Here is a 72,089-nt window from a genome sequence, read left to right as displayed (position 1 = left end):
GGAGCACACCAACAGATATCTGTGGATGGTAGAGAACTGAATATCAGCTCGTCTCACAGCTGCTATCCAGGCTAGACGCCTTCTTTTGGTAACATCCAACACATAAGCTCCCTCATGATGCTTCCAGGTGAGGAAACAATGAAAAGAGAGCCCATTTTCAAGCTTATTCCTTTGCCGGTAGTGCAATCTAACATTGCAACCGACCACACACCAAGCATTTGTTTGGCCTGCTAATATGGCGCCTCGACCGAAAATCCTGGCTACGCCCCATCCCGTAAGATCACGCTCCAGAGCCCTATTAACATATGGATCTAGAAAGAAGACGCTGCATTTTTAACTCTGAGGGAGATAGAGAATGAGCCTATTTCCAAAAAAAGTGGAGTGTGTTCCTTTAAGTACTATATTGTATATATTGTCAAAAACTAAAGTGTACATAGCAGTTGTTGTATCTTGTTTACTGTATCACTCACAGATAATTTCAAAGTCAAGTGAACGCTACATTATACTGAGATATTGTGTAATGTGAAATACTGTAAGCAAATGAATAAACAACCTAATTCTTGCTAAACCTTTGACTCTGTTTTGTTTGAATCCAACTGTTTTTTGCAGATGTGCATAAAACATGTTACTTTTAGTATTATTATCATTATCATCATTATTGCACTAAATACATTTTAAATAAAGGATACTTTGATATACATTCTACTGTAAGGTTGGAAATGTATTTTCTTCACCCTAAAATATGTTTTGAAATGTATTTTGGTTTGAAACAAATATATTTTCAATTTCAAAAATATATTTTTTTGAGCATCACAAATACAATATATATTTACCATATATTTGAAATATATTTTGGCCAGGAAAAATGTATTTTTTTACCGTATGGGTTACCCCAGACTTTGGGAAGCACTAAGATTGAAGTTAGTTTATGTTTGTGGTATTCACTTACCTATAGGTACAAATATAGTCACTGTCCTTTATGGCAAACATCTGGACAGGGCAAAGCAAATGGCACAAAGGAGTGTGTGTGATGTTTGGTGAGGCATGTGTGCCTCAATCCCTAATAACGCTGGGGATGAGGGTCTTTTACAGAAACAGTTAATAAATTAGGAAACATGGGTTGATGGATTTAATGATAAATTGAAAAATATATCACACACTGAAAGACTTCCTTATCTAAACAACGGGTTCTTATGAAAGAGCAGCTTGACGTAACTAAGGTTGAGGGTTTTTTTTTTTTTTTGCAGATGAACAACGAAGGCTGTTTCATTTCTGTATATGGTTTCATATTGTGTTTTCTTTTATGATATAACTGCCATCCTTTGAAGAAAGGGTGGAGGTTCAGATGGAGCGAAGATGACCATAAAGTGTGAATTTGTTTTTTCCTTCTGACTATAGGAAAGATGCACATTATGGAATTTCTTTGAGTATGTAATTGTGCTGATGTTATGTTCAGTAGTTAGAAAAGAAATCCCCATGTTTTTATGTGATTCTTAATTAATTATTTTTAATTCTTAATTGTGGTATCACAAAGGGTGGGAATGTGGTGGCAGATTTCTTTTCTCATATATTAATCACATATTTAATTATATCACATTAGTTATAGTAATATCACTTTCTCACTTTACCATAGTAAGAGCACTCCTGTCACTAGTTTACATGCATGTGGAAAGTTAACACAGTGAGGCCATTGTAATGGGAGACATTAAACAGATATTGAGACTCCTCCAGGGATGTAAATCCTTAGGTGACGGCCAAGCAGAAATCAAGGTCATAATTCTCTCTGTGATGGAGAAGGTATAGCCCCCCCGTGAGAGGGGCCAACATGTAAGAGTTTGTGGAATGTCCTTTGTCTCTGTGTCTGTATATAAGTTGTAAGGGCGGTGGCCACAATTCAGAGATGGTCCTGGTGTTTCACTGGGATGCTCTCTCCACATTGCAATGTGTTGATTAAACCCACTTCAAATCAAGCTCAATGGGTGTGTTGCAGGTTATTGTTAAAATTTCCATAACAATTTCTTGCCCTGACATAAGGTTACAGCCAAAAATGAAATAAATATAGAAATAAAAAACACAATAATAGATGAAAAAACTGACAATGACAAATATATAATAAACAATAATAAACATAATTATTGTAATCTAAAAAATAATAATTATTGTAATATTTTTGTTTAATGAGAAAGGCCAGCACTGAGTAGCCAAATCTGTTCTAATTAAATTAATTCCAAAATTCTACAGATAAATTCTAAGAAAACATGAAAAAGATCAGCTTGTCCAAGTCAAAGTTGTTAGCATTTTGTTTTTAATATTTGTTACATGTCCTACAGGAAACGCACATGACACATGTGACTCAGTGATGTCATCAGGCACTGCAGCCAGCTGTGCGATTGGTCAGCTCCAGCTCCTATGAAGATAAAGAAGCTGCTGTTTGTTCAACAAAACGCTCTCTTATATAAGTGAGAGAGCCACAGTGAGACAGCAGTCAGGTCTTAAATAAATACTCATGAGAATAGAAAAAAAACCGAGGCTTCAGGATCAAACATGAAACTATTTCCTGTTTAATGAGTCCCATGAAACCTTTTGAAAAAGGGAAGAAGTCCACAGTTGGAGGTCCAGAGGCACTGGTAGTGGAGTGAATCGTTTCTCCCTCACACTCAAACAAAGGCAACACAAACTGCTTGATTTGATTTAAGCAATGAAGAGCACACATATGACAAACTGAGAACTTCCTCTAAGGAAGATCTGTGTGAGGCAGGCATGATAGGACCCAAAACGCTGGACTATCTCGCAGAGCTAAAGTTAAAGAGAGAGATGGGTGAGGAGAGAGAGACTCGAATGTAACGTTCATGAACAGATATGATGGGGAAACAGAGAAATGAACGTGGTGTCACAGGAAACACAGGAAACTAGACACAAAAAGACGGGGAACACAGATAGATAACAAACTAAAACCAGAGTGAATACAAAAGATGAAACACTGAATAACTGGAATATAAATGAAATCATGAACCCAAAGTAAATCATGAACCATTCTCAAAAACTCAAAACACTAGGTCAAACCCCAGGATGATGACAGCATCTTTACCAGAAGTAATAAACTCAAGGAGAACCTCACAGGCCTTGAATATACTGTGACCAAAAGTTCACTAGCATTTGATTGACATTTCATTTCATCTTCAGCATACGTGGATGTTTGTATGCCTGCTCTTTTCGACTTTTTAATCAGTATAACAGGATTTATTGTTCTGGAAACTTTTCTCTAACAGTCCATGATCATGTCTACATAGAGTGTAATCACAGCCTTGGACTTTGTCACGACTCTTAATACTGGGAAGGTTTGGGACTTCAGGTTTTAAAGCCACACTCTGGGTCCTCATAGAGATTTATAAACACGCACACAGAGCCACACAGAGACATGAAAGAGTGCGAGCTGCAGGAACCTCACTGCCCTCTACCTTCGCTTTAATTACCATCTTCCTTTTCAGGACAATAGTGCTGTGATTTCAGAAAACGTGGTTGGAGGCAGGAAGACGAGTCCTCACCCTCGCATTGTCTAATCCCGAAGAGAAACAAGGAAATGCTGCAATGCTCTGCCAACTCTGACAAACCTGCAGGTGAGCTGAGAGCAGGAACACTAAGCCTGCTTCACCCTCCTCTTCTTGGAAATCGTGTCTTTACCTGGCACACGTTAGATATCAGTTAAAAATCAGCGTACTCTGTGAACAATGATGGGTTTTTGACTGATCTCAGTCAGTGAATCTAAAAGCCATTTTAAGGAATAAACCCAACAGTAACTCCTCATTCATTACAGATTATCTCAGCATCAGCTCCTGTAGACAGATAGACAGACCTCTCACTGCCGCAGCAGAATTTGATGCAGAAAAAGTTTTGATTGGTGGGGAAACCGACTACACAGAGAGGCCTATGATTCTATTTGGTACAAACAAAGAGATTCAACCATCAGGTCAGTTTCTCCTAACTGTAAACACAGTCAGTGATCACTGAATACTGCTGATTTTGACACACATTTTTGTTTTTTTAAACACACTCCAGTTTCTGATCAATGAAGACCACCAGCCTGAGTCCGAAGTTTAGCTCTGCAGGTTGTGATCACAGAGTTTGATGTTGCTTTATTCTGCAGCAGAAATGAAGGAAGCAAAGAACAAGGCCTAAAAATCAAAACCCTTGGTGCAGCTGAGCCTTTCCAGCTAACAAAAACAGGAGCTAAAAGCCAAAATAAAGTTGTAAATCTCAAAAAGCTCTGAAGTCCACAAACAAACCAGAAAGGACCAGCATGAATTGTTCACCATGAAAAAAAGCTTATGACCTGTGTACCCGCCCAACCCTTTAGTATGTTTGAATGTCCCATTACAGATGTCCTACCAGGAAGGAAACGCTTTATTATGCCAAAAAGACTGAGGTGCTTTTCATGAAAACTTAAAAGTGTGTCCTTTAACCTCCTAAGACCCGAACTCTTCCACGACATGCATTTTTAATTTCTCTTTGATATTTGGGCATATTGGGGCCCAATGAATGTAAAAACAAAGAATTTCCAGATTTTTTTTTTTTACCTTATTTTTGTTTTTAAGAAAAATGAGAGCCACAAATGAGGATATTCATTTAAAAATTTGATAGAACAGTAGCAGTATAATGTCCTCGTAAGTGGATATCAGGCCCTTGTAGAGCAAAATTGAGTATTTTGGTCTAAATAACGCAAAATGTGATGTCCACATATGTGGACGCCAGGTCCTAGGAGGTTAAATGAGTTTAAAGGTAACTAGAAATACAGCCATGATACTGACAAGGTTAGAAGCAATGATTCAGTCCTGTCTTAACTACCATAGAGTCAGTCTAGGGCTACTGTGGGGTGGGGCAGGGATCACTGGTGGTTGTTGCTGGAGAAGTAAGTAAGTAAGTAAAATTGTATTTACATAGCACCTTTCTAAATAAAAGATCACAAAGTGCTTCACACAGAGATACCAAGATATAAAATAAAAACAGACAAAAAGTTAACCAAATGCAATTCTAAAAAGATGAGTTTTTAGTTGTTGTTTTTTTTAAGAGACTACTGAGTCCACAGATCTTAAGCTCAGAGGGAAAGAGTTCCACAGTCTGGGGGGCACAGTGGCAAAAGCTCAGTCTCCCTTAGTTCTCAGCCTTGTATAACAAGAAGGCCCTGATCACATGACCTCAGGGTCCTGCTAGGGACATAGAGCTGTAACAATTCAATGATGTAAGCTGGAGCTTGTCCATGAAGAGCTCTAAAAGATACAACCTGAAATCTTAATATGGACGCTGAATTCAATGGGGAGCCAATGGAGTTGGCTCCCCAGAAGCCTTGCAGTAGCGTTTTGAACAACCTGCAGACGCTCCAGGGAGTTTTTGCTTAGACATGTAAACAGTGAATTCCAGTAGCCTAAACATGCTAAAATGAATGCATGTATAACAATCTCCACTTCAGTGCAAGATACAATATGGCTTTATTTAACAATGTTATCTACAACGTTATATAATGGATACACCATTACAGACAGAGTGCAGGTTGGCTGCTCTTCAAAGAATGAAGCTGTGTTTTGGCAGGAAACTGGCTCCAAACTGTCTCGACCGGGTATTATCAGCCCATTGAATCAGCACTATTAAGTATTATCAGGCCTATGCAGGAAATAGCTTTCTCTGCCTCTTATGAGTTAATTATCATTATATGGAGGGAGTTCATAACATCAAAGCTATAGCTGCAGTTAAAAATGGCCCAGTCCAACGATTTCATACAAACAAATAAATATTCTTAAGGTTTTTTCGATAAAGAAATAAATGTATTTTAAATTGTTTTGTTCATTTTATTTTGTTCATATTAATAAACGTATGATATAAAACAGTTCTTGCACTTTACTTCCACTTGGTAGAAAGTTGAATAACATGCAGCAGACTGATTCAGTTTTTCAAGATAGGAGATGAAGTAAAGATGGTGAGCTGATGGTCAGATGCTCATTTATTCTTACTAGTGATGTGTCGGTCGCGAACAAAACGGCTCTTAGAGCCGGCTCTTTGAAGTGAATGACGCGAGCCGGCTCCTTATAGAGATTGACAGACCACGTGACTTTCGCGCTTTGCATGCCGGGCACTAGTGGCAAAACAATCAAAGCAATGCATCAAACGCAAGCATTTGCAGCACCGCAAAACGTTCATTCTCCGGTTCCAATACCTTCTTGCTTTTTCTTTGCCCCCCAAAAAAGGAATGTACAAAACGAAGGAGAACAATGCCGGTCCGTACAAAGACAGACTTGATGAAAAGTCAAAGAAAAGATATGAGGAAAAAAATCAAAGGAGTGAAAGGGTTAGACCCTTACGAGCACACAGAGTGGACAAAAGACGTTAGTGTGCTGCCCAACTTTCACCACGCTCATATTTATAATTATACGGTTCTTGGAGTGAGTGCATACACTCATGAAGTTTTTAGTGACTTCAGGTCACTGCAACAAGCCCAGGTACAGTTTACCCACGGATGGGTACAGGACCTTGAAATGCACTGTGTAGAACGAAAGACCATCATACATAAGTACGATGGTCCTAAGTAAGTATCATAAGTTTACCAGTCTCACAAATCGTCTTCATAAATACACATTCGTTAACCGTTTATTAATAGGACCTTTGAGCTCAACGGTAATTAATTAGTAGTGGAAATAATTTCTGGTACGCATTACAGAAATGTAGCAGTGACAATAATATTGTATGCTGTAATCGTACTGGGCAATTAGTGATACAAAAAACCTGTTTTATCCTGTGAATAAAAGTATATGTTTTTGTCAATGTACCGTGGTAATAACAGAAGCGAAACGCAATATTCTGTCAGGACAATTCACTATTTATGCACAATAAACAAAGGAGCATAGCGCGACAATTTCTGTTCAGCGCCAGACTTGCTTGTAACCTATATCACCAATCATGTTATGAAAAATGACGTATTAACTACTACAAAACACTTGCCTTTGTGGGAATGCTTGGAGCAGACTAACATGTGAGCTGGAGTGTTCTGGGACGTTATATTTGGTCTTCGAATGGCTGCAATCCAGGCCATCCGTCGGCTCTTTGTTACTTCGGAAACATGGCTTGAACAATTTCTCTTCAACGACATATTCCGATAACAACCGATCTCTTTACCCGTCGGCTTCCCGTGGCTGTCATGCGACCGGCTATTGCAGTTAATAATCCAACAGCTTCTTGCCATTTTTTGTGTTTCTTTTTATCGCTGTGTAACTGATTTCAATTGAAAGCCTGCGTGCGCTAGTACCGCTTGCCACGCGTTCCCAGAATCCTTTGCGGTTTTACCCCTGAATGACGTCACATTTGCAATCTCTATAGAGATTGACAGACCACGTGACTTTCGCGCATTGCATGCCGGGAGGTAGTGGCAAAACATTCAAAGTACCGCATTAAATGCAAGCATTTGCAGCACCGCAAAACGTTTATTCTCTGGTTCCAATACCGTCTTGCTTTTTCTTTCCTCACCAAAAAAGGAATGTACAAAACGAAGGAGAACAATGCCGGACCGTACAAAGACAGACTCGACGAAAAGGCAAAGAAAAGGTACGAGGAAAAAATCAAAGGAGTGAAAGGGTTAGTCCCTTACGAGCACACAGAGTGGACAAAAGACGTTAGCGTGCTGCCCAACTTTCACCACGCTCAGATTTATAATGATACGGTTCTTGGAGTGAGTGCATACACTCATGAAGTTTTTAGTAACTTCAGGTCACTGCAACAAGCCCAGGTACAGTTTACCGACGGATGGGTACAGGACTCTGAAATGCACCGTGTAGAACGAAAGACCATCGTACAAACAAAGGTAAGTTTACCAGTCTCACAAATCGTCTTCATAAATACACATTCGTTAACCGTTTATTAATAGGACCTTTGAGCTCAACGGTAATTAATTAGTAGTGGAAATAATTTCTGGTACGCATTACAGAAATGTAGCAGTGACAATAATATTGTATGCTGTAATCGTACATGGCAATTATTATATATAATATATTATATGCCCAGTCTGGATCGCATTCCAGCATTTCGTAGGCTGGTTTGCCTACAAAAGACAGCAAACATTACACACAGCCACAATAAATAAAGGAGCATAGCGCGATGATTTCTGTTCAGCGCCAATTAAGACGTATTAACTACCACAAAACACTTACCTTTGTGGAAATGCTTGGAGCAGACTAACATGTGAGGTGGAGTGTTTTCGAACGTTATATTAGGTCTTCTGATAGCGGCAATCCAGGCCATCCGTCGCCTGTTCGTGACTTCGGAGACATGGCTTGGACAATTTCTCTTCCACGCTGGAATCCGATAAAAACCAATCGCATTTCCCGTCGACTTCACGCGGCTGTCGTTCGCCCGGCTTGTGCAGTTAATAATACAACAGCTTCTTGACATTTTTTGTTTCTTTTTATCGCTGTGTAACTGATTTCAATTGAAAGCCTGTGCCCGCTAGTACCTCTTGCCACTACTTCCCAGAATCCTTTGCGGTTTTACCCCTGAATGACGTCACATTTTCAATCTCTATAGGGAGCCGTGGGGGTTTTTTTTCAATCTCTCCCCCTCTCTCACACTTTTTTTCCCGCCTTGTGCTTTGCGCTGGGAAGAGGGGGGAGGGGCGGTAGTTACACTCGCAGTAGCACAGGAACAGAGCGGGAGGGAAAGAGAGAGAAAGAGAGCCAGGGACAACAACGTCACATTAGAAAGGTATAGTAATCATCCACAACTATTTTCAGTTGCGGATGATAAAGGATTCAGAAAGTTTATTCATGCAGGCCCATGTGACAGAGAATGTGCATCTTCTTTTTGTTTTCATATTTTAATTTATATTTAATTGTGTTGTGGTTTGCAGTGTTTTGTGTTGTTTCACTTTAAAATTGTTTAAAAGGAAAAAGCTGAAAATTTAAATAGTTAAAAGTTAAAATGTAAATAGTTGGTTTTTGTATTATATGATTTATTTATTACATTTTATATGGAGTGAATAAATAAAAGTATATTTACGGTGGCCGCTAGATACAAAGCACGTACAAACTCCGACGCACATACAAACCCCGAAGCACATACAAACTCCAAAACACGTCCAAAACACAACAGAAGTGCTCCAGGATGTTAGGCGCAGTGTTGAGCTTTTGTTACCTAGTGGCTACACAAGTACCAACGACCGGATTTGGTGTGTGGTAACAGGTAAATGAACATTTTTTTGAATTATTTGAATATATATGAGTGCTTGTGTATAAATACACAAACCATACACATATGCTTTCAATTGTGTAATTTAAGTGATCTAGGTAGCTCTGTTTTGGAAGTTCAGTTAATGCTAGAAATGTGTTTTGGAGTTCGTACGTGCTTTTTGAAGTTTGTACGTGTTTTGTCTCTAGGGTCCACCATATATATTTATATATAAACATATATAAATAAAACCATGTTTTTTTTTACATTAGTAATTCCTTTTGTGCATAATTTGATATTTTTGTTAATAATTAATTAATTAAAGCAATAAAACAACCTGAAGAGCCGGTTGGGAGCCGAAAGAGCCGGCTCTTTTTAGTGAGCCGAGCCGAAAGCGCCGGTTCTCTAAAAAGATCCGGAAATCCCATCACTAATTCTTACAAAAAAATCTTCTTTTTGACTCAAACACCTCAAGCTAAGTTGTGTCTGTTCATAACACTGTTCTCTAATCAAACTCTGTCCACTGTCTATATTCTCAGATATGGGTTTTGTCCTGCATACTGGAGTTATCTCTTCACTGTATAGATACCTTTCACTAAAAATGTCCAGATTTTCCAAATTTTCATGGAATATTTCTTTTCTCTTCATTTGTTAGAGGAAGAAACTTCAGTTTGAATTTCACAGGTTTTTGTGGTCATTTTAAGATTCTGATCCTTCAAAGCTACATTTGTTTTTGGCTTGCTAAGCAAATTTAAGGTCTTTCTTATGTGTTCATGGACAAGCAGTGTTTTTTAGCCATTAGTCAGAAAGCAAACAACCCTGAGTGTGTGGTGTGTTTGTGTGCTTTTGTTTGCTGGGAGCCAGTGTGATGACCAGAGCTCCCACTATTGTAACAGTCGGAAACAAAAGAGCCTGTTTTCATCTGAGTCCAGTGGCAGCAGAGGACAGGAAGTCACTGTGCCGATCAGATGGCTTGGAGCATGCATGTGTTTGTTTTTCTATCTTTATGAGGCCCGATATGAACTTCAGCTTTGTTTGGAAGATGTTTTAAAGATTTGCTTGAGTGTTTGAACCTCACTTTAGGTTTGAGGTTGGATTCTGGTTGAGGTTAAAGGATAATTGGAAATGAACTTAGATTTTAACCATCAAATTGCTGGACCTTTTTTCTCCTGCAGACATTTTCCTGTATCCCCAGAGCTTCACAGTTCTAAACGAAGCTCCTGGTGACGTAAATTGAAGAAGGTTCTTAGAATGATGACGTTGATTAGCACCAAATCCTGGCAAGGATGAAAGGTATTCACAAAGCATCTCAGCTTATAAAAGAGCTCCCGACATAAAAAAACAAAAAGAAAGACAAAATGTAGTGCCATGGGAGCTCACTGGAACGAAGCTCTGACACGTCTTTCCTTCCTCATGTGGAAACAGGATATTTACAGTTTGTAAAATACAGTTAGGTAAGCTTTAAAGATTCTGTTAGTGTAAATGAAATGATTAAGATAAACTGAACATGTGTCATGCTCACATTTATGGTTAATTCATGATGTTAACTCATGCAATAAAACATTTTACCTGAAATGCTGCTGTTGAACAATCATCTCCTCCACCTGCACTCTATACAGCAGCTGAAGGAAACACGGAGCAGCAGATGACTTTCTGAGCTTTTCGTGAATTCAAAATTTCATGGATGATGAATGCATGTAAACCATATTAACAGCTGTGACATAACAGTAAATATGAGCCGCAGCTCAATTATTAACGTGTAGATGTTAATAATTGCTGTATGAGTGCTACATGTGATAGGATTAGGACAGTAAGAGATGTGATTTAGACTTCACACACGTATCCACAGATATGCCAAACACTCATTGCTGTTGTTAGTAACTGAGAAATTCTGAACGATATTCAGAGTTAATAATTCAGATTAAGCACTAAATATAAGGCTTAGTAATTATATGCAATCAGAAACAAGCAAAAATTGGGTTTTCTGTAGTTTTGTGTTAAGCTTGGGCCAAGAGTCAAAGATTTTTATTGTCAGTTTTCTGCATGTACAGGACATACAGGAGAACTGAAATACTGTTTCTCTCTCATCTTACTGTAAAGAAGAACTAAGAATTAAGAAAGATAAAGGACATTGTATAAAAGTCAAACCTATGTCCAATAGTGAAGTAATGCAAGAAATGAATTCAATAAATAAACAGATCAGCTTGGGAGCTGTACAGAGTGACCAACAGCAGCTTTTTCTTTGTCTTGTTTTCCTATTTAGTGTCATCTGTTTCCGCTGCTCTCATTAACTGGCATGTGTGTATATTGTCTGAGCGTCTCCTCACAGTTGTGTGTTTCCTCCTCTTTATGTTGCCCTAGAGAGTCCTACTTTTTAATTGTTTGCTCCTGCTCAGTTAGTAAAGAGTTCAGCATTAAGGCTGCTTTTTGAGTCGATGTTCTGCCTCCTGTCCTGCATTTATGTCCACATCCTGCCTGCCACACTGGCAGATATTATATAATAGATATTATATAAAGTTCCCAGTTTAGTCAAATACGCCACAGGACTAATATTTACTTCACGAACGCCAATTGTCCTCATTATTTTCTTGGCATCATGTTCATTCTTTCCATTTATAAACAGATATGTGATACCTGTACCCATCATACCTTTACCATTACCTGATATAGACCAATCAGAACCCTTTGTACCTACAGAAGCAGCCCCAAAATACTTTAAATAGTAGGAAAATACATAACGAACAAGTTATCCATGCACTTGGAAAATGACTCCAACTTATTTAACATGCTTTTATCCATCTCAGATCTCTACCTGTTGGCAATGCAAGTTCACCAAGATCCTAGATTTGGATAGTGTTAAACAGTGTCTATAGTACTGCATTACACGCCACATAGCCTTAGGGGGTGGCTGTTGTAGATTACACCTACAAAGGCAACTTTCCCTTTTTTTGCAGGTGGGCTGTCTTATTTTTTCACACATCTCCTGGAATGTCTCACAGAGCCACACCAGCAGACACAGCAGCCACGGATCTTTGTCCCAGAGCTGAACTGTTCTTTGAAACGGATGCACGGAGAAGCTGTCGAGGTTTCACCTGAACAGTACAAATGAGGGACACAGTCAAGAAATGTAATAGGTTTAATGAGGTTTAGTATAGTTTTCATCTGGAAAAGCTACACAGGTAAGTTTGCTTTAAAAGGTAAGTGAGCAAGTGGGAATCAAAAGATAAATTTTAGCAGGCAGGGTAAGTGGGGTCAGGCAGGTATGTAGTTAAGTAGGAGGCAGGACGATTCCTACAAAGAGACATGAGTAAACAAGAAGCTAAAAACAAACAAACAGAAGTTTTTATCTGAGAAGAAAGAGGACAGAGCTTTTCTATAACATGACGAAAGCAACAATCAGGTTACAAGCGGTGACAAAAGCCAGTTTCAAATACTGTATTGATTGCAGATGATGAGCAGGTGTGTCTGCCAAGGACTTTCTGAGACCACTCCCACCACTCGAAGACCTACAGTAGTTTTCACCCACGCCCACAGCTACCAAAGCCACCTCACAGCCACCTCACCAAAGCTAGGTCTGTGGACCATGACATGTTGTAAGTGTGATTTTCATCTGCTTCTAAAGTCTCCCTCAGTGTTTTTTCTGCAGTCCTAACCACTCCAGCTAAAGGCAAATATTACTCTTATTTATCTTCTTTTATTAAACTGATTCATATGGGTGTTGGTAATTTTAGAAAAAATGTAAACTGCATGATGTAGCAGACCTTAGTCATCTAATTTTAAAACACTAAAAATAATCATTTTAGATTCTTTTTAGAAAATGGAACATCGTTAAAGATCTTTCAAGACATTACTTAGATTAGTAGCAGTACTGGGCTGTAACACTGAGGAATGTTTCCCTGTGATCTGTCGCCCACTGGTGGTGGAAAGATGAACTGTACTGGTGACTTTTCGCAGGAACGGAGGTGATATAAAGTATTTCGAACAGAGGAGAGTAAGCAAGTGCCTACCAAGAGTCTCATCATGGATGTGCAGCAGACAAACCTGCAGCAACTGTGCGCAGCAAAAGGTCATTCAGGTTAGTAGCAAGGTGTTGGCTTTGGTATACTGGTGTTGACTTCGTTTACCTACACCTGCACCAGATTCTACCTTTTGTTGTTTACATTTTGGGGGCTGTGTTGAATCAGGCTCAGTGTTTGAACTTAGTTAAGAGTTCTTCTACACCTGATGCATGTCCTTTTGTTAACCCACCTATATTCTCTCCACCTGTCCTCAGTCCTGCTGGATCTTACAGGCTGATTAAAATGGTAGAAAAAGACTTGTTAATTTCAGGGTAACTGTGGAGGAAAGCAAGAGATGTAAGAAAAACCTTTCAGTGTCTATCCATGTCTGTCAGACTCATGTTGCTCACGCACTGAAAACTCCGGATGACTTTAAGATCAGAATCTCCAGCTCAGCATCAGATTCAATATGCTCAGAAATTTGCCTGATTCAGGAGACATTTTTCATAAATATATGAATAATTCAGTAATGGCCTAAAAAAACTACATTTTATTTGAAAAAAAGCTCAGATATTTTACACTCAGCTTTGTCTGCTCTCATCCAAAAGCCTAACCCTATGAAGGAACTCTAATCCCAACCTACTGGTCACAGGTTTCTCTGCTCTGACCTTCACCCTAACCCTAAACTGTCTTATATGAGTTATTAATACATCATTAAACATGCTGCACTGAATATGTACTCCATGTTTTGACCAGTGCTTCATTTTTCCAATGACCTTTATGCTACAAAGAAGCTTTCAGCAGATGTGATCAGGCATGCTGAGGGTTATACATCCATAAGCTCCCAGTGCCATTACAACCTGGACATTTATAAATTCAGACATTAAACACTGAATCTTTGTTTTTATCTGCTGTTTGTACTTCTGTGGTCATTTTCTACAGTTTATGTTGTATCAAAGTCCTTCTACAAAAAATCAAAGTCCTTCTGTGCCACCAGTCACAGCAATCTTAACAGGCCTCAGTTTATTATTGTCATTCTTTTTATTATTATTATTATTATTATTATTATTATTGTTATTAGAAGTAGAAGTAGTACTATTGGGTGATTTATTTGTTATATTAATGATTTATTAATGATTTTCAGAGTGTATGTTTATGTCATGACAGTCAAATCTACAAATAAATAGATAAACATAAAAAATGATCTTTGGTTTGCTGCCTTTGCTTCAAAATAAGGTTTAAAAAATCCCCCCAATGTTAATGCTCTCTCATCATTTCTCTGTCATCTTCCTTTGTTTGACTCTGTTAGGCAAATAGTGTCCTGATGTCAGTGCGAGTGCTGCTGAATTTAGAGAGTTGTATTTTCTACCTTTGGATGAAAATTAATTTCATGTTTTTACCACTAGATGGAAACAAGTTACCTTCAAGTCAGATTCCTTCCCAGTGAAAGAGTTTAGTTCCTTCTGTGCTTTTACTGCTTTTATGTATGAAGTGACGAGTTCTTTGATGTCTGATAGTGTAACTTAATGGTTCATTGTTGTGTTCAGCATAATCTTCAGCTCTTCTTTCTGTCATGTAAGAAAAAGACTGAACTCTGCAATTCTGGTTTCAGATAAATTTTAAAATTTTAACAATAGCAAATCGACCATGACACTTAGACTTTCTGTAATTATTCAGAATCATTTCATGAAAGGAGCCAGTTGAGATGGATCAGGCATCTAACACTGGGAGGAGGCCCCGGGGCAGACTCAGGATGCACTGAAGAGATTATCTTGGCTGGTCTGGTAATGCCCGGACATGCTTGAGGAGGTGGTCGGAGAGAGGGAAGTCTGAGCTTCTCGGCTTAGGCTGCTGCCCCCGCAACCCGGGGAAGAGCGGAAGAAAATGGATGGATTTGTGGCTGGATGGATGGAATTTCATGTAACAGTGACTTCTTTTCAAAAGTTACAAACTTGAGCATTTTATTCTGAAAAACTGTACGAGCTGAAGACAGGTACCATCACAGAAAAACAAACATGATGCTCGTTAAACATAAATACATTTATAAACATGACACTGGTATAAACACTTTCCTGAACCACCACATAGAAAAAAATTTAACTTTAAAAGTCAGACATAAGTTCCTAAAAATAATCAACAACCTCCTGAAGGGAAAAATGTTTGAGATTGTTTGACTGATCTTATCACCCTAACATCACATACTGCACATGATCATGTCTTCTTATTTTACTACATGATTTTTATGTTTGTTGTTTGTTTTATGTATGCTTTATAAATACAGTTTCTTATTAATTAATGAAAACTCCACATTTTTACAAATATAAACAGAATAGTAACATAAATTCTTTGTACAGGGCACAGACTAATACAATTCAGATTTTCTAAGTGTAAATAAATAGTACACAATTTACTGTTGGAACTACATCTCCCATAATGCTGGAAACGCTTGAGAAAGAACTAAGTGTGAGCTCAGTCATTAAACTGTTCTCATAAAACACTGGTGGACTTGAATCTGTTGATTGATTTCAGAAATCTTGCGGCTGTTTGCACCAGTGAAGGAGAAATTAGTCGAAAATAACTTGATTCCTTCAGCTTAATCATTAATAAAGTTTTGTTTTAACAAACCCTTTTTTCCCTGGTAAGTACCTAATGGGCAGAAAACATCGTGTAGAAAAAAAATTTCTTCACAAATAATATCCAGTGTTTGATGTCAAAGATCAATAAATAAACCAATCAACTCATTTATAAATTTGACATATCAGCTGACATGATGGAACCTGAAGTTATTTTAATCTCTGACTTGAGCTTCAAACCTCACACTGATCTCATTACTAAGGCAGCCCTCTTCCAGCTCTAAGAAAATCATTAAAGTGTGACCTCTCCTGACTCAGTCACCTCTGCTGATGTCATCAACTAACATGTAACTGGATTACAACAGCATCCAGCCTCTTATAACGCTAATTTTAAAATACTTTGACTTTTATTTTAAGCCTTAAATAATGCTGAACTCAGTTACATTTATGATATTCTTTCACTTTTGGTCCTGGACATCAAAATTCCTCAGAGAGAAAAATTGTGGATGTAGCTTTTTGCTGTTGATGTCTCAAAACTGTGAAACAGTCAACCTGTAAAAATAAATACTTTTAAGCCATTGTTTCTGGTATGTTTTCTGGTGGGCTAAAGGTCAAATAAAAGAGCAGCAACTTGATGAATGAATTACAAATCAGACAGGACAGAGTTTCTATGAGAGTTACAGCAAACTGCAGAAACATAGTTGCAGGTGATGATTATTGTGCTCTGAAGCTCCTGTTTTTAAGTTTCATGTGAACTAAGTGCTGGGGAGACATTTTTACTGGTAAAAATGTTTTCTGCTGTGAATTTGGTGAGGTGACTGGAAAGCTCTATGAATTATAGGTCTGTTTTATTAACACTTTATTAAAGGCTTTCCTTTGACTGTAACTTTTACACATCTAATTACTATAATGTGACGTTTCACAGTGAACCATGGGTCACTAATCATGATTTACTGCAGCTGAAGCCATGATGTCCTAACCTAATGTCCAAATTAAGAGAGATTAGTTTTAGCATAAAATTATTAAAATCATGATTAATGACACAAAAATCTTTTAAAATGCCTGCTATAGATAAAGAAAACAGTATAAGTCTTTGAATAGTGTCATTAAAAATTATGCCTGTATATTATATTATATTATATATTATAACAGACTTTGAAAATGCAGTATTGAGACAGACTGATGAGTCCAAAATGTCTGCATTAATAATATGGATCACAGTTGAACTTCACAGTCTTGGCTGTTGCTATATACTGAATATGATGGCAGAAAATACAACGCTAATATCATGCCAGGAACTTACATTGAATCCTAAATAATTGCTCTTTAAGTTTAATTTAGTTGCTAAAAACATGGAATAAATGATGTAGTGATATTCTGATATTGTGGCAGCCACAATCAACACATACCTTCTATTAGTTTCCATGAACAGTGGCCTAGAATTTAGCCACATTCCCTGAATTTTTATATTATTATTCTGTTTTTGCTTTAGTCTGCCCCTCCACGCAGTTTTATTGTGTTATAAACATAATAAGTATAAAACATTTATTTAATTATCAACCCCCATATCCCAACATCAAGCATCTATAACTTTCAATTAAAACTTTTTTTGGCAAGACTGTTTCCAAAGATTCAGTTTTAGTGATTTTGTTGTTAAAACTTGGTCTTCCTGTCATCTCGCTGAACTAACCCTGCCACAGCCTGACGGGGAGAAAGTTTGTGTTTTAGAGAAGGCGACATCACATGACACCACTGTTACACAAAGAAAAATCCAAATGACAACAAAAAAAATATTTTATGTTTATTCTGCTTATCTTATAACTGCTGAGTTTATAATTGGACTGAGTTTAAATTATATGAATTTTACCGCTCTCATCTGTAATTTTGATGTTATTCTGACAACTTATTTCATGTTTCTACAATATTAATATAGTGAAGCTTTCTTTGAACAAAATAGGGAAATAAATAGCATATTAAAAAAAACAACAATAACAAAAAAAAACAACCACATCATCATTGATGTAGAACAGTTGGAGTCCATACTTGACTTTTATCTAAGGAGGCTTTTGAATGCAGCACTCTTACTTGTAACAACATATGCAGTGAAATGAAGGTCCAGATCAACCACAGGCAAACTAAACAAGACAAAGCAATTGTTTATAGACTAAACCATCCATAACTAATTAATGAATCTATTAATCATGAAATCAGTTACAGGGAAATTTGGAGGAAATTGTTGCCAGTATTTTTGAACAAAAATGAAATATTTAAAATGAATTTAAGGCTTTTGGATCTTTTGGAAGGACAAAACACATCTTAAGATTTGGACAAATAAATCAGGTTTATCCACAGATCAAAGTGGTGCTTTGTTTTGTTTTTTGCTTTGTTTGTTTACTTCTTCTATTAAAAAAAAAAAAAAGACAGAACAGGAAACTTCCAGATCCATGGCAGACCCATGAAATAAAAAGTTCACTGAGTTCTTCAGAGGCTGATAATCCAGTTTTAGTCTGAAAAGTTAAAAAGATGTAAGTGGACGTCAGATTTTCAGGAAGTTTTTTTTCTTTTTTATGACACAGTTTCTTACATGTATGTACACTGAGATCCAAAAGACTCAAAGATCCACTGAGCACTAAACTAGTGTCTCCTTTACCTCAAGTAGTCCATCAACCTCAGGCTGTTAGAGGTTTTTAATTTCTTCGGTACTACACGGTGGTTTCTCCCTGGCTGCTATTGATCAGTCTTTGATAAAAACGACGCCACGACTGTAGAGTTTTCCCTGACCAGATCCAGAACCCTGATGTTATGCCCACAATAAGGGTCATCAAGTACTTGATCATAAAGACGGTGAAGTCTGGCGTGTTTGATGCAAAGTTTGATGCTGGGCATGGCACGGCAAAGTGCTTGCAGGTCTGCATGTGCCAGGTTACCTCCCACTGCGACCTGAAGGCCTGCTCATAGAAATGGCAGGCGATGACGATGGTGGCAGGCACTGTGTACAGCACGCTAAACACACCAATTCGCACCATCAACTTTTCGAGCTTCTCGGTCTTTGTGCCGTCGTGCTTCATGATGGTGCGGATACGGAAGAGTGATACAAAGCCAGCCAGCAGGAAAGAAGTTCCGATGAAGAGGTAGACAAACAGAGGCGCCAGTACGAAACCACGCAGTGCATCCACGTTGTAGATCCCCACGTAGCAGACACCAGTGAGCAGGTCACCGTCCACCTGTCCCATAGCCAGGATGGTGATGGTCTTCACCGCTGGCACCGCCCAGGCTGCCAGGTGGAAGTACTGCGAGTTCGCTTCAATAGCCTCGTGACCCCATTTCATCCCAGCAGACAGGAACCAAGTGAGAGAAAGGACCACCCACCACACAGAGCTCGCCATGCCAAAGAAGTAGAGGATCATGAACAGGATGGTGCAACCCTCCTTCTTGGTGCCTTGAGCCACCAGCTTGTAGCCATCCTCTTTAAACCTATCCACACACACTACTCGGTCCTCCAGTAGGAAGCCAGCGCTGTACGCCGCCGCCACCATGAAATAGCAGCCTGACAGGAAGATGATTGGTCTCTCTGGGTATCGGAACCGCTTCATGTCCACCAGATAGGTGAGGACAGTGAAAAGGGTGCTGACACAACATAGAATAGACCAGGTTCCAACCCAGAGCCGCCCAAACTTTAGCTCATCCTCTTGGAAATACATCAACCCATTGGGTTTGGAGGGCTCACAGGGGGAGCCACAGTCCTTCACTCCGAGGAAGTGATAATTCAGGTAGGAGGGCACCTGGAGCTGCAGGGGGCAGAAGAAAGGCTGGTTGCCCCAAATGTATGGAGGAAAGGTCACAAGCTCAGAAAGACTTGGGGTGGGGTCGGACGTGGGGCCCTCGGTTTCGGTGGTGTTTTGACCGACGCAGATCTCTCCTGCCCCATGGATGGGAAAGTTCTCACAGCGCAATCTCTCGGGCCACTGGAATCCAAATTTGTTCATGAGTGCCTCGCAGCCCTGCCGAGCCCGCTCACACAGAGACCTGCAGGGAGGGATTGCCTGGTCTAGAACGGTGCAGACCGGCGCGTACATGGAGCACAGGAAGAACTTAAGGTCCAAGGAGCATTGGACTTTGACCAGAGGATAAAACTGGTGCACCTCAAGCCCGGCGTCCTCCTGGGTGGTGTGCCCCAGCAGGTTGGGCATGATGGTCTGGTTGTAGGCAATGTCAGTGCACAGGGGGATGGAGATGGGCTGGCAGAAGCCATGCTCAGGGATGGAAATTCCTCGATCATGCTGACTGTTGCAAGGCTGGAAGAGATATACCAGAGTGAATCCCCAAACCCACCAGCAAAAGGAGCAGTGTCCCCCCAAAGCCATGACAGCAGATCCAACTCCAAAAAAGTTTGATCAACTTTTAAAAGGTTTTAATAAACGCAGTACAAAGACCCCTTTAACATCCAACTAATGTTAGCAAAAAGTATTTATTCAAAGTATTTCAAAGTATAGTCCTCTCTTAGGAAAAGGTGATGGTCTGCTTATGAATCCTTTCAGAGTCATATCTCAGAGAAAAGTCCTTTCTCTCACACAATGAAGCAGTAAAACTCTCCCTGAGAGTCACCCACAGTCCACCGTGGATCAAGTAGTCTGGACTGCAGTTAAGTTTATCAGTAAATCCACAGCTTGTCAGTCTGTCTGTCTGTCTGTGAAGTTGCCAGACCTCTATTCTTTCTCCTCAGTCTGCAGGACCCTTCACACTCTGTCTGTTTCTGATGGTTTTCAGGCACCCCTCCCTCTCCCCGCTTCCCCAGCAAAAGAGCAGAGTGAGGGGGGTTCCTTGAAACCAGCCTCCTCTGCTCCAATCACACAATTTGTTTTCTCAGGAGTCTCCTGACTGATTGGTCACTGCTGCTGAAAGGGGGCGGGGCGTTGCTAAAGGAAAGTGAGTGTAGGAATCCTGCAGAGTTTCACTGTTTCTGTTTACTTCAATGAAATAAAGAAGAAATCCTCCTGTGCATTCAAAGTCGGGTAGAAATAGTGTAAATGCTCAGTACTTCTTGCTTCGTTTTATGTGCAGATTACTGATGGCGAATTGTTTCTAACCAAATAAAACCTTTCTATTAACTCAGTTTAAATATTCATGTCTGAAAAAGTATTTGGATACTGAAAATACTAACAAAAAATACTCATTTATATAGCACATATAAAAACTGGAGTGGTTTTCAGTCAAAGCAAACTGAAAACAAAAGTATAACATAATCCTGATAGAGAAAATGTAACAAATACAAAGTATTTACAAAATAAATATTTATTTATTTTTATTTTTATATATTTTATTTATTTGTTTATTTTATAGCCTTAAAATGAAAGGAGTGAAGCAAAAAATTGCAACAAAAACTTTAAAATATAACATGAGAATAAATAACTGAATGAGTGAATATCTACAAATAGAACAAGAGTGGAGGTCTGGCTTCAGTCATTAAAATAAATCACAAAAATATCTTTGGAAGTGATCATTCTGCACATTCATTATGTTCTTATTGAATCTTATCTATCATGTGTCTATCAGCTGCTTCCCCTCAGAGACGAATAAAGTTTCCTTTGAACCTGATTGAACCTCAGCTGTGAAACAAACACAATTACACTAAAGTTAGACTCTTTATTCCCTACATTCATTTTTTCTTTTCAATTTAACAGATGCATGAACTCTCAGACATCCTTCAACAACAAACTTATCAGTTTTCATCTTCTGTTCCATTTGTCTGGTTTTTAAACAGGTGACTCAATTCTGTCTTATTTTCTGCTTCTCGAGAAAAAAAACTTTTTAAAAGCGCTTGTGTCACCTGGTCATAATCTCATGTGTTTTCCTTTATAACCACCTGGACAGATCAGAAATCTCAGCAGATGTCTGCATAAGATTTCACCAAAACTTCCTGCATGTTCAAACATTTCACACATTTCTGCTGCATCTGGGTGGAAACACAAAGGACACGACCTTAAAAGTAGCTCAAACCCTTGCCACACTAATAAAATCATTTAAGTTTCCAACATGTTGAGAAAAACAAATATCTTGATATCAGACTTCCTCCTTCTTTGACTCTGCATGACTGAAACTCTGTGTGTGTATTGCATGCTTATGTCAAGAGAATGTTTGTCCTACCATCAGATATTTAGTGTGTGTATGGACTCGTGAACCTTTTGGAACTCAAGAAATACCACCACTGAAACATTTGTTTATCACTAATGTTTTGTTGTATTTTGTTTTTTAATGGGGTGATAAGTGTTTCCTGTCAGGTGCCCTGAAATCTATCATGAAGACCGTTAAAGACAGGAAAAAAGAAAAAGTCAGGAACTGACAAAATGTGATGTGGAGCTAAAAAGCAGATGTGTAACATAAGAATATGGCAGACAATTACAACACAAGACAATGTACTGTGTCTTTTTAAATTTTATTTAAAATGAAACACTAAAATTTAATTTTCTCTTAGAATAAAGAATTAGTGAAAAGCAACTTTCTGTCAAAAACTGTAAATATTGCGATTACTCAGTGAAAGATTTATTAGTACTTCCATATTTTTCTTGACATTACTGATTATATAATGCTCCTTTACTCTTATTTTGACCATTTTCTTCGTGTCATTGTGATCCTTCAAATTAAACCACACCTGTTACAGGAAACACAAAAACATGAAGATGATAGAAAAACTGTAAAATGGTGTTTTTATCTCCTCTGCGTCTGTTTGACCTTCATCACACTGAACTTTACTCATCTGCTTCTCGTCTCTCTGTCAACACGTTGATCGTGTAAACCAGCTCGTGCAACAGTTGCATCAGACACAAATGCAGCTGCAGCGGCTCAGCGGGAGGAAAGATGGATGCATTAAGAGCTCAGGGCATCACACTTAACTCCTCCTCCCGTCAAACATCACACAAGGTGGTGGTGGTGTTAGGGGGGGTACTGCTGCTGCTGGGCTTCATCCATAGTTGACTCCATAGAGTTTCTCCAGCTGTGGGCAGTTGCTGTTTTGATTCTTACATAGGATCATTGGATTTAAACGCTAGAAAACCAAAAGTGTTTTAAAGTGAGCACCAGAGACTCACTTTAAAAAGCAATGGTGCACTAGTCATAGTGTTGTGGACTTTGATCTCAAAAATAGCATAGTTGGTGTGGTGATTAAAGCCCTAACTGAACTTTAAAAATGTATTTTTCAAGTCTTATTGCGGTTTGGGATTTTTCTTATTTAGATTTTAAGTAATTTCTGTTCTCATTTTTTTTTTTAATTTTGTAATCTTTGGGATCTCTGACACCGCTGTCAGCTTTACTTCCTGTCTTTGTTTTTCCTCCTTTGCTGACAGTCTGTCCAGCTCACATCGCTTTCACCCTTGTTCATTGAACAAGGGTGAAAGCTGAGCCCTGCACAATGAAGCGAGTTCAGCTACCCAGAGTATCTTTCTGTTGCTGGATTCACTGACACTAACATCACAAATCATGATAAACGGTCACACGAAGCTGGTTATCAACTCACTAATGCTTCTTTTGACCAGTTCCAACTTGACTCAACTCTACTCAGTTTTGGTCATTTTGCCTTACAATTGAGTAACACCTAATATGTGTGGGGTGATTATAGCAACATCCAAAGTCCTGTGACGCCATCTGTATGATGTTAAACACAACACAACAATAGACGACTTTGAGGCAAGGCCAAGCAGGTATTAAAAAGTACCTGGTACCAGGTACGAACACCTAATAAAAAATCCTAAAAACCAGGCTGTAGGTTAACCCGAGGTTTTCCCTGTATGTTCACGTGGTATCATCCGACGAGCACAGTAAGGCTGGAAATGATTTACTATATTAATAAAGTTAAGCCTGTTTGAGGCCTGGACAGATTAGTTTGTTAACCTCTGGCGGGAAAAGAGCAGTCTCAAGGACCAAGAGTAGGAATTTCTCAGTCCTCCGGCAGAGCAGCTACAAATAGTCAGAAAAACAGTCAGAAATGAATTCCTCAGTGTGTGCCAGGTCTTTTTTTACACCCAAAATATGAATCACAAGTTCACAGACTCAGTATATCTTTTGTGCTTAAAGCAATCCCCCCCCCCCACCCCCCCACCCCCACCCCAACACACACACGCACACATGCAGTGTTGTGAACTCTTCATGCAGGCCATGTAGCTGGCAGGAAAAAAGGAGGAGGCCTTTTCCCTAATTCTTAATCACTATATTAACGGATGCTGCACACCCAACCCACTCTGGTGCAGGTTATCTTTGAGACTAGAGATCAACAGGTTAAAAACAAAAATAACAGAATACTGACCAATCGGATTACTGGAAAAGAGCATCACCACTCCTGGAAGATGGCTGCAGGGGTCTAAAACAGCTTTTCCCAGACCTCAGACTGCTGTGACCTCTGATCATCTTTTTGTTTCCATGGTGATTTCCTCGTTGAGGTTGACTCCCCATTAACAGTTTTAATTTCCCACCTGACCGAGGAGTGAAACATTCAGTGGTCCTGATTTTTAGTAGTGATTTTGTATTAATGACTCTGTCGTTAATGAGTCTTCTTGTCTCATTGTTTAGTATGTCTTGTTATTTTTTATATATTTATTTCTTTGATTGTCAGTTTCCTCTCGCGTCTTTGTATCTTTCTTGGTTAGATCATTGTTGATGTTCCCTGTTTGGCTCCTCTTTGTTCTTCTGTCGGTTCTCCGTGTGTTCTGTTCTGGACCTCGGTGTTACACTCTGCTAACCTCACCTACCTTTGAGTCCTCTCCACACTGTTACCTGACAACAACAACAGGACAGAAAATGAAGATCAACTTTTTATTTTCAAACCGAATGACTTTGATTGGTATAGATATTTCATATGTATTTTTTAAACTGAATTTCTAAGTGAAAAAGGATGTTAAAATATTTGTTCATTGTAAATTGCTTCCTTCAGCCAAACCTTTAGAAATGATGTGTGATTTATACGTCTGTGTTAAAGCCATGTAGTGCCTACACAACTGTTTGTGTGGAGTGTGTGGTGTTCCTTCACTGCTCAGCAAATATTTTTTGCCAAAACGCTGTCTGGTGATGGAGTTTCTCTCCCCTTTAGTTTATCCACTTGGTTAAAACATGGCAGCGTAAAAAGTAGCAGGAAGCTAAGGTATTGAGCCAGCCAATCAGAGTTACTGTGGGCTGTGCAGTGAGATTTCTACATGCATGAGGTATAGAGTGGGCTTAAGATGGGTCTACAGTGACCATGTACCCACATCACGGGTTTAACACAGTTAAAAATCACTCACTGCTCAGTGCTGTTGTGCTGTTTGACTATAAAGACAGTATTATTATAATCTCTGTAGTCACTGGTACAGTGCACTCACAGTATTTTAAATTGCCTCATGAAAAAGTAATGTGCAACTTGTGACCACCACCCAGACTCTGCATCCCATCATACTTTGCACTGAAGAGAGGACGGAGAGCAGTGCACAACAACACAAGCAGCAGCAAAGTGAATATTATTACAAAATTCAAATATTATTTGACAGTATATTATAAAGTAGTTCTGTAGTTCTGATCAGTGCATACAGGGAGCTGTGAGAATGAATGACTTCGGATGAAACCTTTGTGTTTAACTGATAAAAATCAGCAAGATCCAGATTCTTAAAGCAGCTGTATTCCCCACCTTTTGTTTTTGTACATCGCGGCCCAGAGAAATGCATTGTTCGTCTGCTTCTGTTTATGTAGGAATACAGATGTCATCTTAAAACAGAGCCTAAACACTGTAATTAATAACACTGTGAAAGTATCCGACTGAGCTTACTGCTACAGCTGAATAATTAAGGCTAATTAACTAAGCATTTCCCGGATCCCTGTGTGAGTTTAACTCAATACACATTTATAAAGCTTTATTAACACAGAGCGCTGACACAGCTCAGCTCTCCTGTGAGGAAGCTGGAGTCTTTATTTTCAAACTGTCAGATTTGTTTGGTTCCTGAGACATTTTCAGACTTTATCGTCTGCATGTCTTTTTTTTGTTTGTGTGTCTGAGTATAAGCTGAAGGACTGCAGTGTGTTCACCCCCCTCTCCCCCTCCTCCTCCTCCTGCTCTGTTTTTACTGATGCAACAAAGTGAAAACTGTCCGACGTTCACAGCGTTGCACTCCGCTCTCAAATTCACCTGATCCACTCTCAAGCTCGCCTTCTTTATTTCTGCCCCCCTCCTTTAGTGAGACCAGGGAGCCTTTACTGATGAAAAGCCACCATGTGAAGGGGGTCCCTGGGGTCCAGGGGGGATTTCTTCACAGTGGAAGCTATGTTAAAGAGCAGAAGATATTAACATCCTATTACCATCCCATTCATACACATTAACATGACAAGCTGCCTAGAGGGGGGCCCAGAAGCACTCTGGGATGGTGGGGACAAAAGAGCTCCGCCCACAGGTCAGAGTAGTGAAGATGAAGAAGGAGAGGATGGGAAGAGGACAAAGAGGGGAAAGTTTGATTCAGAGGATTTAACCCTTGAAACTCAGTTTACACTCTGAATGAGAAACAAGGTTCAGATCTCAAAGGCAGAGACACAGGCCGAGGGTTCAGGTTTTATCTTAAAATAAAGACAAAACAGAGTCTGGTCATCAACGGGCTCATAGTGCATCACAGTGTGGGATATAAAAATTCAGATACAGCCACTTAAATACAGCTAACACTCTGTGGCAGCAGAACTACAAACAAGCCAACACTGAACCTCCAAAAGCTGCTGTTCCTCTAAAATCCACCATTATGACTGACAGGTGGATGGTGACACAGGCGGCTGGAGCTGCTAGCTGTCTTCTAGGCTTCGCCTGAGCTTATTGGAGTCCCTGAGCTGAACTCAGGACTGTGTTTGTGTTGTTGGAGCCTTTTTAATGCAATAATCTGACCAATAATGTTGTTGCTATGAGATTAACTGCCGTCCTCGATGTCTGAGCTCCAGTTTTGGTGAGTAAAACTCTGGGATCTTATTTGTAGGTTAGCACTAATTTGCAGGTATCTGTGTCTGTTTTATGCTTCTATACAGTCTATGACTGTTCTCTCTGTGAATTTAATCAGGATACTTTATTAATCCCTAAGGAAAGTATGTAAAATCTGGGAATCAAACCCAGGACACGGCGGTGAGAGCACCAAATCCTAACCACCAGATCACAAGGGACCTCTGACAGGTTTGACTTCTTAACTTACAATGTTTTTCACTGATGGGCAGATGGTAACCTGACATATGTTAAAATCTTTGACAATAAACTAGTAGTCTTAAAAAGCACCTACTTTTTCTAACAGCTTCAGAGTGTAGCTTGCTTTAGTGTTTTTACATAGAATTCAAACCCAGAATGTGAGTTCAAAGGTTTATTGAAACAAAATAAGTTTACTTTGAGCTTGATAAACTGCAGGAACCATGGAGAGAGAAAGACAAAAGGATAGAAACTGAGAAGAAAAGTGGAAACCTTATTTCCTTTGTTTCATTGAAGGTACCAGAGCAAGAATCACGCAGTATAAAAACCTAGCTTCATGCTCACTGCACTGTTTGCACTAACACACCCCAGAGTTTTAATTTTTATTTGCTACTTTTATTTGCTTTTAAATATTTAAATCCTAAATCATTCAGTGATCTTAAATAAATCCTTAAGATTTGAATCTTCATAAATATTAATGATTCCATAGTTGCTGCTAATCCAGCAGCATTTTCTTCTTTTTCTTTGACTTGTCTATAAATGGACTATTGTTGACGCCTCAGTCCATTAAGAGACCAAGCAGCTGAGCCCTGGAGGTCAGTGCAGGTTAAAGGTCACGGCGTGTGTGTGTCTGTATACTATAAATCAAACTGCAGACACACAGTCACACTGAAACTGATTAGTTTTAATGTTCCTCGTGGACAAGAGTTATTTTTGAAACATGAAAATCACCAATCAAGTTTGGAATATTTACTGGACCTTCAGTTCTTAGACCTATATCAGTAAGTTCATTAACCACAACCTCTACATGTAGAAAGTCGACTGGTAAATGACACAAAAAACAGACAGGACTGAAAAATGAAAATCTTTTCTTTAATTATTCAGTCAACAAACATGCTTGTCAGAAACTATTTGGACTGACTTGTTACAAGGTCACTAATGTGTGTCCACTTTTTTTATTAAAGCAGAGTGACATTTATCTAATAGAAATTAGTGAAAAATTTTAATGCGAAAAACTCAAATAAATAATTTTTTAAAAAGATATAAAAAATTAGAACAGCAATGGAAAATAATGAAATACAGCAAAGAAACATTTCAACAGTATAAGTCATTAAAATATGAAATAAAAAGAACAAAATTAAATTCGATAAAGATATGAGCTCTCTGTAATTATTTTAATCTGTGATTCCTTCAAAATAAATGCAGCACACTTTGATATTATTCATACAAAGCATGTGTAAAACGTGTTGACTGCAAACCTGTCCTCATCTTGTTGGTCATGTTTCTAAAAACCTTCATGTGATCTGATTTAAACGGACACTTCAGCTAACTGCTTACAGTGAAACACATGGCTGCTGCCCCTGTGAATAAGACCCAGTCTGATCTAATCTAATCTAAAGATGATTAAATAAAGTCTGATGAGACACACATGATGTTTGCTGCCATCACAACAAGCTTAGAGTCCAGATTGTTACTAAACTTTAATTATAAATTGTCAGGAGAATGACAAAGAAAAGGAAAGGTCACAACGCTAAAATAAATATACAATCCAAGAAAATGTAAAATGAGTTGCATGTGTAAAACAAAAAAGACACATCAGAGTAATTAAGAGTCAATAAAACACAAATAGCTGGTAAACTGCAGTGTTCAAGTGAAACAGTGAAGATACAATCAAAGAATTAATCTACATCTGCTTGAAATCTGGGTATCATTGTCATCAATGTAAAATAATAACAACTTCAATGTGCACAAAATCTAAAGAAATTAATACAGGGTATTTCAAAGAATAGTAGTCACATCAGAATATAAAAATGATTCATAATTTAAAAAAAAAACAAGCAGAGCTGATTATGTGATTTAAATGCAGCTAACTCAGATTTTTTTAAGATAACTACTCTGCCAAGTAGCTGTTTCATTTAATAAAATCAGCTAACTAGCAATATTGTTTTATTGAAGAGTATATCTGACTTCTCAAAACTAGCAGTAAATGCAGCAAAGCTATTAGCTATTATTTCTTTTACTTTTAGTTTCTTAGTTTCTATTAATTTAATATGGACATTAATTGTCTGTTCATGTGGTGATGCAAATGTTAACAATTCTAAATTCTAAATTTAAAAAAAAAAAAAGTACAAAAAAAGAGAAAAGAAACACACAGTGTCACTATAGCAAGGGTGAGCTCAATGCTTTTTGCTTTTAAATATAAATTAAACATACTATTATTGTTTAGTTTAAATATTTTTATAAGTCCATGTTTGTTCAACGAAGCAGCTCACCATATTAAAAAAACCAAACCAAAACAAAAAAACAAATCTGCCTTTATGATGTTTCATGTATGGCACAAAAATCCAGTTCTACTTCATATTAGCAGCGAGCGAAAATTGGAGAACACCACAAACTGAAACAGAAAGTTTATCAGGAGAAAACAAAGAAAAACAACACAAGTGAAACTCGTCTTCAGAGGCTTCATATCAAAGGCTGCTTAGCATTTTGATTTATTAATGATGGGATTAGTCAAATTTCTCTCATCAAATGTCCAAAAACACAAACAGAGTTAAATATGCACAAACACCTTCTTCTTTCTCTTTTATCTTGCCAAAAAAATCAGACGTCAGTAGGAAATGTACATCTGACATCCTGTCAGTCAGAACAGTTAAAGTGTTTTTCTGTTGACTACTAATCCTACATTTACATATGAACTCGATCAAAACAGGTCAACAGAAAAAGTTTCATAAAACTTTTTCTTTGTTGCTGTGAACAAAAATGTTAATTTAAATTCTATGATATATAAATGTTAAACAAAGACGGCAAACAAAAAAAGAAAAAAGGAAAACACAAATTCTGCAAAATCTGTCAAATACCCAAAAAGTTGAAAACAAAGTTTTTCTTTTTGAGAAAAAAAAGGCACCATTGACTAACAAAGCTAAACTGTAAACCAGGCCTTATCTTTGAAGGCAGTGATAAGGCTTTCTAATAAATGAAAAGGCTGTGCTTCTGTTGTAGCCTCTAAACATCAACAAAGAGTAAAAGTATATATTTAGGTATTCTTTGATGTTATCATAGGTAACTAATAACCTAGCTTTTTTTTTTTTTAATTCCAAAATAAAGTATACACAGATTTTTTGCAAATTAGACCACCACACTTTGTAGTTTGGTTGCCAAAGTTATCGTTTAATCTTGTTTTTAAAGATTTTTCTCTAATTTGAATATTTCCTATCAAACCTTAGAAACAAATAAACAAACGATGATAGCAACACAAGAATAAATGTGTATAGAATTCGCTAACATTGAGACTGTGCTTATTAGGGTAACCAACAGTGCTGGGTAAGTTACTTTAAATTAATAACTTAGTTACATTACTAGTTACTCCTATCAAAAGTAACTCAGTTACTTCAGGTTACTCGTTACTTTCAAAATAACTAGTTACTCAGGAAAGTAACTTTGGTTTTACTCAGAATTCTCTTGTTAATGTGTTGCTTCCGTAACTGGATACCCAGCAAGATTGCCAGTCTTCTAGCTTGCTTACTTGCCACAAGTGCACTGTGCCACCTACCAATAGAAAGGAAAAGATAATGTGCATATTTCCACGAGAGAAATCCTACGCCTGGATCGTCGTTGACCGGCACCATGATTCTAGCCTACATCACAACGTCACGTGCGCTTTTTACATCCAACGCGAAAACTGCAGTCGTGGTGCTTTCAATTATACTCAGAGCTCGGAAATTCTGCCTTCCGAGTAGGAAGATGTAGGTAACACCAGACTGCAGATGAGCTGCATATAGAGCTGGGCTGGGACAAAAAATCGGCCTGGGCATTTTGACTAGAGTCCGGCCCGCCATTATAGGAAAAATCATAAAGCCTTTGAATGAAATCAAACGCTGGTGTGACTGTTTTTGTGTATTTAGGTCCTCTGTTTTCAGTGTGTCATTGTCAGATCGTCTGCTTTGTTTGCAAGCCAAGAAGTTGTGTTAAGTTTCCTCATGTCAAGTCTATGTTCCTGTTGTAGGTTTTTAGTTAATTTAGCTCACCCAGTTTAGTTTATTGTTAGCCTTGCCTTTTTGCTTTTTGTTTACAGTTATTTTGCCAGCCTCAATACACGGCTCGTTTTCTGTTATTCAAGTCATGTTTCCCATTTTGTTTTCGTCTGCATTTGGGTCCACCCTTCACTCTACACACAGTCAGCCCTGCTGATTGTGACAGAACGATCTGACAATGACACACTGAAAACAGAGGACTTAAATACACAGGAGGTGATTAGGGGAAGTGGGAACACATGGATGAACAGCTGACTGACATGAGCCTAATGACAGGACAGGGGAAGTGAAACTAAATACAATGAACAAAGAACACACGACTCCTTCAAAATAAAACAGGAAACACTGAAACTAGACATGACAACACAAGCTTAACAGACCTAACACGTGATGAACGATACAAGAACTCAAACATAGAAACCAAGGAAACAATAAATAATAACTGCCTTTCCTTAACTAAAGCTAAATAGGAATGACACATAAACTAATCACAAATCTAAAATGAGACAAATACAAAATGAACTCAGAGCGCTGGGTCAGAGACCCAGCCTGTGACAGTTTTGATGGTATATATGCATCAAACTATCAATCGTTTGTTGTAAGATTCAGATAATTATTTTTTAAAAGCTAGACATTTTAAATGAGAATAAGAAAGAAAAGTATTTCTTTGTGCTCCCTTTTCCCTGTTAATGCCCTACCTGGCCCCCCTGGCAAAACTTTGCTAGACCCGCCCCTGCACAGTTACCAGCTGTCAGCTACTTAGAAAAGGATCCTGGTGTTATTTGTCTCTCAGAAACAGTTCATAACTTTCCTTCAACTCATTCATGTCACCTAAAAGGTAAACCTGTTTCTCCATCACCTGTTCAGCTCTGATGATTCAGTAAGGACATCTCCTGGTTTCATCTTCATGTTTCCCTCTCACCACATATCCAAACCGATATCATGACCAGCAGCTTTACAGCTGTGGCTCCAGCAAACATCAGCTGATACTAGAGATTAATATTAAATAAATTCTAACAACAGTTTATCACGCTTAAACGTGCTGCTGTTGTTGCGACATCCGTTGGTTTCTTCTTTCTGGCGCAAAGTGGGCGATAAACAAACAAGATAGACGGGACTTGCGACAGAAAAGCCGATCAGCTGATCATTGATCAGTTTCATGATTGAAGTAGAAACAGGAGAGGGAGGGGGAGAGAATCAGAGAAGAAGAGGCAGCTGCAGTGTAAAGACACAGAATAACTCCAGCTTTGTGTATTTTTCATTGTAGCTGAAGTACGGGACAAACGGCATTCCTCTTCACCTCAATACGAAATATTTTCTCTGAATACAAGACGATTCCGTTTTTTTAGGGGACGGTTGGCAACTCTAATAATTAAACTTATGAACAAAATAAAGTTCAACATTAATAAGATCATAGCACCCACCCAGCTGTATAGAAACTCCGTCATGCTAGCTAGTACCCAGTATAAAAGTCAGCATAACGAAAATAAACTGCACCTAAGCTTGGTTTATATCAGACCCAGATAGACTGCAGGTCATAACTTCTTACCTGAAGTTCAGTTCTCCTGACACTCGGACGGCGGCCGCCTCGGGTCTCTCCTCCTCCTGCCTCCCCTTTCCCTCATCCACCTGCTGGCCTCCACCACTTGCTAATGTTACTGAATCTGTGGAAGCTCCGCGATAGCCACCGCAAGAAGTAGCGAATAATGACCCTATCTAAATCCCAGTAACGATTAATGCGTTCCTGATTTTGGCATAATAACTTGTTACCGTGGTCGTTACCACAATAATAACATAGTTACTGTAACGCGTTACTTAATAACGCGTTGGTCCCTACACTGGTAACCAATGATACTGAACTGATACTACTGGTGTTCTGTTATTGTGCTACTTGATTGAAGTACAGCCTTTGGTACAGTAGACCATAAAATCTCGATGAAGATGCTACAGTACTGGGTTTCTATATCTGGGATGGCTTACCAGTTAGAATGTTTTGTTTCTATTAGTGATGTCTTTTTTTTAATATATGTGGCCACATTTTATAGAAAAATAACATTTCATGCCATTGCTATGATGATGACACATGGCTCCATTTCACAGTAAAATCCACACATTCAACAAACCTCTCCAACCTTGCAAACTCTCTACTGATATTAATGAATGGATGTGTGTTATTTCTTTAAAATTTAAACTCATATAAAACAGAAGTTCTGTACAGTGGTTCAGAAATGCATCAAGGCTCTGTTGAACCTTTTCTTCTCAAAGACTTTTCTCATGGTCTGGGGCGAAACACTTTAACATAAGCTGCAAATAACTGAAGGATAAGCTTGTGTTTCTTCCAAGAGTGTGTGTTAACTTATCACTGGCTAACTTTATTATGTTGTATGAAAATAGTCCCACTAAAGGATGCTACTGTTAGTGTTTATTGGATTTGTTGAGCCTGAAGAGTCATCAGACCATTTCTTTATTTATCATTGTACTTAGTGAAAAATCAAGTCTGTCCTTTATTATAATCTTTATATATATATAATTATTATTAAGTTTATTTTGGTTTAAAGTAACATTCTTGCATGTTCGAACAATCCACAAAATGATTTAATAGAGGACAGTGGCGTTTCTGGATTTTTGCAGATTGGTGAATCTTTGTCCAACTTTACAGACTTATTACCTAATTAGCTGCAAAATGTTCCATCTTTTTTTTCAACCACTTAGTTTTCCAAACAGCAACACAAGTTTTTTGAGACGTGGTGATGCCATCAAATTCAAAATTAGCTAAACATTTTCATGAAATAGTAAAATGTCTTATTTTAAACATTTTATATGTTTTCTGTGTAGTGTGGATAAAATATTGGTTTAAGAAATTTGGGAATCATTGTTGTTATTTACTTTTTATCCATCATGCCAGCAGCTTCTGAATAGGGTTTGTTTGTAGATTTAAGTTGTTGCTTACCTCCTCCTGTGAGCTCAGTGTTTAATAATGGAAGGAAATGGATGAATGCATCAGTAAATATATTTTTTAAATCTCTCTCGATGTAAATGCATTTAGTCAAATTAAAAGACAGGAAAACTGGGGTGAAGAGTAACAAGACAGATGAATTATTAATGATGGATACAAGTTGTTAGTATTAATTCTTTTCTGCTTTTTTTTTTTTTTTTTTTTTTACTGTTTAATGATTAAAGAGATCTCAGGACATTCAGTGATTTACTGATAATTTTTTTTATTCACAAATTAAATCCAAAATTTATTTTAATTAACATGTAGTCAGTGTGTGTTTCACAGTGTTTAATCTGAAAGTTGCTTCGCAGGAAATCATCTGTAATTCAGCTACTTATGCATTTGAATGTTCTGAATTATGACACTGAAATCCTCGTTCATCTTTATTTCTTAATGTTAGTCATTTTAAATTTTTTAAAAATCAAAGTATCTTTCAAAAATGTATTATTATTTTAAACCCATTTTTATACACTTGAGTTTGTTTTTTCCTCCAAATTTTCTTCTTGTTCTTTGTTTTTCATGATCTTTAACTTTTGTTTTTTAATCTGTCACATGTTCAGCTTTTTCAAACATCTGCATAAATCTGAGTAACAAGGAATATGTTCAAGCCCACATAGATGCAATCATCAAACATCAAGTCAGAGGTAGGGAATAAAAATCAGGTGGTCATGAGGCAGGAGGAGATGATGGATTGGTAAGTGTGGGAGATTAAGGATCATGCAACCTAAAAAAAGGAGGAGAAGGGAAATTCCTTTGGACTCAAAAAAAAAAAAAAACCCCAACAACCTCTGCCTCCACAATTCAGCTTCTTTCAACAAATGACAAAAACTACACTGTAAAAATAACTTGAAATATTTTATATCCACACAAAAAACAGTGAAAATCAAACTGGATTGTAACACCTCAAAAAAGCACAATTTTTGTCCTGAAACTGTAGGATATGCAGCACAAAAATCACCAAAAGTCCAAATCCATTCTCTTGCTCTTATACGATTCAGGGTGGGTCACGGGGGATACCCTTTGACTCAGCTTGACTCCACTCAATTTTTAGAATTTTCGGTTTGGTGGTAGTACCTGTTCAGTCGGGGTTCCAAGTGAACTGAGTCTGTGTGGTGTCAACAGACTGCATGCAAATGATTAGCCAGCAAGTGATGTCTCCATGGTCCATCTATGAGGTGCAGATGATTGCCATCAGTTTAGCAGCAGTTATACCATCACTGAGTTATCTTCTTGTTCTTGAGTTGCGTCGCATAAAAATGATGTCACAGGACTTTTGGCCTGCGTTGCTTCAATGATCCAACCCACATTGATGTGGCACTCAAACGAAATCGAAAATGACTGAAACTGAGTCAAGTTGAGTCGAGTAGGTGGCAACGGAAAAGCAGCAATAACGTGAGAGTCAGGGAACACCCTGGACAGGCCTCCAATCTGTTGGAGTGCTAAAACAAAAATTTATTTTAAATTATTTTCTAAGAAAATAAAAAACAAAAACAACCAAAATCTGCCCACAATAAAACATAAAAACCCACATGTTCAATAATTTTTTTTATTAATTATGCTTTTAAATTTTAGTATTGTTACAGTGCTGTGGCAAGTCATGAGGTGTCAGTGAGGTAGGGGACGAGGGGAACATCATCAGTCAGAGGTAAACACAGTTAAATCAGGTCCACCTGGTAGCCCCCCTCTCTCAGCTGTTGGCTTGTTTGTGTATCAGAGGACTAACAAAGTTTCAGAGGTCGAGTTTTCTCCAGTTAGAGTCAGAATACAGAAACACGCTGTGTCTCTCAGTGCAGGTTGGCCTGGAGCTTTATTAATAAATCTTCATTCAAAATTCATGAGGAGTTTCATGGGGCTCGTTAGTCTGCTGCTAACAGATGCTAATGAATGCTAACAGAAGACTGCAGGGACAGTTTATATTTACATTGGCAAGAAATCAGATTTACATAAGATCTTAACAGCCGATCTGAGTGAAAGTTTGACATACACATCTTTATTTAACCAGAAAGACTCTCCAAACTGAACCGCAAACATTCAATGGCACTGTATTAATATCACTTCAAAGTCCAGTTTGTGTCTTCAGAGAGACATCTGGGTTTGTTCTCCCCTCCACTCATCTTGACAGGCTGCTTATGAGCTTGCAGTCACCAGAATTTAGCAGAGGGCAGCAGAGAGGGTTTGACCTTGCGCCCAGGGTTATAGATGTCTCTCACCTCTGTTTCCAGACGAATGCCAGGAACCTTAAAGATGGACACAGCTGACAAAGAAAGAAAGAGAAAAAAAAATATGAATTTAAGCTTTAAACAGCTTTTTGTTAAAAAGGATTTATGATCATACATCTATAATGTATCTATGTTGGATGTTCAAATAAGTAAGCTCTGCCCAACCAAAACAGTCACAAAATAGCCAAACTGCTAAGTGAGTCCTGAATTAACAGAAAATATGTTCTTTAAAGTTTAGCTGCAATATGGTAACATGTGAGTTCTTACTGTCTCTGAGGTGCATGATGGGAGGAGGCAGTGTGCTGAAGTACAGGTGCTGCATGGCGTCCGGAGCCGAGATCCTGTCTGTAGGGACGGCCTTTAGCATCTCCTGGGCCAGGTCCTCGGTCTTATATGGCAGCTGCTCCAACCTGATCCAGATCAACACAGGCAGATGGAGGACTACAGAGTCAAGTGATCTAACCTGGTCTACATGTGGACTGTTGGACTGTCTACAGTTAGCACAGATGAAGGACTGTCATGTGACTAATGTTTGCATTTCAAAGTGTGTTAGCAGGTTAGCATGTGTGTGCCCATATATATAAGTTACCTTTTCCAAACGGTCCTAAGCTGCTTTGGTTCTGAGTAAAGAAACCGCTCTATGGAAAAGAAACACACAATTAGCAAATGTTAGCATGGATCTAAAATGTTCCTATGATTTGCACTTCAGCTGGTTGTTAGCCTACGTTTATTATTTTGGGGGGAATGAAACAGCTTCAGTCTGTCATTGATGCCCTAATATATGTTAACAGATCACTGAAACCTCTCAGGCAGCTTTTTAAACTGTCTTCTTTTCAGGTTTCTGAAGGATTTGTGGAGGTTTGTTCTGGGATGACATGAGAGCTAAATGGTGTCAGTGGGAATCTAAAAGTGTGTGTTATCACTGTGAACAGCTCAGGTCTCATCACTCTAAAGGTGGTGTGTGAATTCTTGGGGGAGCCTGATCTTTAATCTTACAGCTCTGTGTGGGTTGGCCTGAAGTTACAGTTTACTGTAAAAGATGACTTTATCCAATGATTCATGAGCAGCTCAACCACTGATCTCACTCTGTGGTTAATTTCTTCTCGTCTTTGTTCTCTCTTCTCACACCCACATGATGTATCAGAGACCCTGTCAGACCTGCAGAGCAGAGTCCGCCTCAAAGTCTGAGAAATCATCTCATTTCAAACTGAGGAAAACTATTAAAACAGGAAGCGTGGAGACATGTTGCCTCCCGGTGGAAACTCTGAGTCACTGCACACAAGTAATGACCCCTAATGAACCCCAGGCACCACAGAACAACTGTGAATGTTAACAAGACAAATTCATGCCACCTCCACAAAAACATCATTGATTTAATCAGCCTGTTTATATATGACTAAAAAAATGTATTTAAATATTAAAACTGTGAAATAACAGCAAAAACAAAAACACTAAATAGAGAGCTGCATGTGTCAGCGGCGTACCTGGTCTGTAATTGGGTAGAAGGCTGACACCAGGCCAGCTGTCCTCAGAGGGGAGGCCCAGGACCTGCAGGGTTACATCATCTTAATAGTATTAGTACTTAATGTGAGTATTATTACAGTGTAATATCACACAGTAGTACTATTTCGTGGACCAGTGATATAAACAGTGTTACAGACCTCCCAGATCTTCTGCAGCTGCTCAAACTCATCAGAGACTCCTGGGAATGCTGGCGCCCCCTGCAGCATCTCTATGAAAATGCACCCAGCCCCCCTAATTCAAACACAGCAAACTTTATTCACACAGTCACAGCCGGCAGCTGAATTTGTACTGACAAATACTGACCACATGTCCAGAGCTGTGGAGTAGTCTGTGGATCCCAGCAGGACGTCAGGGGGGCGGTACCACAGTGTCACCACCTCCGAGGAGAAGGTCTGACTGGGAATGGATTTGGACCGAGCCAGACCTGCACCAGAACCAAAAAACATTTGAAAAAAACATTTTAACTTTTTTTTTTTAAACTTTAAATTATTTAAATTGTCTGCTTTTTTCTTTCTTTCTTTTTTTTTTTTAAATCACTTGTCTTTAAGTATTTTAGACATTTCCAGGAAGGACTTTTAGATGTACACACTTAAAAAATATTTTGGTTAGCACTTAACTTTAATGTTATTTTGCCTTATTGTTTTAAAAATGTAAAAAAAAATGTAATATATATATATATATATATGTAATTTTTGTTTCCAACTAGGTTATTTTACAAATCTGTTTAGTCCTTGCTGACTAAATCTTTGCATATTTCCACTTCTGCCCTGCAGCGTTGAGCCGGTCCTCACCGAAGTCGGCCAGTTTGAGTTCTCCGAGGTAGCTGATGAGCAGGTTTTGGGGCTTCAGGTCTCGGTGGAGGATCCTGCGGCTGTGGATGTAGCAGAGACCTCGCAGCAGCTGGAACATGAAGATCTGAAACACACAGTGTTGAGCCATGTTAAACATTTCATGTCGTGCTGCTCACAGCTGGAATGACACAGTAGCGCCCCCGGCTGTCTGTTGCTGAGCGCAGCGACGTACCCGCACGTTGTGATAGCGTAGACCTCCAGGGTGCTGGATCATGTACTGGGCCAGATCTGTCTGCTGCAGAGACAATCTCTGGTGTTAAACTTTAAAACTTCAGAGTAAGTTTTGGTTCATTATTACAGAACAGCTGATGTTTAAGACAAATATAGCTGAATTTGCTTCTGCCTGTTTTAAGAAAAAACTCAGATAATTATTAATAAAAATGATTCTAAATTAATCACTGAAAACATACTAAAAATAATAAGAAGAAACAAAAACACTAAAATTAAAAAATAACCTAATCATTAAAGAGAAGCATAAATACATGAGCATAAATTATAAGGCAGGAGGAATTTTTCTGTGGCCTTTTTTAAAACTGAATCTGTCACATATTACAGATCTCAGTTCATTTTGATGGTAAGAAAGACCACAGAAAATTTGAAGCTTTTCTTTTATTCAGATACTCATGTTCATCATGTTAATATCATAAAAAGTTTGTTGTAAGACTGTTGTAAGAAATTTTACATAAAACATAATTTATGTTCAAACCTTATACCATACATTTTCTACACAAATCAGAGATGGTGATCTGAGATGGAATGACCCACATATTAACAAATAAATAGAACAGAAATGAAAACAAAAAAAAAACAATATATACATTAAAATAAAATTGTAAAACTTTATAAACATTTAAAAGAAAAAAATATAAAATGTGTGAGTGCTAAAAATTGTAGCCTTAAAATTTTGTGCTGACTTTGGTTGAAGTGTGTGTGTGTGTGTGTGTGTGTGTGTGTGTGTGTTGGTGAGTGCTCTGTAGCGCCTCCTTGAGGTCACACTGACCACTGAACAGCAGATTTCTCACCAGGTACTCAAAGACAAAGGTGAGTGTCTCTCTGGTGTGGATGATGTCGTGCAGGAGGACAATGTTGGCATGTTTCAGACGTTTGAGCAAAGAGGCTGTAGACACACACACACACACACGTTTATGCACATGGTGCTGAAACTATTAAAAACTAAACCAGTGATCTGATAGCTCACCTTCTCTGATGGCGTTGAACGGGACGCCTTCCTCCGTCTTCATACGAATCACCTTCAGAGCAACCAGCTGCCCGTTTATCCTCCACAGAAGAAGAAATGTTTACAGTAAACACTTTACCACTGATCGATCATTGCTAAAACACGAGGAAGTTTTTACAGGGCAGGGATAGTTCAGGAGGTAGAGTGGTGGCCCCGTGATTGGAAAGTCGCGGGTTGGAATCCACTGAATGAGGTACCCCTGAGCAAGGTACCATCCCTGCACACTGCTCCCCGGGCGCCCAGTGGCTGCCCACTGCTTCACTGAGTGAATGGGTTAAATGCAGAAAGGAATTTCCCAGAGAGGATCAATAAAGTATACGTTTCTATTATAATGTCTGGTCGTCTTTACAATCACATTACTACACAAGTTAAATGCAGACTTGGTATAAACCACCCCTTAAAATTTGGTATTGACCTCTACTACTCTGCCCGCCAAGAACTTCTTTCAAGTCTTTTCCCCAAACAAGACGGCGTGTTGGAGGTGTGGGATTTGTTTTGTTTTTGTTGCCAACATTAAAGTCTCTTTTGAGCCATATTAATACAATTCATAGCCGTAGTCCAGACTTTCGTGTGATATGTGGGATTGATGGTTGTACGGAGGAATACAGGAACCTAGGAACCTAACCCTAGTGCTAATACATTATTTGACTTTTTAATATGAACCAGACTATGGAACACCAAAGTGTTAAAAATGTGTCATTTAATTTTTATTTTACATTATGTATTTTTATAATATTTTATTAAATATTTATTTCACTACGATTTTTTTTTTTTTTTGTAATAATAGAAACATTTTGAGACACTTTAATTTTAAGCAGCTGTTTAAGCAGCAGCCAATGAGCGTTCAGGTCCCACCCACTGACCCTGATTGCCTGACTAAGAAATTCAGTTGTTAAATGACCTTCTGAAATAAATACACCATTATGAAAAACCCCATTATGAAACAAAAACAGACTTTGGGAAAAAGACATTTTGGAATATAAACTGATTGAATTTAATAAAATGTCTCAAAAAATGTTCTATAATTCATTAAAAAAATTACTGCTATTTTAGCTTCAAGTGACAACAGACTCAAACAATCCTCTGGACAAATGCTTATACTGATCAAGATTTTGCCATTCTTATTGGACAGTGTTGTAGAGAAAAATCCCTTTATCCAGTTTATTTTGGATTTAATTGAAATTGTTAAAATACTTTTTGCCCCAGTTGTGTCTTTACAAACTGTGTCCAAACTAAAAAAAAATGATAGATCATCTTAAACAATTCAGGCAACTGTTCCCAGAAAACAATGTAATCCCAAAGCAACATTACATGCTGCATCTTCCCTCTCAGATTATTGCCCTGGGACCTGTAATACGTCATATGTGCATGAGATTCGAGTCTAAACACAGCTTTTTAAACAATGATCAGCCAAATTAAACTTTAAGAATGTGTGCAAGTCTCTTGTAAACCACAATCAGCTGTTGTCAAAGTGAAGCAGGAACTGAACATCCGATATTTGTAAATGAGAAAGAACTAGGTCCTGTATCAGAGGTTGCTAATATGGAGCATTTGCAATCAATGGTTGTAGATTTTTTGGGGATTGAAGATGCTATACATCATGCCGTTAGAGTAAAGTGGCTTATTTTACATGGTAAATACATCTGTGACAGGTCTCTTATACTCATTTCAGCAAATGGTTTAAACCCTATCTTTGGACTTAAAAACCTGAAATAAATATACCTTCCAATGACTGACTTTCTTATTTCAAGGAAAAAGGTGAATGTTTCTTATTTTGAGATATTTTTTTGTTTTACACTCTATCTAAAATGCTTGAAATAAATGTAAAATGGTTCATTTTTAGATATACAGACTAAATAAGAAAATACTAATATATAGGGGAGACCGGGGATAGTTGTAACGTGGGTCAGTTGTAACACTTCCAATTTCTCCAATCAGGGCTAAGTTTCAAATGATGTGATTCATCCTGTGCATGCCCAATTCAGTTCTGCTATCACATGTGAAAAATCTGCACATTTTGTCAAACACAGACAATTTAACACGAAAAAAAGTAATTTGTATGCCAAAAAGTAAGTTTTTCTACTTTATTTCAATTTCTAATAGAATTATCTGCTTTGCAGTTAAACTCATCAAACTTAAATTATGTTATTTGTATGTCTATGGGGATATATTCTGTGTAGGTCTTTAGTGCTAATGTTTTAGCTGTTGGCTGTAATGTTGGCTAGTTCATGGCTATAGGAGTCTGGGTCAGTTGTAACAGCAACAGTCTGGGTTAGTTGTAACAATAATGCAGATGTTACAACTTACCACACTATTACTTTAACTTATATTAAACAAGTTGGGGCAACGATATCAGCAGAGAGAGGTTCACTGGTCGCCTTTGTATATGCGGTTAATGCCGTTGGCAACACAACCACAACAAATTATGGAGTTCCACAGGGTTCAGTGCTAGGACCAATTCTATTTACATTATACATGCTTCACTTAGGCAGCATCATTAGAAGACATAGCATAAATTTTCACTGCTATGCAGATGACACCCAGCTCTATCTATCCATGAAGCCAGGTAACACACACCAATTAGTTAAACTGCAGGAATGTCTTAAAGACATAAAGACCTGGATGGCCGCTAACTTTCTGCTTCCTTAATTCAGATAAAACTGAGGTTATTGTACTCGGCCCTGAAAATCTTAGAAATATGGTATCTAACCAGATTCTTACTCTGAATGGCATTACCTTGGCCTCCAGTAACACTGTGAGGAACCTTGGAGTCATTTTTGACCAGGACATGTCCTTCAACGCACATATTAAACAAATATGTAAGACTGCTTTCTTCCATTTGCGCAACATCTCTAAAATTAGAAATATCCTGTCTCAGAGTGACGCTGAAAAACTAGTTCATGCATTTATTACCTCTAGGCTGGACTGCTGTAATTCATTATTATCAGGATGTCCTAAAAACTCGCTGAAAAGTCTTCAGCTGATCCAAAATGCTGCAGCAAGAGTAATGACAGGGACTAGAAAGAGAGAGCATATTTCTCCTGTTTTGGCTTCCCTTCATTGGCTTCCTGTTAAATCCAGAATTGAATTCAAAATCCTGCTCCTCACATACAAGGTCTTAAATAATCAGGCCCCATCTTATCTTAATGACCTTGTAGTACCATATCACCCTATTAGAGCACTTTGCTCTCGCTCTGCAGGCCTACTTGCTGTTCCTAGAGTATTTAAAAGTAGAATGGGAGGGAGAGCCTTCAGTTTTCAGGGCCCTCTTCTGTGGAACCAGCTTCCAGTTTGGATTCGGGAGACAGACACTATCTCTACTTTCAAGATTAGGCTTAAAACTTTCCTTTTTGCTAAAGCATATAGTTAGGGCTGGACCAGGTGACCCTGAATCCTCCCTTAGTTATGCTGCAATAGACGTAGGCTGCCGGGGATTCCCATGATGCATTGAGTTTTTCCTTTCCAGTCACCTTTCTCACTCACTATGTGTTAATAGACCTCTCTGCATCGAATCATATCTGTTATTAATCTCTGTCTCTCTTCCACAGCATGTCTTTATCCTGTTTTCCTTCTCTCACCCCAACCGGTCGCAGCAGTTGACCGCCCCTCCCTGAGCCTGGTTCTGCCGGAGGTTTCTTCCTGTTAAAAGGGAGTTTTTCCTTCCCACTGTCGCCAAAGTGCTTGCTCATAGGGGGTCATATGATTGTTGGGTTTTTCTCTGTATTTATTATTGTGCGATTTACTGTACAATATAAAGTGCCTTGAGGCGACTTTTGTTGTGATTTGGTGCTATATAAATAAAATTGAATTGAAAATTGAATTGAATTGAACCACTGTTTGTGTTCCCACACATACATTATGCAGACCACTGTGTCAGAGATGGACCAGTAGGAAGTATTGGTAGTGGAAATAAATCAGGATGGGTGCAAGAAACAGATTTCCTCATCTTTCTGAAGCACTTTGCAAACCACACCAAGGTAAGCCATGATAAAAAGTAATGGAATTGCGATGCTGGTGCACAACTACATTTTTTCAGCTTCATTGTTATGTTCAAAAGTTGGTGCAAGAGTTGTAGGTTATAATGCCCACTGAGCCAATGAGGCCAAACTCAAGGAAGACCAACCAAAATTAATGAAATATTCAGTTGCAGAAAATTCCATCATTTGTCTTTTTTGGGGGGTTGGAATATGTTCAAAAGCTAGATTTCTGCATTCTGTCACACACACATAGCTACATAAATGGCTCTAAGTGCATTCATGTGTTGAATAAAAAAGATTACATGTTAATGTTTTGTCAGTACCCTTATTTCATTGTGTTACATTTCACCCCAGGATATGTTACAACTAACCCAGACTATGGGGTTAATTGTAACATTTCACTCTTTGTGTTTGAGACCATACCATGCAATGGGTAATTGTGCTGCAGAGAAAATAGCTGCACTATTTAATAGCAGAGACATGTAAATACTTTGCATTAAATTTTGAATCCACTACCTTAAAAGAGATCCAATTTACAGACAGAAATGTCAAAAATGTTACAACTATCCCCGGTCCCCCCTACTTGAAACAAGTCTAATCATCTAACACATGAGACTGGAAACTAGCTTGTAATGTTCAAAACAAGATGGACAAGATAATCTGGCTAAATTTAAGACAATAAATCTTGTTAAGCTACAAGGAATTTGCCGTGTATGTATGAAAATTTATGTAAATATTACAAATTTTAAACTAATAACATGTCAGATAAACTACTGAAGTTAAAAATGAAACGTTCTTTTTAAAATGTGCAATGTGCAACATAACAGAAATGGCCAATTAATATATATTAATGCATAATATATATAATAACAAATATGTATATACTTATAAACTAATTTGATTGAAAAAAAATTGTAATTAATAAAACATTTGCAAATTTTTCCAAAATGTTAAGTATCTGTTAAAAAATAAACATTAACAATAATTTTAGTAATCCTAGCAAAACATCTGTCTAGCATCTAACAATAAAAAAGTAAATGGACTGGTTCTTATATAGCACTTTTCTGCTCTCCTGGAGTACCAAAAGCGCTCTATACAACATGCCGCATTCATCCCATACACACCCATTCACACAAGTTCTATTATCTATACGGTGAGTGCTTTCTAACTATCATTCATATGCATTCATACTCCGATGGATGCATTGGAGAGCAAGTCGGGGTTAGTATCTTGCCCAAGGATATTTGGCATGCAAACTGGGGGAGCCAGGGATCAAACCACCACCCTTCCAATCAGCAGCTGACCTGTGCTACCTCCTGAGCTACAGCCACCCCATAATGGATTTATTCTTATATAGTGCTTTTCTACTCTCCTGGAGTACTCAAAGCGCTGTATACTAATCAACATTCACACTCATTCACACTCCGATGAACGCATTGGATCTTGCCCAAGTCCCCAAAAATTCCGTAAAAAACTTGTTAAAAACTAAACACAGGGAGATGTTTTGTTGTTTTTCTTGTTTTTTGCACGTTGTGACCAACATTCAGACTCAATGTGATCAAAACTTAAGCCATAATCTCATTGGCTGTTTGTGTTTGACTTGTGTCGCGGTGAGCTCTGACCTGCTGATGCCTTTGTAGACCGAGGCAAAGGTTCCTTCACCCAGTTTCTCCAGACTCAGGTACGAGTGCGCTGCCCCAAACTCCAGACCTGCTTTCTGATCGCAGCACACACACTAAATGTCACACAAGCATCACACCACCTCACATGTTACCTCAAACATCACATCATACACGCCCTGACCCAGGTAAGAGGCTCCCAGCTGCCCTCCCCTCTCAGCGGGTCGCTGTTGCTGCGCCCACGCTGGATTTTCAGCCGACGGGCCTGCAGAGTGTGGAACCAGTGAGACTGAGAGCCAGAGGAGGATGAGTCCGAATCCAGCTGAGACACACAGACGAGACCACATCAGGTACACAGAAGGGATTGTTAATACTACTTAAGCTCAAAAGATCATTTGAAACCTCAATACCAGCTTAAGAAAATCCTCAGCCAATCAATACTACCTAAAATTGTCTTATCACCACCCGTGATGACTCATATATACCACTTAACACTTCTACTGTGTAATGGATTGCTGACTGTCTGTCAGAGAGGCCTCAGGTGGTCTGAGGTGGTGGTTGGTAATACTGGAGCTCCGTTCCTGTTTACACCTCAGATTTCCTGTACAACAGTGAAACCAGCAGAAGTTCTCTGAGACTGCAGTGGCTGGGTGTTTTAAGAGTGGGCAGGAGTCGGACTACAAAGAGTTGGTGAGGAACTTTGTGGAGCGGTCTGGAAGAAATCACCTCTTAAATGTCAGCAAGACAAACAAGATAGTGGTTGACTTCCAGAGGAGAAAATGCTAAAAGCACAGTTTGAAGGAGATACTGTTGCTAACAAGCTATTTCTGAAGAAGAAGTACTTCCGGTGTGAAATGAAGGAAGGAGAACATCTCAATGATCATTTAAAAAGGATGAAGGAACTTACTGATCAGCTAGGGGCAATAGGTTCTGTAATTGAAGAGGAAGATCAAATTGTCACCCTTCTAGGTAGTTTGCCACCCAGCTATGCAACTGTTGTTACTGCTTTGGAGACAAAGATGGACAGTCTGACACTACAGTTTGTTCAACAAGCCTTGATAAATGAGGAACAAAAGCGAGTGCTTACTGACAACACCACTGTGTCCAGTAGTGTATCAACTATGTCATCTCAGATGCATAGAAATGAGCAGAGTGGATCAAAAACAGTGGGAGCAAACAGCTCCGACTCATGGAGATGTTACAAATGTGGGAAGGAAGGACATATCAAGCGTGATTGTCCAAGCATTAAAAAGAAATACAAAGCCCACAAGGCTAAAAGCATGATGTATAAGGACAAAGAGGACTCATATGAGGGAGCTTTTGTTGTAAATGAGTCATGTAAAAGTGATGCACAGCAAGAAGAATGGTTAATTGATTCAGGAGCATCAAAACACATGACATGGAATAAAGAAGCTCTACAAAACTACCAAGAGTTTTCAGAACCACAAACAGTGAAACTCGGTGATGGCAGAGTAGTTGAGGCTTTAGGTCTGGGCAACATAACAATGAAAATGTCATTCAGAGTTAGTGATGGAAAAGATGTCACAATGTATGATGTGCTCTATGTTCCCAAATTATCAATGAATCTTTTCTCAGTGGGAGCTGCTGCCAAGAAGGGAAACACAGTGAAGTTCAAAAGGACTCATTGCTACATAAGAGGAAAGAATGGAGCTCTCCATGGAATGGGAACACAAAGATCTGACGGACTGTATCAGCTGGATATCGAGGGAAACTGCACAACTTGTCATGGAGCGTCAACTGCATCAGTTCCGACAAGTATGTGGCATCAGCGCCTAGGTCACACTACAAATCTGAAAAAAGTCAAAAACTTGGTAAAAGTAGTTAGCTTTACAAATGAAGAGGAGGACATTTTTGTGAAGCTTGTGTTGAGGGCAAACTATCAAGAAAACCTTACAAATCAGTGGGAGAAATTCGAACAAAACGCAAGTTGCAATTAGTGCATAGTGACGTTTGTGGTCCTATTCAAACTGAGTCACTAGGAGGAAAAAAGTACTTTGTAACTTTCATTGATGACTACTCCAGATGTTGTAAAGTGTATTTCATAAGAGAAAAAACGGAAGTCCTGAGCAAGTTCAAAGAGTTTGAAAGAACCTTCTCAAATGAATGTGGACAGGGAGTAATAAGACTTAGAACTGACAATGGTGGGGAATACACATCTAAAGCGTTTCAAGAATATTTGAAAGCTCAAGGCATCCACCATGAAATGACTGTACCGCATACACCACAGCAAAATGGTGTCGCAGAGAGAAAAAACAGAACTCTAGTGGAATCAGCTAGAAGTATGCTGTCACATGCAAAGTTGCCAAACACATTCTGGGCAGAAGCTGTTGCTACTGCAGCTTACATACAGAATAGGCTCCCAACATCTGCTTTAAAGAACGAAACACCCTATCAGAGATGGTATGGAAAAAAACCAGACATTAGCCATATGAAAGTATTTGGATGTGTTGCTTATGCTCATGTTCCAGACACAGAGAGAAAGAAGCTGGACAAAAAGGCAGTGAAAGTTCGTTTCCTGGGATATGCAACCAATGCAAAAGGCTACCGACTGTGGGATGAAGAAAAAAGAAAAATACTGATTCGACGAGATGTGGTCTTCAATGAAACAGATTTTCAATGCAAACAAAGTGAAAATGATCTCTGTTTTGGGAATGAGTTGACACTACACACGGGTGAAAGACAAACAAGTACTGAGGAGGCTGTCGCTGGTGAGGCTGCAAAAGGAGATCAGCGGATCAGAAGACCTCCAAAGAGATATGGATTTGAGGAGTTTGCTGATGTAGCTACAGTTGATCATTATGCAAACATCTGTTGTGTCACAGAACCAAATACACTGGAAGAGGCTATGTCAAGTCCAAATGCAAAGAAGTGGAAAGAAGCAGCTGATTTGGAATATGAGTCACTGCTGGAAAATGGCACATGGGATTTAGTGGATCTACCAAAGGATCGCAAAGCAGTTGGATCAAAATGGGTCTTTAAAGTTAAGCATCACAGTGATGGATAAGTGGAAAGATACAAGTGCAGACTTGTTGCCAAAGGCTATTCACAGATTTATGGTGCAGACTATGATGAAACATTCTCTCCAGTTGTACGATTTGGTTCAATTCGTACATTGTTATCATTTGCTGTGCAAAACAACCTAAATGTGCATCAAATGGATGTTGTGACTGCATTCTTGAATGGACACCTGGAAGAGGAAATCTACATGGAGCAGCCAGAGGGTTACATCAAACCTGGGCAGGAACATCTAGTGTGCAAACTAAACAAGTCAATATATGGACTGAAGCAGTCTCCACGTTGCTGGAGCAAAGCTTTTACAGAGTTCATGAAAAGCATTGGTTTTACACAGAGTACTTCAGATCAGTGTGTGTTTGTTAGAACAGGTCAGGAGTTGGAAATATTGGCTGTGTATGTTGATGATCTGATTTTGATTACAGAATCAGCAGAGAGCATGACGAACTTAAAGGACACTCTGAAGAAACACTACAAAATGAAGGACATGGGTGAGCTATCCTACATTCTGGGCATCTCAGTGGTCCAAGACAAGGACAAAAACCATGTTGTGCTTCATCAGAGACAGTATATTGAAAACATACTACAAAAGTATGGAATGGACAGTGCCAATCCAGTAGCAACTCCAGCTGACACAAATGTCAAATTAAGAAAGAGTGATGATGTCAGTCAACCTGTAAACCCAAGCATGTATCAGTCAATGGTTGGAAGTTTATTGTATGCTGCCATGGCCACACGACCAGATATTGCACAAGCAGTGAGTGTGGTGTCAAGATTCAATGCAAACCCAAACACTACACACCTGACAGCTATGAAAAGAATCCTGAGATATTTGAAAGGAGCACCAAACCTGGGGCTCAAATATCAAAGGACAGAAACAGGAACCTTGGTTGGGTATTCAGATGCTGATTGGGCAGGTGATCAGGACGATCAACGTTCTACAACTGGAAACATCTTTCTACTTGCAGGAGGTGCAGTTAGTTGGCTTAGCAAGAAACAAGCAACAGTTGCACTTTCAACTGCAGAGGCTGAGTATATTGTCTTAACCAAGGAGTTTGGTTAAGACGACTACTAACTGAGCTTGGAATGGAGACCACAGCAACAGTGATCCTGGAGGACAATCAAGGAGCAATTGCAATCGCAAAAAATCCAGTTGATCATGCAAGAACAAAGCACATAGACATTCATTACCACTACATTCGTGAATGTGTGCAAAATGGACAAATCCAGCTGAAGTATTGCTGTACAGAAAACACGAAGGCTGACATCTTAACCAAACCACTGCCTAGACAAAAGTTTGAGTATCTCAGAGAGAAGATTGGACTGTGTTCAGTTTAAAAAGAGTTATCATATGCTTAACATGCCTATATTATGCTTATGTTAAGATGTCAAGCATATAACTGTAATGTAGAATAATAGTTTTGTCTAAGATGGACACAGTACATTTTTTTTGTAAGTTCACACCAAGAGAGAAAATTTTTATTTTCTAGTAACACTGTGATATAGGTGCATATTGTTTTCTTTTGGAAAGAAATAAGCAATGGCAGTCTAGTAAGTGAACTCCATGTTAAAATTAAGTGGGAGTGTTGTAATAGTAATTTTACAATGTATGTTGAAGGGATATTACTGCCCTCTGTTGGTGTGTCTGTGCATTACAAGCAATAAAAGGTGTTCGTTAAAACATCAGTTACGACATGCTATAACAGATGTTACATGTCAAATAGATCACAACAAAAGGATTACTATAAAATAAATAAATAAAAATGATAAATAATGAATAAATTAAACTTTTTACAGAGGCTGATGTTTTACCTCAGCAGGCGGAAGTGAAGCTGAACTTTTCCTGAAGTTCACCTCCTCTATCTTCACCTCTTCTTCTTCTTCTTTTTCTCCATCATAACCTTTCTCCTCACCATCCTCCTCTTCCTCAGCACAGCAGCAGCACCTCCTCACCCACTGCCTGGTCTCCCTTGCCCGTCGGGACAGCTCCTCCATCTTTTTTCTTTCTTCTTCCTCTTTTCCATCTCATATGACTCACATGGTTCAGGACGAGCAAACAAGGTCCCATGACCCCCACCCACCCTTCTTTCTCCTCTTCCTCCCCCTCACTGTGCCCAGAGGGTAAAAAAACAGAGTCCATTGATGTGTGTTTGCTACCCTCTGGTGGACACTGATCATCACTGAAGCTGTTCATATTAAAAAACAAACAAAAAAATCCCAATTAAGAACAAATTTAACAAATCAGCAAATAAAGACTCTAAAAGAACTCAAAGAAAAATAAATGTGAAGCTTGTAACCATCAACAGAGATCCTCCTGTGTGCTCTAAATGTATTATAGAGCGGGTCTGTACATCCAGCTGCTAATAAGGAATACAATAAAACAGAGAAAAATACAAAAAAATCAGTTTCTGTTATATCCTGATAGAAGTGATGGATCTGTCTGACCACTGCAATCAAACTACTGAAGTCAGATTCGGTGTCATGGATGGGTTGTTGGTCACAGTCAGTAAAACTGTACGAGAACTCTTATCATAATTACACTGTCATGCACTTAACCTCTGACAACAGAATCCAGCAAAACTAATTATTTATAGTTCTTAATTAGTTATTAAGTATAGCTGATTATCCAGTTAACTCGGAGACAGTCTCAGGTGATGATTTTAACATTCTTTAATAAACCATAATACCTTAAGAAATGTGATCAGTACACCTCTGTCTCTCCTTGAACCAGTGGCGGTCCTAGCCTGTTTGACGCCCTGTGCGAATGCTACCTCTGCCCCCCCCCCCCCCCCCCCCCCCACACACACACACAAACACAAAACATATTAAGGATTGTACATTAACATAAAACTGTTGTCAGAACCATACTGAATTTCACCACAGAAACACACACACACACACACATATGAAGAGAGAGAGAGTATGCATAGTATGCAAATGGCTACCAAACCGCCATCATAATTCGTCATACAATGAGAGCAGGACAAATCAACAATTGACAGTGACTAATTAATATTAAAATCTGTAACATAATGTATTATTTGGAGTTTAGTCTGTTACTGTTACTATTTTTTACCATTTCTTCTTGGAGCAACTGTAACCCACATAATTTCCTTAGGGATTAATAAAGTATTCTGGTTCTGATTGTTTCAGGATGACCTGTCATTATCCAATGACACATCTGCTTACATGTATCTTTCGCTCGTTTCTCCTCCTCTTCTTTTCTCTTTTTTCCAAACTGAGGACCTGATGGCTTTGAACTTTTCTTGTCCATCTTCCATTGGTTTTAATTTTGCACTCCAGTATGAAGACCCATCCCCCAACCCGAGGATCACCACAATATAACCTAATAGACCTACACCTTAGTTCACAGATTCACTTTGTCTAGGGTTTATTTCTGGGATTTCGCACAAGGCAGGATTCAAAACATGAATCCATAATGGGCTTGGATTTACAACATTATGAATGAAATCTGCTCTTTTTGGAAGCAGCAGGGCCCCCATCCCCTTTCGACAGATTGTGTGTGAGACTTTAAATCATCAAACTGTAAATGATACATTTTCAATTGTTATTGATCCCTTTACCCCTAGTCGTAAAGTGTATGTTTATTTTCTTACTCTTCTTATATATATTGTTTGTTTACTTGCACTGCTGTAACAGAAGCCTCGTAGTCTCGTCTCTCTATATACTGTACTGTATGTAGCAGAGATGACAATAAAGTTTACTTTGACTTCAGCAGCAAGCAGGCGCACTGAGGGCTCTCGCGCTCACTTTTCGCGTATAGAATTTTGTGAAAAATTGGTCCAAATTATAAGTTTGTATCATAATGTCTGGTGTTTTTTGTGTTGGTTGGTTTGTTTTTATTTTGTTTTATTTTGCGAGTTGGGGCCCGTTCTTCGTACCTCGCTAAGTAAGTTAGCCGGATTTGAATGTTGACGATTTCGCGTGATCTTGGATCGTTTGGTTCTCCGAAGCTCATCTGGGACTTGCTGTCATAGCAACAGATCCGTAAGCGTAAACCTGCTCGGGAGCAGGTTTACTTTATGTAAACAGGATTAGATCGCGGCCACTCAGGTATGTCCGCTGCAGTTATATGAAAGCAACAGCGATATTTCTCCACTGTTTTAGCATAAATAAATATTATCAATGTAACTAAATATAATGCAGCATTTGATTCTTTTATTGATGTCATACAGATACATACAGGTCGTTTCCTAAAAAAAAGGGAAATGTACTATTAATCATTCTATTTCATGTATTTGATTATTTCAGATGTAATTCATATTTTAGAGCAGTAATAGTAAATTACTTCGTGTAATCAAGATGAGAGACCACGGCTATAAAAGCGAAGGTGGATTTGGGAAGTCTGTCGCAGCCATGTCCTGTCCGTTTGTACGCGAGCAACCCATTGCGGAAGGTGCAAGATTGATAAGGAGAGTTTTCAGAATTCAGCGTATATTGCGGGATAGACGGGATCCTTTAGCTCAGCGCGACAGTGTGCTCATAGAGAGATATCGCTTTTTTTGTTATTTACTTAACACTCTCTCTCTCTCTCTCTCTCTCTCTCTATATATATATATATATATATATATATAGATAGATAGATAGATAGATAGATAGATAGATAGCTATATCTCCCAACTTACTGTGCATGCTTCAGTCACCCCTTGCATGGGAACAGGTAAAAGTGATGGAGTGTTATGTAAAACTACACACAAAAAAACCCACAATGTCAATAAATGTCACGGTACAAAAAGCCGGGGTGTGACGAGGGGGTGCAGGACCACCACCTGTCTTTATTTGCTCTGCCCTTTTCTTGGTTGCTGTTATAAACAAACAAACAGATTATTGCAGGGTCTCTTTTCAAGCAATATAAGTGATAAATATTACCATTCTGTAGAATATTCTTATATTTCTTATATACTTTTACTTGTTCCCATGTTCTAGTGGGTCCTGTTGTGGCTCTAATGTGAAAGAGGATATGATGTAATATAATATAATGTGATATAATATAATATCACATGATATAATGTAATATCATGGATCACTTACGAGTTTAATTTGTCAGCAACTTTCTGCCAGCCCTCTCTCCTTGCTTTTGCAGCCTTTGCAGTGTTCCCCTGCGTTTTAATTAAACTCTGAAACTCCTGAAATCCTTCAATCAAGAGTTCTTGCTCTGCTGCCGTGAAATACTGAGCGCGCTCCTTCGACATCTTCGCCGACCAATCACAGGGTTGCCGATCAATGTTTCTACTATCGATGCGTAGCCCCTTTTAAGCCACCCAGTGATCTCAGATTACTTCATCCAGCTATACTAATCGTCAACAACAGGTGTGTTCGGAGAACCGGATTACCGAGCTCAAAGTTAGCGCGATGATTTGATCTTGGATGTGTCATTTGATCTTGGCTGTAGTAAGCGAGGTACGAAGAACGGGCCCTTGGTTATTAGATGCTGCTCCAGCCAGCCAGAGAATCCCCCGCCGCCCCGCCCTCTCCTCCCTGTGCAAGCAGCAGGCGCACCTCGCAAACGGAGGGCGTCCTTACTCCCAGCAAATGGGCGATAGAAAACCGATCGGTGCCTATGCCATTCCCAATATGCGCTGGCATGACGTCGGGGCAGCATGAGTACGAGCAATTTTTTTTTTTTTGCCGATGCCTGTAATGCCGCCCCCCACCACGATGCAGTCCCGGGCAACCGCCCGTGTCGCCCGTATCAAAAACCGCTACTGCCTTGAACCCATCATTGAATGTGATTTGTGGCCCTCTGGTGTTGAGAATGTGGATTACAGGAGGTCAGGTTCATGTGGAACTGGACTATTTATTTTAATTTTTATTTTACTTTCAGATTATATTTTTACATCTCGCGGCACTGCATACACACTTATAGAAGCTCTATAAGTTTTATTTGATATTTAAAACCTGTTATGGAGGTTTACAGTAGCTCGTTCAGGTATATTTAGAATACAGACACATTTAAATAACATCATAGGTAACAAAGCGTGAATGAAACAACTTTTGAAAACCTTGCAGCTGTTTGACAAGACATCTGAGAATTCCCGAAGTGCATGTAAATGCAGATCATTGTCCATTTAATGTGGGCACTTTTGTCTCTGAGGTTTGGTGTGGGGAGTAGAGCTGGGTATCAGCTTCTAACTGATTCAATTCAATTCAATTTTGACTCAGACAGTCAGAAATATTATACCTATGCTTATTTATCAGCACATATCCATATTTTTATGTCTATAAAAACAAAGCTCACACTTGTGAGACTTTATCAGAGGTGTAAACATCACAGCAGATGCCTTTGTATTAACGTAACTGACGATAAAACACAGAAATATATGAAGGAGATTTTCCTGGCCTGGCTTTTTATAGCAGATAACCTTAGAAATATTCTGCAGTAGAACAAAAACAGAAGAAAATCATGAATCAACATATGAACATTACCTGATGCTGCTGAAGTGAAACAGAGCAAAGTTACAGAGGTTTTATTAGAGACACAGCTAAGCATTTTGCAATTTGGCTGTGACGACGCATCCCTCATGTGCTGTGTACATGCACACACGCACTTAGTTCATTTTCAGTAATTCCTGTGTATTTATGGTTGTAAACATTGCTCGTTGTTTACTATCAGCATGTGATGATATGTCACTTGTGTGCTGTAAAGACTCACAAACACATGCAGTATGTTCATTTTGCTAATCTCATATGTTGTTATTTTGTTATTTAGCTCATTTCTGCTTAAAAAACTGTGTTTTAATAAAGTTTACATCCAACACAATTCCACGTGAGTCATTTATCTAAATATTTTTAGTCACTGGATCAACTTGACCCTAAACCGATTTATTAGCATCACTCCATTAAAAAAAATCAAAAGAAAAAAATCGATGTTGCAAACCTATTGTATTTTACATGTGGCTCTCTCCAATTTAAAAAGTTTTAAAACATTTTTTATAAGAAAAACGAGTGAGTTATCCTCACCGATTGCGGATTTGTGACATGTATAGGACACAGCTGCACTAAATGTTGATTGAAATGAGTAGATAATGAGATAAAAACCATGTTTATTTGATATTTCATTGTTTGTTTGTTTCTGACACTTTCATAGGTATAACTTACAGCTGATGTGAATCAGTAGACTTCAGAAAAGATGTTTCTGAGGATTCTGCAAACTGATCCGGTTCTGATTCTCTTGATTGTGAAAGTGTCCTCAAACGCCTCTCTGGGTGTTGCCTTCATTCCTTCATTCCAAGTTTCTCTTTCTGACCTTGGTGTTTGTGACTCATGCTGATCGTCTCCGTCTGAAGGTAAGTGAGGCAGTCTGTAATGTTTTCCTGGCTAACATCAGCTGTGTGCAGCTTAGTTCCAGCACAAATCTGCCGCTCCATAGTTCACGGTAACGGACTCACAGCTGGAGCAACGGCCCGAGTGTGCTCACCATTTTATGTTAGTGTGTGTGTTCCATGCAGTTATATAACTTTATAAAGTTATTACTTACTACAGATGTGGTTCAGATGCAGATTTAACATAAAAACCTTTGATTAAAAATTCTGCGTCACAAACTGTTGGATCTGCTCCAAAAGAAAGTCACACTGGTCAGGCTGTTACACTGTGACGTCTGTCTCTTGGATCAGTTACCGTGTGGTCATGTCCCGATGTCCTGCCAGCCAAACCAGGGTGACACCGTCCATGCTTGAAACGCTAGTCATGGTGCATTTAGATGCACTTCGTAATTTCGTAATCTCCATTCTCAAAGACATAAGGCTGTTTAAAAGGCTGTTTTGGGTTAATTTTCCTTGGTTGGGATAAACATATCTGTGATCGCTTGATTCAGGGTTTTATATACTATAGTGCTAAAGTCATAAAGATAAGGTAGCTTCTCAAAGTTTCACCTGAAAACTTGTCGAATTTGTTTCAACAAATTCAAAGACAATTAATCATACCCATAGCTGATAACAACAACAACAACAACAACAACAACAACAATAATAATAATAATAATAATAATAATAATAATAATATTTTCAGTAATAGTATCTACTTTGGAGCCTCTATTCTAAAGACTTTTGTGTTATGGTTATTTGTTTTTATTGTTGTGCTTTTAGTTAAAGACAATTAAAGAGATTTAAATGTTATATAAATCATTGTCCAACAACAGAATATTAACCCAAAAAAGCCTTTTAAAAAGCCTTGTATCTTTTAGAGTGTAGATTGGCTTTCACCCTGCAGGAATTTGCTGACATCTCTGAGTGATTATATTGATGCAATGGCTGTGAGTCTCTCACTAATCCTGATCATTCAGCTGACACTGAGATGAAGCAGAAAAGAAGCAGCTGATATTTGGACAGCACACATGATGGAAAGGAGGATTTCAGTTGATGTGCATATAAATGATTTGTGTTTCCTCTGCAGGTGAAGGTAGAAAGTGTGTGTGAGCTGATGTGGATGTGAATTCGGCAGCATGGATCAGTGTGAGGACAGAGAGGAGGGAGTCCCTCCCTCTAAAACCACTCTGTGTGGGGAACATGAGAGCCAAACCAAAGCTCAGAGGTGAGATTACCATCTCTAACTGTCCATAACTCTTCTCCATGTCACAGCTCAGGACTCACATCACTGCTCCATCGTTATTCACAGGAACCAACCTGGACCTCAACCAAGCTGTGTGTCCTTAAAGAGTGACTGGTCCCATGATCGGCCCATCAATTTTAAAGTCCATCAGGCGTCTGCAGCAGAGAGGTGAGCTGTTAGTAACATGAACTTTTTGAGAGCTGATTTGGCTGCTTGATTCTGTTTCTGGTCTCTAAATTGCATCTTTGCAGGAGACCAAGTAGCTAAACAAAAGGGCTGGATTGGTAATCTGGCATTTTCCCAGCAGGTCAACACACTTTTGGGCCAATGGGCCAGCCTGAAGGGCCGCTGCACACCCACAGTGCAAACACTGATGGGAGCCCAGTTGTTTATTTTCATTACTGACACTGGATTGCCCCAATCAAATCTTTTAATGCAACTAGCCCCTCCTATACCTTTGTTGTGCGCTTGTGCACCTTGTAAAAAATGTTCAACTTCAGAGATTCAGTTTAAATGAGTGGCTGCTTTGACCATGCTTTGACCAAGCTAATAGCTAAAGTATGACTTTTAAGTGTCACATGCTGCAGTCTAACTAAGCAACTAAGAAAAAACACAACAATAAATGTACCAACCTGAATAAAACCTTTATCAAGAGCTGTAAACAAAAAATATTTTAATTATATAAACCATAGGGAAAACAAATAGACGTCCCATTCCCCCCGAGTTGTTACAGCAGATGGTTCACCCCATGGTTTCTGTAGTTTAACGAGATCCATCCTCAGCCTTCTCTTTTATTGACCCAGAGGAATTTCTTTATTCTATAAAACATGTACAACGTGCACATTTAAACTCCTGATGTTCAAAGTAGGACCACCAATAGTCCTGCACTGTTTACATTGACTCTGTTTACCACTGTTCTTACACTGCAAACACAAGTTTAGAGTTTCCTTCTGCTTTTGCTCAGCCTGTAAACCAGTTTCTCTTTGGGTTGATGAAGATATTCTAAGTCTTCATCAGCTTCTATGGCTGTAAATGAAAAACACATTTTTCTTCTCTAACAGGATCTATGGGAGACCTGATGGACCTGAACCTGGACCTGAACCTGAACCCAGCTTTGTGTCCTTAAAGAGTGAGTGGTCCCATGATCGCCCCATCAATTTTAAAGTCCAGCAGGCGTCTGCTGCAGAGAGGTGAGCTGTTAGTAACATGAACTTTTTGAGAGCTGATTTAGCTGCTTGATGTTGTTCGATACAAACTGCAGTGCAAACACATCATTCTCTCAATCCCATTTAAACTGTCTCTTAAAAACAAAACTTTGGTTTCTAAACAACTAAAAATCCACTTCAGCAAACAGGAAGTGATGCTTTTACTAATTTCTTTCTTTCATCAGACATGTTGTGCCATTGTAGAAAGTTAGAGGGGTTCGTTCTCCAGTTAAGTGAGAGAAAATATGAACTTTCTTGCACAAATATTGGTTATTATTGCTTACTCAAAAACTGGTTAATGTTTTCTGATCTTCCAAAAACAGTAAAACGATTTTTCTCATTATTGATTGGACCTTAAACTAGTGCTGCTTATCCATGGGGCAGCAGTCTATGCAGAGGTGCTCAAGGGGAATACCAAAACATTCCCAAGCCACCCAAGAGACATAATCTTTCCAGGAAGAAAACCATTGCCAAATGGTAGTCCACTAAAAGTGTGCAGTGCAGACTGTTTATTAGGTGAACTCTGGATAAACAAAACCGTGACTGGAAATGAATAAATCTTTGTGTTAGTGAGCAAACAGTAAACTAAACTGTTGATTCTTAGTAGTATCAGCAGGTCTGGTAAACTTGTCAAAATGTCTCTTACTGGATCTTTATGCTGTGCTTGAACTAGTTCTTGATGATTCCTCCACAGAGTGCACCAGAAGAGCTCAGAGGTTCCCAGTAGTCAGTCTGCCCAGCAGGATCAAACATACCTGGACTCCATATTTATGGTCTGTAAATGTACAACTACTTTTACAACTGGTGTTTGGCTCGATGATTTCAGTATGTGGCAATGTGCATGCTGTATAATACACAGGTGGGAAATTAATTTTCCCAGGAGATACTAGACTGTTTTGACGGGCTTAACCAATAACAGATAAATGTATTGCCCCACTATGGTATAGTATATTGCAGTATACATCAGTATAGAATATATGTCTGATACATATAATATTTTGTTCCAGCTGTTGGAGGACAACATCATCACTTTTGTGAAGAATGAGCTCAAGAAGATCAAGAAAATTCTGAGTTCAGACTACCCACAAAACTTAGAGAGTCAGAGGGAGCATGAGGTGTTGGAGGGTGAGCAGAGGCAGAGCAGAGAAGCATTTGAGAAGATCACACTGAACTTCCTGAGGAGAATGAAGCAGGAGGAGCTAGCTGACCGACTACAGAACAGTAAGAGGATTTCTCTAAAGATTTAAACTGCTGGATAAATGAAACATTTACTGATGTAACAAAAGATGAACCAACGGGTATTGAAATTAAAATTCTTTAGGGAAATTCAACTGCTTTGTCCTCTTTTTAACTATTTAATTTATATTTTGTTTGTTCCTTTGTTCCTTATGAGGATCCTTTGGAGCTGTTCTGTGTCTCAAGTCCGTGTTGAAGAAGAAGTTCCAGTGTGTGTTTGAGGGGATCGCTAAAGCAGGAAACCCAACCCTTCTCAATCAGATCTACACAGAGCTCTACATCACAGAGGGAGAGACTGCAGAGGTCAATGATGAACATGAGGTCAGACAGATTGAAACAACTTTCAGGAAACCACACAGACTAGAATCACCAATCAGACAAGAAGACATCTTTAAAGGCTCACCTGGAAGAGATGAACCAATCAGAACAGTGCTGACAAAGGGAGTGGCTGGCATTGGGAAAACAGTTTTAACACAGAAATACACCCTCGACTGGGCTGAAGACAAAGCCAACCAGGACATCCAGTTCATATTTCCATTCACTTTCAGAGAGCTGAATGTGTTGAAAGAGAAAAAGTTCAGCTTGGTGGAACTTGTTCATCACTTCTTTACTGAAACCAAAGAAGCAGGAATCTGCACCTTTGAAGACTTCCAGGTTGTGTTCATCTTTGATGGTCTGGATGAGTGTCGACTTCCTCTGGACTTCCACAAAACTAAAATCCTAACTGATCCTAGAAAGTCCACCTCAGTGGATGTGCTGTTGACAAACCTCATCAGGGGGAAACTGCTTCCCTCTTCTCACCTCTGGATAACCACACGACCTGCAGCAGCCAATCAGATCCCTCCTGACTGTGTTGACATAGTGACAGAGATCAGAGGGTTCACTGACCAACAGAAGGAGGAGTACTTCAGGAAGAGATACAGAGAAAAAAAGCAGGCCAACAGGATCATCTCCCACATCAAGACATCACAAAGCCTCCGCATCATGTGCCACATCCCAATCTTCTGCTGGATCACTGCTACAGTTCTGGAGGATGTGCTGAAAACCAGAGAGGGAGGAGAGCTGCCCAAGACCCTGACTGAGATGTACATCCACTTCCTGGTGGTTCAGGCCAAAGTGAAGAAGGCCAAGTATGATGGAGGAGCTGAGACAGATCCACACTGGAGTCCAGAGAGCAGGAAGATGATTGAGTCTCTGGGAAAACTGGCTTTTGATCAGCTGCAGAAAGGAAACCTGATCTTCTATGAATCAGACCTGACAGAGTGTGGCATCGATATCAGAGCAGCCTCAGTGTACTCAGGAGTGTTCACACAGATCTTTAAAGAGGAGAGAGGACTGTACCAGGACAAGGTGTACTGCTTCATCCATCTGAGTGTTCAGGAGTTTCTGGCTGCTCTTCATGTCCGTCTGACCTTCATCAACTCTGGAGTCAATCTGCTGGAAGAACAACAAACAACCTCCCAGAAGTCTGAAATAAGAGAATCTGCAGAGATACTCTTCTACCAGAGTGCTGTGGACAAGGCCTTACAGAGTCCAAATGGATACCTGGACTTGTTCCTCCGCTTTCTCCTGGGTCTTTCACTGCAGACCAATCAGAATCTCCTACTAGGTTTGCTGACACAGATAGGAAGTAGCTCACGGACCAATCAGGAAACAGTTCAGTACATCAAGAAGAAACTCAGTAAGAATCTCTCTGCAGAGAAAAACATCAATCTGTTCCACTGTCTGAATGAACTGAATGATCGTTCTCTAGTGGAGGAGATACGACAGTACATGAGATCAGGAAGTCTCCCCACAGCTAAACTGTCTCCTGCTCAGTGGTCAGCTCTGGTCTTCATCTTACTGTCATCAGAAAAAGCTCTGGATGTGTTTGACCTGAAGAAATTCTCTGCTTCAGAGGAGGTTCTTCTAAGGCTACTGCCAGTGGTCAAAGCCTCCAAGAAAGCTCTGTAAGTAAATGTGTGATCATCCATTTATTTATTTATTTTATCTATTAACACATTGATTCTACTCTTAAAAGTCTAAAGCTACTGAATGTAATGATTGTCAGCACTCCCAATCAAGTATATGAATCATATTTTTATATTTTCATAGCAGCACTTCTGAAATGTTTGTTGGTGTAACCCATAAAATCTTCTACTCAAGTTCCACAGTTGATTTCAAATTGAGAAATATTCCTTATTTTGGTTTGGGTTGTTTTTTTTGTCAGATATATGGAAAATCTCAATCTGGTTCTTAGAAAGATGTATAGTATTTTTATCAATATTTTTATCAGCCCCGCTGGCAGGTTTAATAGCTTCAGGTTTTTCACTCAAAGATCCTTTCTCCAAGTCCAGGGGATTTTTTTCCCCCTAATGTATATACTTCAGTCAACAGAGTGTAACTATGATCTTCTGATGTCAGTAATCATAGCTCGGTTCATAACTTACCTTCAATGTGGGGAAAAAACTTAAACTTCATAATACATATTGTGCCTAATGTGGCTATTTCTCCAAGTTTCTTGACAACTAGGCAACCACTTCTTAGAAACTACAGAAGTGCAGTACAAAGAATGTCTTACTGTTGCATTGGAAGGCTGCTATAACCAGAGTTAGCATAGAATTATACTGTACTCACCACTTTAGCTTTGGTCTTTCCTGAAAGCGAACGTTTTCCACCCAAGTCTGAATATCAGCTCATTTCCCTCATGCATACCTTTTAATACGGACACTGTTTTATACAGCTAGTGCTTGAAAGACCAAATTTAGCATTATTGCTACGCTAAGCAGGTAATGAGGATAATAATTACCAAACCTAACCATCCTGCTGTAATCTTTGTTGCTGTGGATTTGATGTTGTCCAGTGTTATATCACAAAATCAAACTCTAAAATGTAAAAATGGATCTTAGATTTATTTGAAAGACTGCTGCATCCTAGATGCATGAAGTAGCATTCTGCAGGTCCTTCCTCCCTGCAGCTGTCAGACTGTACAATCAAAATTGTTCCCAACAAACATAGATGTTTACATCAGCGCTGTAATTTGCACTAATCAACCGAACAACTACTACTGTTATAACTTGCACCTTATTCTTCTTAGTTTATATATAACTCATTGGAAGTTACAAATTTACTTTTTAATGCACAGGTACAATGCATAATCTGTACTTTTTCTAAATATTCTAAATCAGTCTGTCTTAAACTGTGGTACGCGTACTACTAGTGGTACTTGGGCTCTCTCTTTTGATACATGGGAAATTTCCAATTTTTTTAAAGATTAAATAATATACAATTGTGGAGGTATGCAAAGACGACACGAGAGTTCCTGAGGCTCTTCTCGGAGTCTCCGGTGTCAACCAGAAAACGTCTCCCCAAGCGTGAGTCCTCTATGAAGAGCAGCCTTTCCCTATCGCCAGCGGTCGCGGCCAATACAGAGCGCTGGCGGGCTCGTTTCCCTGGGCCTTAAAACTGCAAAGGCAGCACGGCACTGTCCTGCTGATGGTAAAAATGCAGCCCCTTTCCACGGTGCTGCCATGCCGCTATCCCAGCCACCATCGATGAGTCGGAGGCCCTCGGGAGAATCAGTGGGGGTGCAGGAGATGTCGTCATTGAGTCGGGAACTATCGCCTGGATGCCGAAGCTCCTGGTAGCCAGGAGAATCCGATTCGCTTCTTCTGTGAGATTGTGGTAATCCTTCGCGGCCAGCAGCGGGGAGTTGGCAAGGCCAGCTCACACTGCCAACTATCGGAGGAAGTAAAGAGGAATCCGCTGTCATCTGTTCCTAGCAAGGACAACGTGCTCTCCATGAGCTCGAGAGTGGTACCATCACCCAGGCCCGAGAGAGAGAAGAGTTTCTCGGCCGCTCTGCATTGGAGAGGGAGTAGTGCCGCAGTAGCAGGGCCTTGAGAGTGGTGTATTTCTCTTGGGTGGGGGGAGGTCCCGGAGGAGGGTCATCAACAAGGTTAGACATTAATATACTGCTGCATGGGCTGGACTGTCGTTACATCATAAGGTTTTAAAAACTGAACTTTAAAATGAATAGTGATGATAAAAACCGAGAGAGGCCGACAGTGATCACTGCCTTTTTGGGGGCTTGTTCAGATTAAATAGAACAAAATATACAGAATTAAAACACGATAAAAACAGAACAGCCTTAATAAACTCAGAGTAGTTTGGACCCGGAAGCAGGGTTCATCAGGTCATCACTTACAGATTAAATATCCCACCTGCTGTGAATGTTTTAATGCAGTACAGTTGTTATTATTATCACTCGTCACATCCTGTTTATGACAGCTAAAATAAATAACATTCATATAAGAAATAAAATTGTCTCGTGTAAACTGTAAGTGGTGTTAAATAGGCCTATACTACTGTACTTTAATGTCGGTCATAAGGGTGGTATTTCAAGAGCCATATATTTTATGAGGTGGCACTCATTGTGAAAAGTTTGAGAACCACTGTTCTGAATATTCTTAATTAATTAAACATCTTCCAGTACCCTGCACACTACAACCTGAGTTTACTATTTGTATTTGTACTTTAATCTTAATAACTGTACAGTACTCTGTTTTTGTAACTATTGTCCATGATGTAAATATTTTTTTCTGTAAAAATTGTGTGTGTTTCTGTTCTGTGTCCTGTTCTGTTTGTATATGCGTTTTTTTGTTTGTTTGTTTGTTTTGGGTTTTTTTTTTTTTTTTTTTTGCTGCTGTTTGTTTGCATATGTGTTTTTTTTTCTTTTCTTGCTGCTGTTAAAAACAAATTTCAACTTGTGGAACAATTAAAGGATAATTCTATTCTATTCTATACTATTCTATTCTATTGTATTCCAGTCATAAGCCACAAATTAGCCACTGCATCGTGGTCACACTTTAACATCAGTGTTATTGTTCTATTGAGTTATTGTTCATCTTTTATTTTTTCAGGCTGAGTCACTCTTTCCTCTCAGACAGAAGCTGTGGAATTCTGTCCACAGTTCTCAGTTCCCAGTCCTCTAGTTTGAAAGAGCTGGACTTGAGTAACAATGACCTGCAGGATTCAGGAGTGAAGCTTCTGTCTGTTGGAGTGAAAAGTCCACACTGTAAACTAGAAACTCTCAGGTGAGGGTTTAAACTTTTCCACTGATGATCATTTAAATTTTGAATTATATTATTGCACAAATCTTAAGATTTTTCAAAGGCACGTTTTTTTCTTGACCCCTTTAGGGTCAACAAATAAACCTTTTTAGAGTCAAGGTTGTAATTGGCCATTTTGGGCAACTTTTGACTTTACCTTTATATTTCACCTTTGAAAACTATTTAAAAACTGTTCACCTTGCTTTTCTTATGCTTTAATGTTTTACAGAACAACCTCATATGTTTGACTTCATGTGTTTTTGATTTTGGCATGCTGTATTAACACAGTGGACCTAAAATAACTCAGGTGAGGGCCAAAATCAATCACCTGAGAGATGTAATCTTTAAAGCGCGTCGGGGATTTACCCTTCAAGTCTTTTCCCTGTTCGAGACCTCACTCTCACAACCTTTAGAGGAGGCTTATTGTTGCTTCTTATACCCGGGTCCTATTCTTTCAGTCACTACCCACAGCTTTTGCAAACAAAAAAATGAAATTCAAGTGAAAGCAGATCTTAACACCACTAACATAAGGCCTAATTCATTAATGCATGCATTGGGAAAATACCAAGTGGGAGATTATCAAGACGAAAGGCTGTAAGTGTTTGAATGCTGGAAGTTATTTTGGTAAATGCAGTTTTATTGTGATAAGCATTTGTAATGGAACTATTATTTTGTCTATGTTTTTCTATAGCCATTTCCCCCTTTGCCAGGTTTCAAAAATGGCAGTTTTGACTTTCATGAAGGAGATGCGTTGTGTGACGCCACTGACTGGCCAATCGGTGCCATATAGTCTACTGACGTCACATTTTTGGATCACCTCAGATTGTTTGGAACTCCAGCAGAGTAGGTACTAAAAAAGTAACTGGTACCAGATATGACCACCAAATGGAAAACCCTAAAGTTTGAGTCAATTCAGCCAAACTGAGTAGGTACTAGAGGAAAAGGGCGATTAGTTAGTGCTGCTATGTGCTCAGGCTGCTGGGGATTTCCTACGATGGACTGTGTTGCTCCTCCATGCCCCCTCTTAACTCCGCATACTTACATATGCTATATTGCATGCCCTTAACTTTTTTCCTAATCTTTCAGTAGCTTGTTTTTTTCTCGTCTCTGTGCTCAAGATGGACCTCTTGGAGCCTGTTTTTATGGATGTGTCTCTCTTTTTTCTTTTTTTTGGGGATGCGTCTCTGTAAAAGGGAGCTCTTCTTCCCACTACTGCTACTCACCAGTGCTGCTCACCAGTGCTGGTGGTTGGGGGCTTTCTCAATCCTAAGGTGTTACCTTACACTGTTAAACCACTTTTTATGACTCTGGCCGTCTGCCATCAATTGTCACTTACAAATAAGTTAAATTGAATGGATGGTAATGGATAGATGTTATGGAAGGGTTTCCGTTCTGTCTGCCTTGGTAGAAACCCACAGATGATAAATTCAGCAGGTTTTTCTTTTTGTGAAAAGCAAAAAAAAAGTCGACCCTGTTGTAATTAGGTGAAATGTGGATGATTAATTACATGGATAGATATCAGTTGAACAGTGATGAAATTTGATTATTTATAACATTTGAATCAAACTGTGTGATTAATAGTAACAATCAGCTAACAAACACGTACACTAAGGATGAGCTGAAGCAACAGTAGTTTAAAAAGATAGATGTTATTGTATCTCATTAAAAAAAAAAATTGTTCACAGATGGATTATTGTTCTCTGTGTTGCAGTCTGTTGGGCTGTCTGATCACAGATGAAGGCTGTTCTTCTTTGGCCTCAGCTCTGAGCTCCAACCCTTTCCATCTGAAAGAGCTGGACTTGAGCTACAATCATCCAGGGGACTCAGGACTGAAGCTGCTGTTGGCTGGACTGAAGGATCCATGCTGGAGACTGGAGACACTCAGGTATGGCGAGAATATCTGAAAGAGGAGGAAGAGCTGGAAACATTTTGTGTCTCGTTCACTCACTTCCCATTTGCAGATTTGACATGAGCAATAAGTTGTAAGAACATTTTACTTTTGGTCACTACAGAACAACCAGGTAGCTGATCAGTAAGGAATATTTATGTAAGAGGTTTTCAAGGTGAACCTTGTTTGAGATTAAATTGATTCCTGTATAGGGACAGGTCTGGGATATATTTAGTCTAGCTTAGCACAACAAATAGATGGAGGAAAAACTGTTAGCCTAGCTTGATCAAAAGAACAAAGTATTCAAAGCAGGAACAGGAAAGTACTTTGAATAACCTTGCTGTTGAATTGTGCTATATAAATAAACTTGCCTTGCCTATATACAACGAGAACTAAGTGCAAGCAAAACACAGGTTGGAGCAAATCACAGGTGCAGACAATCAAGTAAAGATCGAAAAGGGCTGAGCAGAAAATCTCCACGGATCAAAACAGGAATCATGAGAAACCTCGGCCCTGCCCCAGGAAACGGGTTCAATAAACTCTGAGTCCAACCATAAACTCTGAGAACTGATCAGAGAATCGATCAGGAATCAAAGTGATACCAATAATAGTGTTGAAATTGCTAAATTCTTATCAATTCCCTTCCCTAGTGTTGCCTTATAAATTTTGGTTGATGTGGAGCATTTTTCCATCAATAGGAAAGGGAGAATCACGTTTTCTTTTGTTTGTTTGTTTGTTTGTTTGTTTGTTTTCTTTTCTCACTAGCATTCTATGCTTGCGAGCGCTTTCCTTTGGAAGTCCATTTTTTTTCCTGCACTAAAAGTGTTGACAGCATTCAGGAAAAAGCAAGATTAAATTATTTATTATAAATCTAATATTACTTGACCTATCAACAATTTTAAAAAATGGCTTATAGTTTGACACTACTGACACAACAGATACTTAGCAAGGCTGTCTCGATGCTACATTATCTTAAACCAGTCGTGTGATTTAAACACCCTAGCGCAGGGCTCAGCAACCTTTAACACCCAAAGAGCCATTTGGACCTGGTTTCCATGCAAAAGAAAACACTGGGAGCCGCAAATACTTTTTGACATCTAAAATGAAGATAAAACTATATATATTGTTTTTTACCTTTATGCTTTGTGTGAACAACTGAGGTGTGTTGCTTATGAAATCCATGAAGTTCTACAGTGCTTATAACCCTCAAAACACGGAGCACCAACTCGTTTCTGAGCACATTTCCATTGTGTATAAATAAAATAATTAAAACAGCTTTATTTAATTTAAATCAAAAATTTTCAACCCTAACAAATGCCCTTTGTATCATATTTAATACATGAGTTTCTGAGAGGAAAAACTGTAAAACACGTTCTATAATTTCAAAATGTTATGGACAGAACTATTTTTTTTTGTCTAAAATTAACTGTATTGTTAACAAAAAGTTGCCAAAAACACCCAATGTATCAAATGCAATACAAAACATACATCATAAACAACACGACATAGCAAAGAAAATTTTGTGGATTTTGTTGTAAGGGTTAAACATCTCAGTTCCAAAAAAGCTGAATTTTCTGGGTATTTTTTGATGGGTTGGGCCTTACACAGTTAAAAAGGGTGTTTTAGTGAAATTCATAAGCATTTAACACATATGCTACATTTACACAGAGTCTTATTTAAGCAGTTATAGCTACAAGACCATGTGACCATAAATGTTTCAGAGGTACTAACAGTCTGGCAGCTGCATCACTGACCACAAAGTCACAGTTTAGACAGATGGAGACTGTAAACTAAACGCGATAATCTAATATTTTAAGATTTTATAAATCTGTCACATAATCGGTGTCTCCATACATTGACAACTGAATGACTGTAAAAGCGGCCATGTTAGGTACAAAAAGAAAAAAGAAAACACAGCAAACTAACATTTAACTGGTATTTCAGTGCTTGTAAAAACATAAACTTCTGCAAATGAATTTGCTCCTCTACGTGCTTTGACTTTTTAAATGGAGAAATGAAAAGTGATGAAACCCCACTAACTGCATGTATTTCAACTGTTGGAGGAAACCAGAGTACCCAGAGAGAACCCACACATACCCACGTTATTTTCAGAGCCATACAGCAGTCACAGTCACGTCAGCAGAGGTTCAGCATGTGTCATTGTCACATGAAAAAGTGTGAGTACAAGGAGAAAGAGCTGTGTTTGATGGTCATTATTAATTAGTAAATTGATTGATTTATAATATTTTTTATACTACAAAGATGTGAGTGTAGGAGTCAGAGCTGCTGTTGTTCGTCAGTAGTTTTTATTATGTACAGCAGAAATACAGCTGTCTTCGTTTAAAACAACCGTCTCACTATGACTATAGATTACAGCAACAATGAATAAACAAATTGATCTTATTTAAGCACATTTGAACTTTTTCCTCACAAAGACCAGACCAGGGAAGCTTCATGTTTGCTCTATTAAAAATAAACAGTAAAGCTTGAAAAACTCTGGGTTCAGTTTTGGGTTGAGGGTGCTGACTCACTGCAGAGTCTTCAGGTTCCACTAAATCCCCCTATGGTTCCTGCTGTTTCACTGTGGAAAAACTAGCATTTTGGAATTAAAACTAACACTGAAAAAATTTTAATCCAGGGAGAAAAATGTGAGCCTTTTTACTGGGAGCAAAACAATCTGGACCAGCATTTCACTGCTGTCAAAATGGTCTCCACGTTCATGTTGTGTGTGTATACAGTGTTGGAAAGGTTACTTTTAAAATGTATTCCACTACAGATTACAGAATACATGCCCCAAAATGTATTTTGTAATGTATTCTGTAACACTAATTAATGAGAGTAACATATTGTGAATACTTTGGATTACTTAATATATTATCCTGCTTTTTACAACTACATGAATGTGCTATTGCTGTGAGATTTATTATATTACTGAAGGCTACTCGCCATACCAATACCAACTAGATTTTTAAATCTTAATATAAAATGAGTAACAGTAGGGTGGACATCAGGTAAGGCTGCACTTTTTTCAGTGATCTCATATAGAAAACTATTTCTGTATCAGTAATATCTTTTCTTTCTGTCTGCTTTCAGAACTGCACATGATTATTTGCAGCTAGCAGGTTGTAATGCAGCCTTCATTAATAGTAATAAATCACACAGCAATAGTACATTGAAGATACTTTAGTGGCACATAATCCAGGTAGCTACCACAACTAAAACAAGGTAGTTGCAGTAGGCTAACATTAGTTATTAAAAAAGAACTTACTTCCAGCTGAGAGCAGCTTGTTTGCTGGCAAACAGAGTTTGCATTGCACGGTCAGATTTTACCCATCCCTTTGTTCTTTAAATGTGAAGTGGTTTCGGAATTTATGGCTCCGAACTGTAGTAAAGGGACCTCCCGTTTCTGGTCGGTGACAACTCGTACTTTACGACTCTCCTTTTTCTCCCTCCCTCGCGCTCACAGATACATAACAGGTATGGCAGTCCATCCTCCCTGCAGCACGGACTACACTGCCCATGAGGCTACACTCTTTAGGGCTATGCCTGTAACACTCTGCCTGTTGCCTTCATATTAAATAATTTTCTCAGTAATAATTTTTTTAAATCTTTCTTCACATCATTATGCGGGCCAGTAGAGGTGATGTATTGAGGTGTATTTATGAAAATGTTGGACTGTTCCTTTATCAGTGTCTAACAGTATGTGTATGAGAGCAATGTAATGTCCATGTGTGCATGCTGAAAGAGACTGTGCTGGTCTGACCCCCCTCCTCCTTTCAGGGTGGAGCCTGCTGGAGTCCGATGGTTGACACCAGGTCTGAGGAAGTGTAAGTGTGTTTTTAATGTGATTCATGAAAACAAAACAGCACACATTCAACCATCTTCAAACTGTTACATCACTCATGCAGGAGTCATCATCAAAGTGTCAATCAATGAACAGATAATGGATCAATAACTGCAACTGGATTGTGTTTGTTCTCTCCATCAGATTCCTGTCAACTCACAATCGACACAAACTCAGTACACAGAGACCTCAAACTGTCTGACAACAACAGGAAGGTGACACATGTAAAGGAGGTTCAATCATATCCTGATCATCCAGACAGATTCAATGAGCCTCAGCTGCTGTGTAGAAATGTTCTGAGTGGTTACTGCTACTGGGAGGTCGAGTGGAGAGGAGTGGTTGAAATATCAGTGAGTTACAGAAGAATCAGAAGGAAAGGAGGCAGTGACTGTGTGTTTGGAAACAATGATCAGTCCTGGAGTCTGTACTGTTCTGATGATGGTCCTCGTTCTGTTTGTCACAATAACAGACTAACATCTGTCTCCTCCTCGTCCTCCTCTGTCTTTAACAGAGTAGCAGTGTATGTGGACTGTCCTGCTGGCACTCTGTCCTTCTACAGAGTCTCCTCTGACACTCTGATCCACCTCCACACCTTCAACACCACATTCACTGAACCTCTTTATCCTGGGTTTAGAGTCGCTCCTCATTCCTCAGTAACTGTGTGCTGAGGAGGTGGGTTCCACAAGGAGAGTCTGAATGACAGAAGAGCAGTTAATATTTAAAACAAACAGAACAGAAGCTGATTGGCTCACGAGAAAGTGATTGGACTAGAATGACAGATTTGAGTTTGACAGCTTTGGAAAGTGGTGATGAAGAATAAATGTAAACAAGAGACTAGCAGCTCAAAAACCAAAGAATGCAGGCAGATGAGTGAATATTTACTTTTTACATTACATATTACACTTACACATAAGCTTAATGTGGTTATAAACTGTATTCATTACAAATATATTGTGTAGTATTAACCTTTTCTGAGTTACATTTCACCTCTATAAGCCCACATGGTGTTTCTCTGTGAGGTTTCTTTAGCTACTAGACAAAATTCTGATTCTGATGGGAGTCATTAATGCCTCTAATTTCATTGTTTGGTTGGTTGAGCTTTATTTCGGCTCTTCAGCCTTTTCACCATTGTACATGCATTCTGCCAGCGAGAATAAAAACACTAATTGTTTTTCAAAAATGTTACGGTAAAAGATAAATTGGTCTTTTATAACTTCTTGTTTGAATTGAGAGTGTGTTGATGCTCCATGACTAAATAAGTGGACATCCAATAGTCCTCAGTGTATAAAATATTAAAGACATTCAGCATCTCTCATGTTTGTGTCATTCTATACAAACAGCAACAGCTGCTTTTAAAAACAGATCCAATCAAAGAAACATGAACTTCCATATTGATCAGATCAATACATACAGCTCTGATGTCACTAACGTCTCCTTGAACTCTTCATTGATGGTGATATGTGGCCCTCTGCTGGTGAGAAGATGAACTTCATGATTTGAGTTTAATGAACACACTGTATGTCCCAATTCCTAGGCCATATCCTTGGGAGGACCCGGCCTTCGCGGTCCTCCCAAGGATATGGGCCGGTTACGTGGGCCGGGTCCTTCAAAGCCCGAGAAACCTGGAAGTGCAAGGCTGTGAAATGGGATGGTCTAGCCTTCAGATTTGTGTCACCAGCTGTCTCTGTGGAGTTCAAAAAACTCAGCCCTTTGCTCCTTGCTCCCTCAAATATAACAGGATATTGGAGTAAATTCTCTACCATCTCACACTTCTGTTTAATCAGTTTTCTGTTTGACGTTTATTCAGCTGTGTAAAAACTATAACTTTAATTTCAG

The 72,089-nt window shown here is 38.9% G+C and overlaps 3 protein-coding genes and 1 long non-coding RNA gene across 4 annotated transcripts; 2 read left to right on the top strand and 2 right to left on the bottom strand.

The window, feature by feature from the left end:
* Positions 1-12,231: 12,231 nt before the first annotated feature.
* On the top strand, positions 12,232-16,815 carry LOC134620435 (uncharacterized). Its single transcript, XR_010092118.1, has 4 exons — positions 12,232-12,380; positions 12,650-12,794; positions 13,156-13,276; positions 14,877-16,815. It is a non-coding gene; the product is annotated as an uncharacterized LOC134620435 (long non-coding RNA).
* Positions 16,816-18,438: 1,623 nt separating this feature from the next.
* On the bottom strand, positions 18,439-20,207 carry LOC134620365 (frizzled-7-A-like). The gene has a single exon (XM_063466524.1). It carries the CDS (start codon positions 20,134-20,136, stop codon positions 18,475-18,477), a length of 1,662 nt encoding a protein of 553 aa, XP_063322594.1. The 5' UTR covers positions 20,137-20,207; the 3' UTR covers positions 18,439-18,474.
* Positions 20,208-35,494: 15,287 nt separating this feature from the next.
* cdk15 (cyclin-dependent kinase 15) lies at positions 35,495-50,418 on the bottom strand. Its single transcript, XM_063466539.1, has 13 exons — positions 50,235-50,418; positions 45,574-45,711; positions 45,393-45,487; positions 39,755-39,834; positions 39,579-39,673; positions 38,729-38,791; positions 38,497-38,620; positions 38,009-38,129; positions 37,843-37,936; positions 37,666-37,729; positions 36,771-36,819; positions 36,449-36,591; positions 35,495-36,216 (listed from the first exon to the last, which is right to left on the bottom strand). The coding sequence occupies exons 1-13, from the start codon at positions 50,415-50,417 to the stop codon at positions 36,104-36,106; spliced, it is 1,362 nt and encodes a 453-aa protein (XP_063322609.1). The 5' UTR covers position 50,418; the 3' UTR covers positions 35,495-36,103.
* Positions 50,419-55,632: 5,214 nt separating this feature from the next.
* On the top strand, positions 55,633-71,279 carry LOC134620321 (NLR family CARD domain-containing protein 3-like). Its single transcript, XM_065469711.1, has 11 exons — positions 55,633-55,729; positions 56,835-56,972; positions 57,057-57,158; positions 58,052-58,180; positions 58,890-58,968; positions 59,203-59,416; positions 59,589-61,380; positions 64,333-64,506; positions 66,233-66,406; positions 70,190-70,236; positions 70,398-71,279. The coding sequence occupies exons 2-11, from the start codon at positions 56,884-56,886 to the stop codon at positions 70,919-70,921; spliced, it is 3,324 nt and encodes a 1,107-aa protein (XP_065325783.1). The 5' UTR covers positions 55,633-55,729; positions 56,835-56,883; the 3' UTR covers positions 70,922-71,279.
* Positions 71,280-72,089: the final 810 nt, after the last annotated feature.

Source organism: Pelmatolapia mariae, linkage group LG23, assembly GCF_036321145.2.
Source record: "Pelmatolapia mariae isolate MD_Pm_ZW linkage group LG23, Pm_UMD_F_2, whole genome shotgun sequence".
In the NCBI taxonomy this organism is placed as follows: domain Eukaryota; kingdom Metazoa; phylum Chordata; class Actinopteri; order Cichliformes; family Cichlidae; genus Pelmatolapia; species Pelmatolapia mariae.
The sequence above is the reverse complement of the archived record's forward strand: the minus strand, read 5'-3'. Positions and strand labels throughout refer to the sequence as shown.

What these genes read in the sequence shown, in the direction of transcription:
- LOC134620365 (XM_063466524.1), bottom strand. Translation starts at nt 20,136, where the DNA reads ATGGCTTTGGGGGGACACTGCTCCTTTTGCTGGTGGGTTTGGGGATTC.
- cdk15 (XM_063466539.1), bottom strand. Translation starts at nt 50,417, where the DNA reads ATGGAGGAGCTGTCCCGACGGGCAAGGGAGACCAGGCAGTGGGTGAGG. An exon ending in GTTCAACGCCATCAGAGAAG is followed by an intron (nt 39,674 to 39,754) that starts GTGAGCTATCAG and finishes GTGTGTCTACAG; the next exon opens with CCTCTTTGCTCAAACGTCTG. An exon ending in CCTTTGTCTTTGAGTACCTG is followed by an intron (nt 38,792 to 39,578) that starts GTGAGAAATCTG and finishes TTGTCTCTGCAG; the next exon opens with CAGACAGATCTGGCCCAGTA.
- LOC134620321 (XM_065469711.1), top strand. Translation starts at nt 56,884, where the DNA reads ATGGATCAGTGTGAGGACAGAGAGGAGGGAGTCCCTCCCTCTAAAACC. An exon ending in AGCCAAACCAAAGCTCAGAG is followed by an intron (nt 56,973 to 57,056) that starts GTGAGATTACCA and finishes CGTTATTCACAG; the next exon opens with GAACCAACCTGGACCTCAAC. An exon ending in AGCTGACCGACTACAGAACA is followed by an intron (nt 59,417 to 59,588) that starts GTAAGAGGATTT and finishes GTTCCTTATGAG; the next exon opens with GATCCTTTGGAGCTGTTCTG.